The sequence below is a fragment of the Peromyscus californicus genome, unplaced genomic scaffold (genome assembly GCF_007827085.1).
Source record: "Peromyscus californicus insignis strain IS unplaced genomic scaffold, ASM782708v3 Scaffold_14__1_contigs__length_90479793_seg_2, whole genome shotgun sequence".
Taxonomy (NCBI): domain Eukaryota; kingdom Metazoa; phylum Chordata; class Mammalia; order Rodentia; family Cricetidae; genus Peromyscus; species Peromyscus californicus.
In genome coordinates, this window is record NW_026294436.1 from 50,407,143 (window position 1) to 50,479,231 (window position 72,089).

Sequence of the window (72,089 nt, forward strand, 5' to 3'; positions counted from 1 at the left end):
AAATATTACAATGGTGTGGTACCTGGCACAAAATGATAAAAAAATGTTAGGCCCTTATCAAGTCTCCTGGTTCCTTCTAATTCAGTATGGGATGTGTCTGTCATGGAGACATGGCATCTTCTGCAGCCTGGATATGGGTATAGAATTCCAGTGTGAGGACATCATGGTCCCATGTGACCTCTGTATTTATTTATTTGTTTGTTTGTTTATTTCTGAGCTTCAGAATTTATAATCTTAGTCTTTTTAGTGCTACAGTCCTTTCTGCATCCAGGTTAGAAGGCCTTCAGAGGTCTTGCTAAATAATTCTGCATGCTCAGTGCAGAGTCCCCAGCACGGTGCTAGGCACAGGCTGGATGGTCCACAAAAGAAGGGTGGATGGTCCACAAAAGAAGGGTGGATGGTCCACAAAAGAAGGGTGGATGGTCCACAAAAGGCAGGTATCTGGGGATGTGGGTTTTTATGTAAGGAACAACCTCACAGCCTCCATCTGTCTCCCACAGAGGCTGCAAGGCATCCTCGGCTGGCCAATCTCTGGCTGTCTAGGTGCCATTCACCCTGCAGCTGAAATCGGGCAAGCTGCTAGAGGCACCTGAGGTAAGACAGCCATTAATTACAAAGTTATACAAATTCTGCAGTAGCCAAAAAAAGGGGGGGCCGAGCCATGGCCCCAGGCAAAAAGGACACCGCTGAGAATCTTCTATTTAGCCTCCATAGCTGTTTCAGGAGCTGTCCCAATTTTCTAGACAAGGAAATTAAGGCCTACATGAGCTCATCCAAGGTCAGACATCTGAGAGGCCAATCTTACTAGAAAGGAAGGAAGGAAGGAAGGAAGGAAGGAAGGAAGGAAGGAAGGAAGGAAGGGAGAGAGGGAGGGAGGGAGGGAGGGAGGAAGGAAGGAAGGAAGGAAGGAAGGAAGGGAGAGAGGGAGGGAGGGAGGAAGGAAGGGAGGGAGGGAGGGAGGGAGGAAGGAAGGGAGGGAGGGAGGGAGGGAGGGAGGAAGGAAGGAAGGAAGGAAGGAAGGAAGGAAGGAAGGAAGGGAGAGAGGGAGGGAGGAAGGAAGGAAGGAAGGGAGGGAGGGAGGGAGGAAGGAAGGAAGGAAAGAAGGAAGGAAGGAAGGAAGGAGGGAGCGAGAAAGGGAGGGAGGAAAAGAGGGAGAAAGGAAAACTCAAGGAAGACTCCCCGATATGGAGACTGGGAGGGGTGGGTGAGGCAGAAGGAGGGGGGTGAGGGAGGGAAGGAGGAAGGAAGGGAGGGGGCAGGAGGAGAGAGAGAGAGAGAGAGAGAGAGAGAGAGAGAGAGAGAGAGAGAGAGAGAGAGAGAGAGTGTGCTCCCCAGCTAGCTCTCTATAGAGCACTGAGCACAGGGAAGACGCTAAGGCCCCTCCCAGGGGTGGCAGCGTGGCAGTGCCTGCTCTGGGCAGGAATCGGTGGGTGAGTCTGCCATCCCTTCTATCCTTTGTCCTTCCTTCCCCTCTGCACAGCACCGTGTTCCTGCCTGGCCTTGCTGCAGGGCCCTTGCTCCCTGCCTGCAGAGTAGCATTTGGCAGATCTGAGCTGCCAGCTCCTCCCCTGCAGCCAGGCTGCTGCGGGTTTTTTGGTTTTTTGTTTTTGTTTTTTGGAAGGTGTGCTGCCTGCCTTGGGACCTGACAGAATGAAAGATTCCAGCGAGTTGGCTCTCTCCATTTTCACACTGACCTGCCCCTGCTCTCACTCTGATGCTTGCCCTCTCTTCCCTGTGTCCTTCTCTCTGTCAGTCTCCTGACGTAGTACACCAGTGTACCACTCCTCCAACCCTAGCCCGGTCCTTTTTTCATCCCTGTCCCAGGCCTTCCCAGGCTCTCGGTGTTCTAACAGAAGGGCGTAACCCTTGGTTTACTGGATACAAAGTGGCTGGAGATGGGGAGATTACCCTTAAAAATTAAACTGCAGAGAAGACACCGGAGTAAACATTTGTTGATGTGATTATGCCTCTAAAAAGAAAAGAAAAGAAACTTTCAGCACAGATGATGAGAGTAGACACAGAGGCAGAGATGAGATAAATTGAGGGCAGTGCCCTAGAGACCCCTAGCCAACCTCTGACCTCCTCTGAACACTGCATTTGTGTATTTATGCTATTCTGTTGTCTTTTGTGGCTGCCGTTGTGTGTGTGTTTTGGTTTGTTATACTGGATCTCACTTTATAGTACAGGTTGGCCTGGAACTCATTATGTAGTCTAGGTTGACTTTGAACTCACAGGGATCTGCCTGCCCCAGACCCCCGAGTGACGCTATTATAGCATGCGCCACCACACTAGGCTTCAGTTGGCTCCTCCCTTTCTGTTCTCTGGCTTTCCCTGCAGCGGCTCAATGGCCATCTCCTTTCTAACCACCCCATCGTTCCTATCCTCCTCTAGCTCAGGGACCCTCACCTCGAGTCTAGACGCCTTCAGTGGTTCTCATTACCCACAAAAGAAAGCCCAACTCCACAGAAGGACATTTTAATCCCAGCCTGGAGCGCAAAGCAATACCCAAGAGTGTTCAGGTTTTGCCTTACACGTTCCCATCCCTGAGTGGCAAATTCCTTCTTGTGCTTCCAGGTCCATTCTCACACTCATCTGCTGTATGAACATCAGGGGTTCCAGCCGTTGCCTGACTTTATACACACACACACACACACACACACACACACACACACACACACACACACACACACCACCTCCCCCACCTCTGCTTCCCTATTGCTATTTTCCCCTTTATCATTAAAAGAAAATCATATTGTTTCTGCATATCCACCCATCCATCCCCCCAGCATTCTAATAATATAGATCATGCCTTGTTTTTCCGTGGTTTAATCATTGACTCTTACACAAGGATTTGAACATAAAGGCTCAACTGATACTTATTAAATTGATTTCAGCACATACATGCAAAACTACAGATGGAAACTAACAAATTGCAAACAGTCTTTGTAACAACCGTTACAGAATTATAGCATTTTTCTCTCCCTATCACAGGATCCAAACCCGTGCTTGTGGAATTGACTTTTCTCTTCTTCTGCCATAGAGTGACTGCTTCCTGTCTGATAGTTTTCTGAGGGCCAGACTGCTTACACAGCTGGAATCAAGCTGTCTGATAAGGCAGCTGTCACTTCACGTTTTGCAGAAAGTTTTCACAAAAAACCATCCCAAATGCTAAATCTTTCATTAGTGGAAGAGCTGATTCATGAGATTTAAATTCGGAATTCTATGTAGCAGAATAATTCTGGCAAAGAGAAAGGGGGAAAAAAGAATTGCCATAGTTGGGTCTTTCCATTGAAATCAAGTCTGGGCACAGAGCATCGTGGATGCTGGGTGACCAGTTGTTGGGAATGTTGGATATGAACTTCCTGGGTTCACACCCTTCTTGGTGCTGAAAGCCTCTGCACAAATGCACAGATCTTTCAAGCTCATTGAGCTGTCTCCACACTAGGACTAGATGAAAGTCCAAAGCAACTCACACTGGCCTTCTAAAAACTAAGACCTCTGTACCCACTGCTAACATCTCTCTTCTGCCACCAACTCAGCAAACGGTTTTCGAGACAGCGTCAGTCACAGAGCTATTTGGGGTAGGGTGTTGGAGCCCATCCCCGGTTGTCTTCCTGGTGCATGTCTCTCTTCTCTCTCACACGGGCAATCCCATTGCAACCATCGGTTTCTCCCAGGTCGCTTTTAATAACTAAATTCCTTTCATGAAAGAAGTGAGCGCCTTCAGCTTTTGCCTTAGTAGTCCCTCCTTCTCTTCTCTTCCTCTGCTTTACATGCTAAGATTCCTCAGGGCTCATCCTTGTCCTCTGGCTGTCATGATTCTACCTTTCTTCCATCCCTGGGAAATTCATTTCACTGCTTCCACTACCACCAACTCCTAGACACAGATTTCCCTATCAGCCCAGAGCCTCCCCTCCACTCTGTGCCTAGTGGCATGATGCCTTCTAAATAACCATTAGCTGTCTCAAAGCAACTCATTAACTAGGACCAAAGGCAAGCTGCCTTTACCATATCCCAATCCATAAAGGAACAAAACAATAACATGAGACTTCATTCTTTCAGTGTCCCCCAGCTTTCTGAATGATGCCACCCAGGTATGGGATCAACTGTGTGGGTTAGCATAAACTGTAAAACCATCTTCAGGTGACACCATCTTCTCCCGGCTCTTTCCCATTGCTACACTAACATCTAATCTTACCCATCTGCCACCTAAATTTCCCATGGACCCCTTGGCTCTCTATAGATCTTCCTTCCCATCACAGATCTTTCATGTGCTGCTATTCTGATTTCTAGAAAGTTCTTCCTTTTACCTAGCTACTTAGATCAATGATCACTTATTGAAGAAAGACAATACTGACCTACTGGGGTCAAAATCCTCCATCACAGCTGAACTGCCATAGGTCTGGTAACCTTTCCGATTCTCCATTGGTGGTGTGGTGATTTCATGAACATATGCCACCTCTGATACTGAGAGCTTCTGTAGACACTCACGGACTCTGCTAGCATTAGAGTCATCTACAGAAAGTAGCAACCACACCTGATTTGTGTCGCGATATCATCAGCACCTGCCACAGCTCCTCTCACCCAGCCATTTGTCTCATAAATATTTGTTTAATGAGTGAATAAACAAATGAAGAGTCTGGAGTTATGGTGACTGTCACTGGGGAGGTTCTTCAGCAAACTTGATCTTGATCACCTGGGACAGATTTCATCAAAATCTCTTATGATTAAGAAGTAAGACAAACGTGCTAGAAACCTCATCCAATGACTGAGGGAACCGGATGCAGAGATCCACGACCAGGCCCCAGGTGGAGCTCCAGGAGTCCAATTGGCGAGAAAGAGGAGGGATTGTATGAGCAAGAATTGTTGAGACCAAGGTTGGAAAAAGCACAGGGACAAATATCCAAATGAATGGAAACACATGAACTATGAACCAACAGCTGAGGCGTCCCCAACTGGATCAGGCCCTCTGAATAAGTGAGACAGCTTGATCTGCTTGGGAGGCATCCATGCAGTGGGACCGGGACCTGTCCTCAGTGCATGTGCTGGCTGTTTGGAACCTGGGGCTTATACAGGGACACTTGGCTCAGCCTGGGAGGAGGGGACTGGACCTGCCTGGACTGAATCTACCAAGTTGAACTCAATCCTCAGGGGAGTCTTTGCCATGGAGGAGATGGGAATGGAGGGTGGGCTGGGGGGAAGGTGGGGGGGCGGGAGGGGGGGAGAACAAGGGAATCCGTGGCTGATATGTAAAATTAAATTAAATTATAAAATAAAATTTAAAAAAAACAATAACCCAGTCACTTGTTCCAACTAATATGATACAAAAGCTTAAAAAAAAAAGAAGTAAGACAAAGTATGAAGTGAATCAATTCCACTTTTTTATTTCTTGTGTTAAAAGTTAATAATATTCCTAAAAGTTTCTTCAGAAATGTTAAGCTTTGAGATATCTGGCCATGGAGAGTTTGATAACAAAGACACACACACACACACACACACACACACACACACACACACACACACACACACATCCTTGCTCCAACAAATGGCTGGAGACCCTGCATTCCTGGGTCAATTTCCTTTAGACATCAATTCCTAGTTTCTGGTCAAATCACCATAAACCAATAAATCCCCAGAGAATCAATTCCACAGAGTGACTTTTGGAGTAAATTGGTGGGGTTCTATTGCGGTTTGAAAGAAAATAGCCCCCAGAAAGAGTGGCACTATTGAGAGGTGTGGCCTTGTTGGAATAGGTGTGGTCTTGTGAAGAAGTGTGTCACTGTGGAGATGGACTTTGAGGTCTCATATATGCTCAAGATAATACCCAGTATCTCAGACCACTTCCTGTTGCCCTCAAGATGTAGGACTCTCAGCTACTTCTCCAGCACCATGTCTGCCTGCACACCAGCATGTCCCACCATGATGATAATGGGCTGAACTGCTGAACTGTAAGCAAACCACCCCAATGAAATGTTTTCCTTTATAAGAGTTGCTATGGACATGGTGTCTCTTCACAGCAATAGAATCCCTAACTGTTGTGGAATATCAGTTTAAGATGTGTTACATTTGTTAATGCAGTGGAATATTTGTTTAATGATGGAAAGTATGTTGCATTCTATTATGTTGCATTTGTTTAATTCAGTAAAGCTGTGTTACTTTGCCTGTCTAAAACACCTGATTGGTCTAATAAATAGCTGAATGGCCAGTAGTAGGCAGGAGAGGGATAGGTGGGGCTGGCAGGCAGAGAGAATAAATAGAAGGAGAAATCTAGGCTTGAGAGAGAAAGAGGAGTGAGAAAAGGAGAATGAGAGAAGAATGCCAGGGGACAGCCACCCAGCCAATCATGGAGTAAGAAGGAAAGAAGGATATATAGAATAAAGAAAGGCAAAAGCCCAGAGGCAAAACATAGTTAAAGAGAAACGGGATAATGTAAGTTAGAAAAGCTGGCTAGAAACAAGCCAAGCTAAGGCCAGGCATTCATAAGTAACAATAAGTCTCCACATATTTATTTGGGAGCTGGGCAGTGGGCCCCCAAAGAGTAAAAAAACCAACTACACTTTAGTAAGACAACTTCTGTGCAGAAGTGACATCTAGAATGCTCACTTAAAAAACACTGTTTCCAAACCTGGACACCTGAGTTATACACCAGGCGGTTCTCATGTAAGTTGAAATCTGAAACGGTGGCTCTAGAGAATAGACAACCTGATTCACAGCCTTTGAGTGTCTCCTGGCAACTCCCTGAGCCATGACAAAAGCCTGCCAACGGCTGTAGTGAAATCATCTCTCCTGGAAAACAATGATACCTTGCTTTCTCAATCCTGTAGAAATGGATTTGCTTTAGCAAAAGATCATTTGGATCCCAAGGCAGTTAGAGAAAATACTTCTGTCACTGAAGTTGAATTGAAGGTGCTGCTGTTTCTAAGACCCTCTGGCCACTTGGGAAGTGGGGCCAGCAAGATGCAGAACCTCACAGGGCTTTGGAAGTACACGTAAGGGAGAGGCTTCAGCCGTGAAGAGCGGCAGAACTTGCATGTGAACCACAGGGACTAGGATGACCAGAAATCAGCAGAGATTTCCTTCGCTTGAAAACCTCTATCCTGCATAAATCCCTATGTCTCCTATATTTATTTCACTGTAGGAGATGATAATTTAGGCATAATTGTCTCTGAGAAGTCCTCATCACTGGATGTAGAGGACCATGTAAACTATGGGAGGTAAAATATTATAGTGGCAGTATGTTCTTTGGGTGGTGTGGTTACAATACTCAGTCAATAGCTGTAAATAGCCATGAAAAGTTGGCCAAATTATTAGTATTTTTCATAAAAGAAAGCTAAAATTTGAAATGTTCAGAGTTGATGAAGGGGCTTAGCAGGTGGAAGCATATGCTGCACAAACCAGATAATCCAAATTCCATCCTCAGAACCCACAGTAGAAGAGTCAATTCCTAAAAGTTATCCTCTGACCTACAGACAGCTGTGACACATAGGTGCCCACCACATACATGCACACACAACACACAAACACACACATAATGACAGCAATAAAACAAATATAAATAAAATTTGGCATGTTTAGAGATTTTCCCCCAAGGTCATGCAGCCTTGCAGTCATGCAGAAGTGGAACTGGGATCTAAACCTACATCTGTCCCTTCCCCCAAACCATGGTAGGTGCTAAGCCAGACATGGGCAAGGAAATTGCGATTGCCTCCCATCCTTGTCCAAAGCACCCAAAATCCAACTTCCCTTCTTATTTCCACTTTCAGTCTCTCCCAATTTTGATTCTCTGCTCACGATCCAGGTTAAATTCTATTTCTTGGCTTTCCTGGAGTGTGAGGAGCTAGTGCCCTGGTGAGAGATTCTGATCTCTAATCTCTTCATCAAATGGGAAGTGTTCTCTTTTTAGCTTGCATGCTTAAATCAGAAATTTTTCATACTCTGTCTACTCCCTTCAGACTATATTCTGAAGGGAATATTAATTTTCCCAATCAAAGATGCCCATGCATACGATCTACCTTTTTAAGAAACACTGTATAGTCCATATAGTCTAGTTAAAAAAAAAAAGAAAGAAAAGAAAAAAAGTGTATATTGGGCACTGACCACACGCAAGGCACTATTCAGAATGGTTCTGCTCCAAAGTGTGCACAATCAGACGAGGACATGAGTAAGGCATGCACATAAACAACGCAAATGGACCGGAGAGCAGGGAGGCGACAGGCTTGTGCAAAGGGTGCAGTTTGTACACAAGGGCCCTGGGATACGGAATCCTCTCGATTACACTCCTGATAGGCTAGAGAGTATCAGCTGCATGAGCAAAGGTAAACAAGTTTAACCCTAGAGCCTGCTAATTCAGCTGCTCTAACTACCTAGGTTAGACTGCTCTGGGGTCCCCTGCCTCTGCCTCCTAAATACTGGGATAATAGATGGGCCACTAGGACACCGAGCATTTAAACAGGTATTGGAAATCTAAACTATAATTCTCACACTTACGTAGCAAACATTGAGTCATTTCCCCAGCCCGTGATATAGATAGATAGATAGATAGGTAGTTAATTAGATAGATAGATAGATAGATAGATAGATAGATAGATAGATAGATAGATATGGATATAGATATCATATATGTGTGTATATACTTATGTATGTGTGTGATATAGTGTATATATGTATATATTTTTATGTGTGTGATATGGTGTATATATGTGTGGATAGATAGATAGATAGATAGATAGATAGATAGATAGATAGATATGATAAAAGTCATGCTAATCAAACTATTAGTAATTAGAAGACCCATTCCTTAACTCTTAATAGTTAAAATTGTGGGGGGAGGGAGTAGATTTAAGCATAACTTCTCATGGTTAAATTTTGTCACCTTATTATATAATGGGACATCAGAATTTATCCCTCTTTTCTAACTGTAACATTTTACCTGCTCATCAACATCTCACCTTTCCCCACCTCACCCAACCTCCAGCATTTTTGAGTCTGACCTTTTTAGATTCCGCATATTAAATGAAGTCATATGGCATCTGTGTCTTTGTGCCAGGCTTATTTTATGTAATATAATGCATTCTACTGGTAATTTCAAAAGAGTTGAAAGGAGCCGGGCGGTGGTGGCGCACGCCTTTAATCCCAGCACTCGGGAGGCAGAGCCAGGCGGATCTCTGTGAGTTCGAGGCCAGCCTGGTCTCCAAAGCGAGTTCCAGGAAAGGCGCAAAGCTACACAGAGAAACCCTGTCTCGAAAAATCAAAAAAAAAAAAAAAAAAAGAGTTGAAAGGAAGGATTTTAAATGTTCTCACACACAAAGAAAAAAATTTACAAATTTTTGAGATGGCTCATGTGCTAACTACATATAAAATTCAAAAGTCAAACTATTACCTTGTAGTCCATCAATAGATACAATTATTTGCCAATTAAAAATAAACTAGAGTCTGCCAGCAAACTATAAGTATCCAATACAGTATTATCAAATATGATCCTCACCTCAGTCGTTGGATTGCCAACAGTTGTCTTTCATAATGAGAGCCTTGTACTTTTTAAATGACATCATCTATTTTCCCCTCCCTCCAGTTCCTGGCAACTCCCACAATCATTGGATTCTGTAAACTGGACTTTTCTAGATCCCACATGTGAAGGAGGTGTTTGTCCTCCTCAGGTCCACCATCACTATACATCTTTCCCTCCTTTAAATAACTAAAGCATCTGTGGCTATGCAGGAAATACTGACATTACAACTCTCAGTGTTCAGCTAGCCCCTGACACAGATGATGTGTCAACAGTCGTAACTAATTGTCCACTTTATGCCTGGTCAGTAATTAACCTGCCTGCATGCCAAGTTAACTGAAAGCATGCTCCTGGGTTAGCCTGCTGGGGCATTTCAAATCTGCTGACTGGCAAATAGCAGAATGAGGCTGACCTCCCTAAGTGGTCAATGACATGGAAACTAGAGGTCCCCACTGGGGGCTTGTACCTTGAATAAACAAGCTTGGAAAGGTTGTTGGAAACCACTGGAAATTGTGCATACCCACTAAGTGTTGGCTGATAGTGGTAAATTATTATTTATTTTGTTAGATCAAAATGATAGTGTGAACTGGGTGTGGCAGCACATGGCTGTGATCCTAGCACCCACATGATGCCTCACAACAAACTATAACCTCAGGACCAGGGGAACCTATGCCTCTTCGGACTTCCATGGACACCAAGTGCATGCCTGATCCACAAACACACAAGCAGGCAAAAAGACACTTACACAAAATAAAATAGTAAGTAGTTTCTTAAAAGATACATGCTTAGTGTAATTAAATGAAATGTCTTCAGTGCTGAGGATGTAGTTTAGCTGGCAAAGTGTTTGCCAGGCATGTATAAAGCCCTGGGTTTACTCTCCAGTATCATTTAAAAACAGACATGGTGACAGGTGCCTGTAAACCCAAAAGTAGAGACAGGAGGATCACAAGTTCAAGTCTTCCTCAACTACATAGCAAGTTTGTAACCAGCCTTGGACTACGTGAGACCTTGCTGCAATAACAACAAAAAAATTATGTCTTTACTTCAACATCTTCAGCAAAGTAGGGCTTGGTAGCAATAACTAAGGCCTGGGATCCCAGCACTGGGGGTGGGAGAGTGCTGAGGCAGGAGGATCACCACACATTCTAGTCTAGCCAAGACTACATAGTGAGACTGTGTTTAAAACAAAACAACAAAAAAAAACTTTCAAGAAAAAGAAGTTCAATATATATATAGCAATATACATAATATATAGCAATATATTAACAATTATTTTATATAGATGATGGGAAATGAGTGTTAATTTCACTATTCTCTTTCTACTTTTCAAAACATTAACAGTAATGGTATTTTAAGAGTTGTAGTAGCAAGGAGTCAAAAAATAATCCTATATTTATGTGGTTAACCTTTTACAGACCCTTCTAATATTATCTGATTTTGTTGTGATGTTAAGAAGTGAAATGTTGACTTTTCTAGGATTCTGAATCTCCACTTCTGTAGGGAACCATGGAGCTGACCTGGCCCAGCTGCCTTGAGAGGCAGGCATCATAGGTTTTTCAGGTTAGAGTCCGTGGCTCCTGGGGCACAGCATGCCTTCCAGTTCTTGGGAGAGCAGTACACTCCCTCAGGCAGTGAAGTGTTCATACTGCTTTGTGTCTCTCTGTATGTTCCCTTAGTAGTTGAGGAAGCATGAATGCTTGACAGGACAATTGGTCTTAGACATTAATCTTGGATCCCCTGTATGGCTTGCAAGCTTCACTGTCTCCTGGCAACTACAGCTGTATTGATCCTGGCTATTGATATTATTATTTGTTTCTGATAAAGGTATAAAAAGTCTGATTGCTCTCAATAAAATTATTGTACCTTCAGTTGTGCTGTGGCCCTTCCAACTGGCCTGATTTAATTCCTCTAGGCCATATGAGGTGACCTTGACCTGGAAAGTACGTACAGGCGCTTACACATTTCATAGTGTAAAAGGTGAAAGTTCAGACCTTGGGTTAAGTGAATCTCAGCCTCTGCCTATAAAGTCATCTCTACAACTAAGGACTCTACTTCCTGAGAATGAGACTGGAGAGTCCAAAGGTGTTTTGTCCATTGTCCCTTCTGAATCACTGTGATTCTGAGTGTGTTTCCCAGAACGCAATGGGAAGATCCTGAGTGTTTTCTTGTTGCCAAAGAGGTCTTTCATACATGACTGAGAAGCTCTGGCAAATCCTTTCATAGAGATTTTGAGACTTTCTCATGGAAGGAGACACTTTTCATCAACTAGACAGAGAAGAGGGGACAGCACTCCTGTAATCCCAACACTCAGGAGGCAGAGGCATGGGGACAGTACCAGGAGCACCAGGTCAGCCTGGCAGATCACACAGCAAGTCCCAGGCCAGCTAGTGCTGCACAGCAAGAGATTGCCTCATGAAACAAGAATACGGGGGCTGGAAATATGGCTCAGTTGGAGAACATGGAGCCCAGGGCTTAATTCCCAGCACCACTAAATGTTAAATAATCAACTAAAAAATTGCTAGGGATGGCAGTGCATGCCTATAAGCCCATGCGGTTGAGGCAGAAGGTTCATGGTCATCCTTGACTACGTAGAGATCAAGACCAACTGGGTTGGTGAAAGCCTATCAAAAAAAAAAAAAAAAAGAAAAAAAGAAAAGGAAGAGACATAGAGGCAGTCTTCACTCCACACTGCAAGCATAAAGATCGCACGCTCAGGCCTCCACCCATTTCTTATACATGCTCTCCATACAAGTGCATGATGCCACAGCATCTTTGGAGTTTCCTAGGGTTCAAGCTAGAAAGGATCCCAGCCCTGAGACGGGGAAGTGGACACAGTCTCCCACCTCTACCAGCTATCACCAACTGACAACTAAATTAGTTTTCTCCAAAGGAGTCTCACTGGGTATAAAGTACTTAAGGGTGACCAATACAAAATGAACTCAATGGTATTTTTGTAGATTTTTTTTTTTTTGTCTTGCATTGCTTTGAGCATTTTTTTTTTTGTCTTTCTGGTCTTTTGCCTGTAATATTATGGTTTCCAATTTTGTGATTTTATGGATTTTGATTTTCTGGGGGAGGGGTATTATGTTTCTTGTGCTTTTTTCTTTGTGTTTTTTTTATTCTGCTTTGTTTGCATTTTTTATTTGTCTATTTGTTTTCTAAAGAGGGAGAGAAAGAAGGCATATAGTTGGGTGGGGAGGGAGGTGGGGAGACTCTGGGAGGAGTTGGAGGAGGGCAAATCATGACCAAAACACAGTATGTGAAGAGAAACATTTTCCGTTTTTAAAAAAGGGTTCACACTATAGGTCAAGGGTCAAAATGGTGCTCAACATGCGGTATTCAACCCTTAGAGACAGTTAAAAAAAATTCTTTAAATAGAAGCTGAGGGTAGGAGCTTGCTCCTCTCACTCAAGGAGTCACCACCCAACTGTAAAGGAGAGAGTGAGATACCACGGGCTCTTCTCAGCCCTCTGAGGCAAAGCATTTTATACAGTTACTGAGATGTTTGCTAAGATCCACGGGAGCAAAATATCCAGAGCAAGAGCTCAGTAACTTCATTCAGGTGACTGTAAAATTCAACCCTTGGCTTCCTGAACAAGGAGACACATATGCTAACAGCTAGAGAGCTTAGTAGCTAATGTAAAAAGAGACCATGGAAAGCGGATAAAATCCCTGTCCATTATTTTGTAATCTGGACTGCACTATTTTATTGCCTGCACCCCCTTCAGGAGGATACAAAACAAAAAAAACAAATCAACAAAGAAACCCCACACATCTCGGTAGTAGACTCTACAGCTACTCCAGTTTCTACCCCATGGTTCTGGTGGAAGTTCCATCTCAGCCCCTGGCACCCTGGCATCCATATACCCAAAGAGTCTGGAATGTTCTGGTGGAAGATCCACCTCAACTCTCCTCCCCCATCTCTTTCCCCAAATCCTCCCCTTCAAAGCCCACCAAACATAGCTCCTCCCCCGGAGATACTCAAGACCACTTCCACAGGGTATTTAAACTCTACAGACATGTGGTTTTCCGGTCTCTCTTCCCCATCTCCTCTCTGGGGGGCTGGAGAATCACCTGGGAATGCTTTACCCATTAAACCAGGGCTTTTTCTAATTCAGCCTGATTTGGTTTGATTTGGATTGCTGCATCAGCAGAGAGGCTTATCTGGGTGCAAAAACCTTTCACCCACCTCCCTCTGCCCTGACATCCCCACAGTTCCAGGTTTACACAGAGCTTGTCCCCCTGAGCAATCTGACGAACTCAGAACCTTCTAACTGTTCCCCACCCTGTGGCCCTTTCTGCCAACTGGAGTCTGGCCAAGTGCTGCCAAGGGAGTGGGATTCTGATGCCTCTGCCCCAGGGCTTGGCTGCCCCAGCAACCCCTTAGTTTTTATTTTCCCTCACAGTGGGATGATCCGCTATGGATTGACCAGTGGCTCCTTTATAGTGAAAAATTAAAACAGGCCCAACTTCTAGAACAGGAACAGCTGCGACTAGGACCTATGGAACCTTCAATCCTTGGAATTTTCATTTGTAATTCAAAAAAAAAAAAAAGGAGCAAAGAATACATTTAAGTGTCACATAATTTCAGGGGCATAAATGCTACTATGAAAACAATGGGGGCCCTCCAGTCAGGGCTCACAGCTCCTACTATGATTACTTGAGCACATTAAATTATACTTGACTTAGAAGATTGCCTTTTCTCTATTCCTTTACATCCTGATAGCACACGTTTACATTCTCTATTACTACTTTGTTTGCTGTTTGTTTGGTTTGGGTTTTCTGAGACATGGTTTTTCTGTGTAACATCCCTGGCTGTCCTGGAACTTACTCTGTAGACCAGGCTGGCTTTGAACTCAGAGATCCGCCTGCCTCTGCCTCCTGAGTGCTGATATTAAAGGCGTGTGCCACCTCCACCTGCTCACTCTCTGTTACTACTTTAAACAACTAACAGCTAATGACCTGATATCAGTGGAAAGTTTTACCCCCAATGATGAAAAATAGCCCCATGTTGGGTAGCAGTTTCTGGTTTCTCCACAACCTTCACAGGCCTACAGAGAGACAATTCCAGGAGGCAAGAAGGCAGTTCAGTTCAACAGAGCTCAGTAGCCAGTGTTGGTTCAAACCTCGAAAGTCTGGCTCCAAGTGGTTTATTTAAGCACAGCACAACTTGGTGAAAACTTAGTCTGATGATTATTATCTCAGTCCTTCATGTGCAAACGCATGTGCATAAGTCTCCTTGGGGAACAAAGTAAGCTAAACACAGATTAGAGTAACTATGCCAAAACTCTTTATAAACTCCATATAGATAGGTTCTATAGATTAACAGAGAAACACAACCCTATGATAAGGGTCTGGGGGAGGGTCCATTGTGGTCTCCAACCACACAGAGAGGGCAAAGGTCACCAGGCTAGAAAATATGTCAGCACTCAGCCTTCTGGGCAGATAACAGGTATTGCATTCCTTCCCTTGAAGGAACTGTCGAGAGCAGGCAATAAGCACCTTGGCCTAAGAACTGCCATTTTGACTTCAGACTCCATTTCACCTGTAGGGTGAGACAAAGTTCAGGTTCCCAAGCCCTAGGGGAGCTGGAACCTTCCACTAATTGACCCACCTCCTCCTTAAACCATAGAAATAGTCGTTATGCAGCTTTAGTTCTCTAGAAACATCATGGCTGGTCCTAACAACAGAAGGAACAAATGAACCTGATTGGTTGGGCTGAAAGGCTTGAATTGTATGTTGGTTGGCAATAATGGAACATCCAAGGAAGGCCCTAATCTTTGATTTCTGATTGGTAAAAATTGTAACTGTAACTTGGCAACAAATGTTCGTGATTTCTGTGCTTAAATACTTGCTTCAACTGACATTCGGGGTCACAGTTCAGCTCCCAAGTCTGTTCTGCAGCCCTGATTGATCAGCCTCTCTCCCTTCTCCCCTTCTTTTGAGCTGCCCTGTATTAAATCTTGCTTTGCGATAACCTCTTGTGTCTGCTTGGGTTGATTGGGAGTCTCGGACCACAACAGAACAACAAAGACTCTGTGCCCCCTACAACATAATAGAATCCCAATGCTATTGGTTCTAAAAACTTAAACTCAGGGGAAAAAGGAAAAAGAAGACCTCAGAATGTGAAGCAGTTCTGTCCAAGTGATGGGATTATAATATTACTTTCTTTGTATCTCCACGTTTTCAAGTCTTCTACAATGCACATGTCATCTTCAAAATCGGAAAAATAATTTCAGATGGAGGAGCTGGTACTTGGGAAAAGAATAAAATCATCTTTTCATCTCATACAAGATAAAGGAAGACATTTGCATATGAAGACAGCGATGCCTGGAGGATGGGAAGAAAGAGTCTGGGACGGAGCCTGTGCCAGACAAGCAATGCTGGTCAAATCAAGAACTCAGTCATTAGGGGGCTGTAATGGCTAGTCTTGGTTGTCAACTTGACTACATCTGGAATCAACTAAAACCCAGGCAGCTGGGTACACCGCGGACAGTGACTTTCTAGATTGGATCATTTGAGGTGGGAAGACCCGCCCTAAATCTAGGCCACACTTTCTGGTGTTAGCCCACATAAAAGGACGTGGAAGAAGGAAGCTTTTGCTCTTGCCTGCTTGCTCTCACTCTTGTTAGCAAGTTCATCTACGCTTTTGCTGAGGCGTTCCTTCACTGGTGCTGGAACCCATTTCTTTGGTATGCCAATGTAGACTGAAGATCCGCTAAGACATCTAGCCTGGTGGACTGAACAGCTACCACATTCTTGGCCTTTCTGTTGGAAAACAGCCGTTGTTGGACTACCTGGAACACAGCCTGTAAGCCACTCTAATAAGTTCCCATTTTAGAACATATACATTCAGGCTGAAGAGATGGCTCAGTGATTAAGAGCACTGGCTGCTCTTCCAGAGGACCTGGGTTCAATTCCTAGTACCCATATGCTGGCTCACAACCACCTATACCTCTACTTCCAAGGGATCCAAGACCTTCTTCTGGCCTGTAGCTTTATGGACAGAAGGCACTTATAGGTTACAGAGGCATACATGTAGGCAAAATACCCAAACACACAAAATAAAATAAAAATAATTTAAAAAATAAAATTTTATATATATATATATATATATGAGATTTCATTCTATCAGTTCCTTTAGAGAACCATGACAAAATACAGAAGCTTTTCTGCAAGAAGACAATCCTCTCTTTGGTAAACAGACACCTTTTAATTTTTGTTCATTTTAGAATTTTAGTACCTTTTAAATAAGAAGTGTCTGGAAGAATGATGCTGAAATTAATCCATAGCTCAACTTTTTCCAAATTTATTGAAAATCATTAGGCATCCACAGCCTCTGCAGTGTCTGATTAACTTTAATAAGCAAAGTGTGGCAGGCCTCTTGGTTTTCTGGTAATTACTCCCAGCCACCATCACAACAGCTGCCCATCATCGGCGATGCACTTGCCCTGCAAATTAAGTAATTGACAATAACTCATAGCCCACATCTAGCCAATGGGCTTAGCTCTCTCATCCGAAGAAATGAAGACGTGACTTGGATGTCGAAGCGCAGCCTTGTTCACACAACAGGAACAGAGAAAGTACTTCCTCCAAGAATCCCCAGCCACACCCCAGGAACTCAACAGTCTCTGGCACCAGCAGGGGGCGCCTGCCTTTCTCAGCGGGCTTCCTAACTTCCTATTACAACAGTCTATGGATAAGGAAACCAAAGCCCAGAGAAGTGAAGTGACTTCCCCCAAAGTCTCACAGCTGGTTGGTGGCACAGTCAAGGAGAGAATTCAAGCCCATCGATAGCAGACATCTCTCCCTCACCATCATTTTCCATACTCATGAGAGGGGTATCAGAACAGCAGAATGAGTAGCACAACACATTTTCCAGTACAATTACTGAAGATGCCCCACCCCCCAGGACTGAGAAAAACATGGCCCCAGAAGGGGGAAAATATATATATATGACACACTAGCCTTAGGAGCCTTGGTCCTGGTGTTCAGAGCAAAACCTCTTGGATAGACTTGTCTAAATACTTTCTAAAACCCATTTGTGTCTTGAGGTTGTGTCGCCTAAGAAGTGACAGGCGCCATATACTTATCACCAGTTTTACAAAACAGCACAGTGCCAGAGCTTCTGATTGTCAGTGCCATGGCTGACAGCCTTGGCAATAGGCATCTAATAAAAACAAAAGGGTCCTGAGCACTCAGGTGTGACAGAGCACATCAAGCTTCACACACTAAGCTCACGTTTGCTTTGGCAAAATGATGAACAAAATACATAAAGAGGTAGACTTGAGGCCTCGGGAGACAGAATGCCTGCCAGCTGAGCAGAGTGTTAAAGGAAGGCAGGGACAGCAGAGTTATATAAAGGCCTGTCCTTCCTCAGCCGAACCTGTTTCCTTGACCCGTAAAATAGGAATAAGCGCTTCTTTGCTTACATGATTGTTCTTCCAAATTAAAAAGATTCTGCTTATGTAAAGCAGGCAGCATAGGATTTAACAGATATTCAATCTTCCATAAGGTAAATATTAACATAATTCTAGAAAGCAATACTAAATTATGGCAGTAAAAAGGCATGGATTTTTTAAATTTTCTATAATATAATTTAATTCTTTCCAGAGAAAAATTTTGGATGCAAAAAATAATGATGATGATGATGATGATGATGATGATGATAACCAGAGTGACACTGCTGGATTAGAGAGATTTGTGTCATTGTTGACCTGTAACCTGCAAACTCAAGTGAAACACAGTAGTCATAAGTCAAGTTAGTAAACTGAGAGCATCTCCTTCCTTCACCCCATCTCTTTTCTGGGAAGGGGTCACACAGGAGCAGTAACTGAAGGTAATACACACCTTAGCTGAACCGTAGGGACCCTACAGACCTCGGAGAGGGCAGGTCTCACGCCTCCACTGACAAAATTCTTTTCTTAATAATACTGAAGAGCCCCTGGAGAAAGATGTTGACTTGCTCTTCAGGAGTCTGTCTAAGTTAAGGTTATTGTTGCTGTGATGAAACTCCATGACCAAAAGCAAAAAGGGTTTATTTGGCTTATACTTTCACATCACTGTTCATCACTGAAGGAAGTCAGGACAGGAACTCAAGCAGGGCAGGAGCCTGATGCAGATGTCATGGAAGAGTGCTGCTTACTGGCTTGCTCCTCATGGCTTGCTCAGCCTGCTTTCTTATAGAACCCAGGACCACCAGCCTGGAGACAGCACCACCCACCATGGACTGGGCCCTCCCCATCAATCACTAATTAAGAAAATGCCTTACAGGCTTGTCTACAGCCTGATCTTATGGACCCATTTTCTCAAATGAGGCTCCCTCCTTTCCAATGAACCTGGCTTGTGTCAAGTTGACATAAAACTAGCCAGCACGGAGTGCACTGGCATAATCAGGTTCCAAACAGGAAAAGCAATGACACTCCTGACGTCCTTCCTAGAGGACACTATGACTATGCTGAGCGTCAACCTCTCCCAGCCAGCTCCCGGTGGCTGAGATGCTTCCTCAGCACAGTTGGCCTGCAGATGCAGCAGCAAAAAACCCATTTTGAAAACAGCCTGGGTTTCACAGCAGGAAACAACTCATACATTTGCTGAGGAGATGGTAAGCCGGAGCATAAATCCTACAAGGTGCACATATTCACATACCCTGAAATATTTTATTATGGGTTAACAGTTCCCTTGGTATTCACTTCCAGCATGGAGCGTGGAGGGCACAGGAGCCAAGTGGCAGAGTCTCCAACTGAGTATCCATCATGCATCTGAGGTGCTGAGGGGCACGTGGCATAAATTAGCTCACTTAATTTCACAGCAACCTCGACATAATGGGAACTTGTGGGGTTGGGGTTGTTTTGGTTTCATTTTTTTTGTTTGTTTGGTTGGTTGGTTGGTTGGTTGGTTGGTTTTTGGATTTTTGGAAGCAGGGTCTTGCTAGATGGCCCTGAAAGTCCTGGAACTCACTATGTAGACCAGGCTGGCCTTGAACTCACAGAGGCAGACAGATCTCTGCCTCTGCCTCTGCCTCTCAAGTGCTGGGATTAAGGACACTCAAAAATTAATCTGAAGTGTGTGACAAAACTGTGCTTGCCATATCACCCCATGGCAGACCAAAGTACTGATAACACCAAAGTTCAGCTTGTGAACCATGAGTTTTATTGGGGTTACTTACAGGAGCAGAAATGACTTCAAAAACAGCTGCATCACAAAGGGCCACCTCAGCAGGGGTGACAGCTCACAAAAGGTAGAAACCTGAAGCATACAGTTTGTAGACAGCTCAACGGGTTGGAGAGTGTCCTTTCCAGGTGCCTCAGTTGGGCTAAACCTCTTCCAGGCGGCTCAGCTGGTTTCTGCTTCTTCCAGCTGTCTTTGGTCTAGTCTTCTTTGCAACGTTTCTCCTCCGAGAGTCTTGGTAGCTCAACTTGGATTCTCTGAGAGGGACTCTCCGCTTTTATTGCTTACTCTGACAGGGAGGGGCCTAGTGCATCTGGTCAGTTTCAGAGACTTCCAGAAGCCATTTTGAGTTGTTTACCTTCCTGATGAAAGAGCTTCCCTGTTGGACAGAATGTATCAATCTCAGAGGAACTGGTTATACATCACTATGGTTCACACATAGTGTGAGCAGGATTGGAAACCAGCCACATCAAACCCATGCTTCCTCGTGGTTTCCTTAAGTCCAAACCACACATCTAGCCACTAGGCCATTATTTCTTTAGTCACCCCCACCAGCATTCACGGGATGTTAGATGTATGCTTAGGGAACATAGGTAAGAAAGACAGACCTTCCCTGTAGAGATCCACAGTCTAGGCCTAGATGCAGGCACATAAGTGAATGATTACAGTCTGAGCTTTATACAATGCAGTAGTTGAAGAAAAAAGGCAGGAAAATAATGTTAGTGAAATTTGAGGGTCTTTTATTTACTACCCACTGTACCTGTACACACTGTCATTTTGAAGCATGGGACATCATAGAATATCAGTATTTTAGAGACAAGGGAAGATTGGGTTGCCTGGTCTCTTGGTTTTCTCTTTTTCCATCTGTATTAATTACTTATCCTGTTGCTGTGACAAAATACCTTCCAAGGACAATGTAAGGGAAGAAGGGTTTAGCATACTTGTGGTTTAAGAGAGGACACAGTCCATTATGGGAGGGAAGGCATGGAGCAGGAGCATTAAGTGTCTCATTAAATAGTCTCGATGGTAAAAAAACAGATTCATGTGGTACCCTACTTGTTTTCTCCTTTTCACTCAGTATGGTGGTTTGAATAGGAATGGCCCCACAGACTTATGTGTTTGAATGCTTGGCCCATAGGAAAGGGCACTATTAGGAGGTGTGGCCTTGTTGAAGTAGGTGTGACCTTGTTGGAGGAAGTATGTCACTGTAGAGATGGGTTTGGAAGTCTTACATACTCAAGCTATGCCCAGTATGATAAGCAGTCTCCTTCTGCTGCCTGTGGATCAAGATGTAGAAATCTCAGCTCCTTCTCCAGCCCCATGTCTGCCTGCACCATGATGATAATGGGCTAAACCTCTGAAACTGTAACCCAGCCCCAATTGAATGTTTTTCTTTATAAGAGTTGCCATGGTCAAGGTGTCTCTTCACAGCAGTATAAATCCTAACTAAGAGAGAAGTTGGTACCAGGGACTGTGATAAGCCTGACCATGCTTTTGTTTGGAGGAATGTGAACTTTGGGAGTTTGGATTAGAAAAGCAATTGAATGCTTTAAGTGGGGCTTAATGGGCCATTTTAGTAGGAGCATGGAAGATGGTGGTGCTGAGAGTAATTTGAACTGTGGAGCCTGGATCAAGAGGTTTAAGGGAAGAAGAATGTTAGTATATGGCCTAGAAACTACTTTGTGATATTTTGGTGAAGAATGTAGCTCCTTTTTGCTCTTGTCCAATAAGTCTGCCTGAGGCTAAAACTAAGAGTTTTGGATTAATTTCATTGACAGATGAAATTTCAAAACATTCTAGTATTGATTCTGTCGTATGGTTATCAGTGTTCACTGTTATGAAGATTTATAAAGAAAAGGAGCAAGCAGAGAAAGGAAAAATACAAAATGTACAATTTGAGGAGAAAGGGAGCACTAGGAAGTGGAATGGAACTAAATCCTGTGTTCAAGGAGATAAACAGATTGAAGAAAAGCCTGATGTTAAATGGAATAAAGGGAATGGAGACATCAGGGCAAGATCCCACCCAGCTAACCTTCCATTCTTCCTAAAAAGGAATTGAAGAACAGATCCAGGCATTGTGGAACATGCCTTTAATCCTAGCACTCAGTAGACAGAGGCAGGCAGATTTCTGAGTTGAAGGCCAGCCTGGTCTACTGTAGCAAGTTCCAGTATAGCCAAGCTTAAGCAGTGAAAGAAATCGTCAAAACCAGAAAGCTAGTGAAGATGTAACTGGATGAGGGGGCCATGTTCCAGCCCCAGAAAGCAGCAGAACTTGGCAGCTTTGGCCATGTGGCTCTAGCTTTAGAGTTAAGGATATAAGAAAGGAGTTATGGAATCTCCCTCCAAGACTAAGAAAAGCCACTGAAGTCAGGGGTGTCACTGCATGGAGGCTCAGAGTGGCCATTGTGTGAAGCTATAAAGGTGAAGCCTGGATTGCCTTGGAGACCCCAAAATTTTGGAGATGCTAGAGCCATGGGATATCTGCCAAGGAAAGCTGCTAATAGTGAAACCAGTCCTGGAGATAGAAGTGTGTTGCAGTCAACAAAGATAAAAGGAGTTGGAGATCTGAAGAGTGCTTTGACATCAGACATGGAGATGCAGAGTTTAGAGTTTGCCCAGATGCAGAGTTTAGAGTTGGCTTTCAGTCTTGCTTTGGTCCAGTATTTCCTCACTATACTCCCTTTACTCCATTTTGGACAATAATATATATCCTGTGCCATTATATGTTGGAAGTGTGTAATCTGCTTTTTTATTTTAATTTCACAGGGGATTACAGTTAAGAGATTGCATGAGTCTCAGAAGAGACTTTGAACTTTAGACTTTTAAACATTGTTGAGACTATGATAGACTATGGGGATTTTTGAAGTTTGACTGAATTCATCTCTGCATTATGTTATAGCTACAAGCTTATAGGGTCCAGAGAGTAGAATGTGGTGGTCTGAATAGGAATGGCCCTAAGACATTCAGTCTGGGACCTTAGCCCACTGGATGTGCTAGCAACATTCATGGTGGTTCCTACCTTCTTAGTTAAATCTCTCTTCAAACTCCTTCACAGACACCTCCAGAGGTGTGACTCTAAACAATCAACTTTACAATCAAAGTTAACCATCATGCCATCCTACCCAGTTCCCCAAGAAAAAAACATTCAAGCTAGCCTTTAGAGGCATGACAGGGAAGTGTAACCCATGAGAGAAGGTAAAAACACTTGCAATTACAGAAAGAATGATAGTGAAGATAGCTGGTGGAACTAAGATCGTTCACTGTTCACAGTCAGATGAAAGACTCAGCCACCTCTCCTGAGCCCTCTTCTCTGTATTTCTCTTCCTTCCTTTTGAGATGTCTCCACAGCTTGACTTTTTCCCCTCCTGAGTGCAATTGGTTTCTTCTTACAGTCGTGGATGGTGCCTTATGGAATAAGCATTCACACGCCTTGGAGTCTCATCTTGAAGGTTATGTAGCAGCTATGACTATGTACCTTGCAAACTTCCAACTAGAAGCACTGTAAAGATTAAGAGCACCAAGGCCTGTGGTCTGGATTCCATTGCCATGTTCATTTCAAGACCAGTTCACCCTGGTGAACTTGAACAAAGATTATATAACTTTTCATTGTTGAGCTGCTCTCAACAATGTAAAGTTAACCAATGCAACACTGCTCTAACTATACTACACAAATAATCATAAGTCATAAATTCATTATTATACAACCTGTTTTATAAACTGTAATTCTTGTTTATTTTATCAGTAATGTAGATGTGTATTTTTCTAATTTCCAATTTTAAACTAATACTTTTGTTATCTTTTTTGCACTTATTTATAGCAAAAGTGTATTGTGATCATACACTATATAAATATAGCTACTTGACATGTTAGGTTTTTTCCACTCTATATAGGCTGAAAGTTTGTGAGTATTCTATATGCACTTGAGAATAACCCCATTCCACCTTCATAAGAATTTGTTCTGTGAGGACCTTGTAGGCAGGTTTGTGTGGCGTGTTCTTCAGCACTTTGAATTCTTACTGCTTTTTTCTGATTGCTTCATCAGCTTCTGATAGGTATGCAGATAATGTTGGTAAGTTTATCTACTGAGCCCTGAAGTTTTCCGAATTTTCACGATACACATTTTGACATTATATTTAGTAAAGAAGTTTAGAAATGCCCTAGATTCTTGATGAGGATTCCTTCTGTCATTATCTATATATTATTTACATTGATGGTTTTCATCTTAAAGTCTATTTTATCCAATGTTAATACAGCTATCTTAGCTGTCACTGTCAGCTTTAGCTCTTAAGGTTTTTTTTTTTCCTATTTTTATCAGTCTTTCTAAATCCTTACGTAGAAACTGCATCTCATAAAGGCTATAAAGTTTCTTTTTAGCATAGTCTGATCATTTCAACTACAATATCTACTTCACGTACACTGACATAATGTGACATATGCGCATGTAAGTCTGATATTTGATACGTGCCTCTTTTATGCTCTTTTTTCTCTCCATTCTCTATACATTTAATTGTTTTTATTTCAACTATTCATTTTTCCCTTCTACTACATGCCTTGGGGATTCCTTCAATAATTACCATTGAAATTACAATATTTATTCATCTTTATCAAAATATGATGTTAATTAATATTCTTGTCCTAGAAAATGCAATGACCTTGGAAGTTTCAAACTCCGCTCTTTACCTCACTCAATCTTTACTTGCATGCTATTGACATTCTGTGATTAATTCTGTGCACATTTTTCACTTCTGGAAGGCAAGATGATGGATGATGATAATTATATAAACAACATATCCATGTCCACTGAGCCACAACTCACCGTTGCTGTTCACCTTCAATGCTTCCTGTATCTCCAGCTCTGTATCTGGCCTAATACTCCTTCTGTCTGAACTTTACCCACTTAGTATTTCCTCTGTTGCTGACCTGCTATTGATAAATTCTCTGGTTCATGTGTCTAGAATGTCTTTATTTTCCTAGTATGTAGAACTTTACCTTGCCTTTTTTTTTTTCTTTCAGATTTTTGAGTCCTTTCTATTTGGACCACCATGACTGCTAATGAAAAGTTAGCTTTTGGTTTAATGACTGCTGTTTTCAAGCCAATACTGGGAATTTGCTTGATCTCTCTTGGTATATTGTTCATGGAGTTTCCAGTGTATTCTGTTTAAAATGTGTTCACTTCTTAAAATTATGAATATTATCTCCTATCACTTTCAAAGTTTCCAGATACTATCTTTCATTTCTCTATTGTCTCATTAGAAACTGTTCATAGATTCATGGCTTCCTCTCCTCTCTGAGAGTCCACTTGAATCATTGCCCACTGGGCTTCCTGTCCCTCTGGCCTTCTTTTCAGTGATTTTCCTTTTGTCTAACCAACTTTACTCTTGATACATTCATCACAGAATCTTTAACTTGCTAATTCTTTCTCAAATGTGCCCAATTTTCTAGAAACTCCATCTAAATTATAATTTTGTTTATAATATCTTTTAGTTCCTATTTTATACTCTTTATACTCTGTCACTTTTTAGATAGACTCTGTAGTTTTTTCTTCTCTTCCAAAGATTTCCTTCAACAGAATAAACAGTTGTTTTACACTTTATGTCTCATTATTCAGCATCTATATAACCTATGTGTCTACATGGTCTTCAGTTTCTATTCTTTCTCTCTGTTTTGTTTCCTGAAACAAAACAGATTCTTATCTGAAAAAAGTATTTACTGGTATAATTTGAGGCATAAGATGGCAACATCTTTCCTAAGCATTTTAGAGACGTGAGCAGTAGAAGACCACATTAACCTCCGTCAAAGGCTTTAGAGTTCCAAAATATCATGTGACACACACACAAAAAAAAAAAACGTCCAGTTTGGACAAGAAAATGAGTTTGATTCATTTGCATTGCATTCATGTAGCATTTTCTAGGCCATACTTCTGGGAGCTACCACAAATCTAACTCCTCTGCTCTCCCTTGGTCTGACACACATTCCTCCTAGGCAAAGCACCTGAGCTCCTCACTTGGCTTCTGGCTCACAACTTGGCATTACTCACTGTCCTATACGCTCTCTGATGATTTTGAGGAAATTTGTTCCCCAGATTTTTAAATTCCCTTTAGTAAAGCTGACTGGCCCAAATTGCCTCAACTGTTATTATCAAAACTAGAATTCCCCCATGTTGCCCAGATCTGTGGACTCTGTTTATATGAAACCAAGAAATAGGTACTTACCTTAAAACTTACTGTTCCAGGCTGGATAGATGGCTCAGAGGTTAAGAGCACTGGCTGCTCTTCCAAGAGGTCCTGAGTTCAATTCCCAGCAACCACATAGTGGCTCACAACCATCTGCAATGAGATCTGGCGCCCTCTTCTGGCCTGCAGAAATGCATGCAAACAGAACACTGTACACATAATAAATAAACCTTAAAAACAAAACAAAGTTAGTTATAGTTGAAGATTAATTAGGATAGAAAGTGAATTAGATACATTTTGGACTTAACAAAATAGGATAGATAATGAAATTATTTTCTCTGAATTTGTCAAATACAAATGGACTAGACATTGTTTAGACATTTATTACTTGTATATATTGTATATAGTCATTGTACTTTTGTATATAATTTTTCTTTTGTTAGTTATAACCTTTTTCTTTTTTTTCCTTTTTATTAAAATAGAAAAGGGGAAAAAAAATAAATACATTTTAAGATTGAAAAAAAAAAAAAATTAGGCTTTGTATCATTTGACAAGCCAGAATACATAGAAGATAATCTCTATTTTATGTAAAGTGAACAGTTATCCTTCCAAGTGTCCTTAAATATAAACTTTCAATGAATGGTGTGATTATTTTGATCGTGCTTGTTCTCCAAATCAAATTAAATTCATTGTCTACAATAAAAAAAAAAAAAAAAAAAAAAAAAAAAAAAACAAAGGGCAGGGCAGTGGTAGTGCACACCTTTAATCCCAGCACTCGGGAGGCAGAGGCAGGTGGATCTCTGTGAGTTCAAGGCCAGCCTGGTCTACAGAGCGAGATCCAGGAAAGACTCCAAAGCTACACAGAGAAACCCTGTCTCAAAAACAAAACAAAAATTACTGTTCCCGACATTCTAATTCTATCAGCAGCATATTTACCATATAGAACATAGACAGTAGACACTGGGTATAAATTGTCTAGAAATATGGATTTTGCTCACATCCCTAATTTCTCTTCCCCTTTCTTTTTCCTCCCTTCCTCCTCCCTCTTCTTTTCTCCTTCTCTGCCCCCATTAGCCACCAGCAATCAAATGCCCCAATAGCTTTCAAGCTCATCCAAGAGAGAAAGCAACATGGCCATTCCATTCTTGCAGGCAGCTCTCCCGGAATATCCTTCTACTGCTTTGTGAGAAGGGAAGGGGAGGTAAGGGAGCCTTGTTTTTATCACAGATACTGCCCTCTGTTAAAAGTCTATTCTCTTCAGTTCTCTTCTCTACATCCAGGTAGTAAACTTCCCTTGAAAGAATAACTGGCCCCATGCAACTCATTCTGGTCCCTGAACCTAGAATATAAGAGTTTAGTTTTTCCTGGTGTTAGCACTAGACTTTGTGATAATACAAGGAAATGTACACTTTAGCTAATGCCACCCCACTGTACTCAATAGGGTGATATTTTCTCAACAATAAGAATGTGCACAAAATATAATGGTTACAGTGGTTATGGAGGACACTCATACATTCACTATATTTTTATGGTATTATCAGTATCAACATAGACCATTGGAGGGGGTTGGAGTTTTAAAGATGTATTTGTATAGTTTATGTATATGAGTGCTCTATTGCATGTACGCCTGCATTAGCTGTCATTATAGATGGTTGTGAGCCACCATGTGGTTGCTGGGAATTGAACTCAGGACCTCTGAAAGAGCAGGCAGTGCTCTTAACCACTGAGCCATCTCTCCAGCCCAGCCATTTTATTTTTAATCATCACCTTTTCATTTTAATCCTTCCTCCAAGTCCAAAACGAAGCAATTGTTTTTGCACACTTTGGGATGACTACTTTCCAAGCCTCTGTTCTTCTCATAGTTAACCCTTCTCCTCTACGACTAGCAAAGCACAGGGACGTTGCCTGCGTTGCCCAGATCCCTGCACCCTCATCACACCCGTGAGCCCCTTCTGACCTCTTCATCCTTTAACAAAGGGCATCTGAAACAAACCACAGCACATCTAGTTTGGGGAGAAGGAAGAAGGAGGTTTTTAAAAAGTGATACAGGGCTGAGAAAATGGCTCACCAGTAGAGTGTTGGCTGTGCAAGCATGAGGACCTGAATTTGATCCCCAGCACTCACAAAAAGCCGGTTGCAGTGAAGACTGTCTGTAACGCCAATGCTGGAGCAGTAAAAATACATAGATCCCTGGGACTCAGTGGACAGCCAGCTAGCCTAATGGGTGAAGCCGAATTCCAGCAAAAGATCCTGTTCCAATAAGCAAGGTTGACAATGTCGACCAACAACAACCAATGTTAACCTCTGGCCTCATATTCCTGCACTTGCATGTGCAAAGCCACCTGCACACACACACACACTCACACACACAAGCACACCCACATCCATACATGCACACCTGCACATAAAAGGATGTCAAGTTGCTACAGAGAATTGAAGATGTGGTGTTTGTTTTGTGTTGTTGTGCTTGTTTGTTGTTTTGCTTGGGAAGTTGTTGTATGGTGTTTTGTTCCAATGTGGTTGGGTTTTTGAGACAGGGTCTCACTATGTATCCCTGGCTGGCCTGGAACTTGCTATGCAGACCTGGCTGGCCTCGAACTCACAGAGATCTACCTGCCTCTGCCTCCCAAATGCTGGGATTAAAACTGTTTTGTATTATTTTCAAAGTTCTAAACAACAAATCACTAACCTATGAGGAGTTATCCACTGATTTGTTAACTCAATAGAAGAAGTGATTTCTCAGATTCAGGCATTAATTTGGGGGCATATGATCAGAAAAACCTAGGTATCTGTGGGGATGAGGTAAAAGGCAAAAAGAAGCAAGAGCCGAGAAAGCTAAGGCTGGAGACAGAAAAAATGCTGCTCTGTACCCTTCGGTTCCGGTCTGTCTCCTCCTTCCTCAGTAGCACTCCCCTAAGGACCCTGACCAGCCAACCCTCCTCATTCAGTCTCAAGAAGGTCCTGTGTTCTATGCTACAACAGAAAAGAAGGCCATGAATGCGGCACCTTCGGCCTCTTGGATTCCCATGCCTCCCCTTTCTCTGTCCTGTATGACACAAGGGGAAATGACTCCTCTCCAGTCTGGGCTGAGCCTTGCAGCCATGCTCTTAGGCGTCTGCCACCTCTTCCTCAGGCCTCTTGTCACACTGTCACAGTCCCAGGACTGCACATTTAAATGTGTTCAAGGCTTTCACACCTTTAACACAGGAAATCTTCCCTTAACACAGTTCCCTTTCTTTACTACCGTATTGCTGATTTATTTCGTTTTCATCTGGAGTTTGGGCTTTGTTTTATGTGGCCAGAATCATTCTACTCTAATCAATCAGACTCTAGATCTACTGCTTTTCTCCCTCCCCATTCATCGGCTCGCACCACAGCCATGCTCACTTACTGCTGTGGCCTAATGTTATGCCCTTCCAGTTGTAAGATGTTGAAACCCAATCCTGATGCAATGGCATTTGGAGGAGGGCCTTTGAGAGCTGATTAGAAGAGTGGAACTTCATGAATGAGATTGATGTTCTCATAAGAGAAGCCTGGAACAGTTCCTTGCACACTTCTATCACATGAGGACACAGGACGCTGACACATACATATATCTAAGAACCAGAAAATTGATCCTCCTTAGACCCCAGACCTCCCAGTGTCTTGGTCTGAGATTCTTCCCTGGAAGAATCTTAAGAAGTTAGTTTGCTGCTGCTCTTAATCTGCCCAGTGTATGATGTTTTGTTAGAGTAGCCCACATGGGCTAAGATGATTACATGTGAATGACTCCCTCGTGGGCCCAGCCCCAGGTAGCCAATCACTACTCTCATTGCCAGTGCCCTTTCTCATGAGTACTGTACCCGAGATGTCCCGCTGGACTGATGAGCATCTTTTACCACTCTTCAAATCTTGACCTCATAGTGTTCTCCATTAAGGCCTTCAAAACGTCTTCTTCAGTCATTCAAAGCAGAAACTGACACCTACTTTCTCCTTCAACGCTGGATCTGACCCATTTCCATCCCCCAGTCTATTCCCCAGACATCTCTCCAATCTGTTCCTACTTATCTTTTCTTCTTCCACCCACTAACTGCTCACTGAACTGCCTGGGTACACCTTACGCCATCCAGTCTATTCTCTGCAGCAGTGAGCATGATCTTTATACAAATCTGAATCCATCACACTCTTGCTAAAAATGCTTAGCTGACCTCTCAGTGGTCTTCTAATAGTGTGGTGACAGGAATCCTGTTCCAGAACCTATGCACACCCACACACACATTTCTCTTTTGCTTTCCCTACAAAATAAATTTCTCTGTTGATGGCCTGAAGCAACCATCTGCTCAGGGAATGATCTGGGTTGGGAGAGAAAAACACAAAGAAGTTGGGAGGAAATGTGCATGTTCCAAGTTTGTATTTTCAAAACGGTATTTTACAGCAGACTACTAGCTAGGAAAGACAAGCTTTTCTGAGCTCCTTTACCCCCTTTTTGGCTTAATCCAGAATCAAGTCTCTATGTCCAGACCACTGAATTTCCCAAAGTACAAAGAAGGCTCCCCGTCTATGTTCTAAGGTAGAAAACAGAACACCCAGTCCACATTGTGCGGCTTCCACAATGTGTCAGATACAGGGAGCTGCTCATGGGACCCAACAGCCTGTAGGATATATAGGAACAGCACTCAGAAGAGCCATGCTTCTCAAGCTTCAGGTAGACATTCAGGCCAAGGTGAGTTGGAGTACACACAAAAATGTAGCTAGAGCTGCAGTGGAGTTGGAACATCCTTGGGGCGGCTGCTAGGCTCTGACCAATTTGATAAAGAGGTAAAGAGAACCTTCCAAAAGGTGTGCAAGCAGTGGGCCACAGCCTCAAGCGACAGCACTGGTACAAAAGCAGTGAGCACTGGTGTACCAGTAGTGGACCACAGCCTCCAACAACAGCACTGGTGTTGGAACGTTCCTGGTCAAGAAGACAAGGAAATCAAAGGAGAGCAAGGACATTCCAAGTCACTGCATGACTCCAGGGTCTTTTTTGTCTCTGTTGTTACAAATGGCCAGCAGAACAAAAACCCTGGTGATTCCCTTGGAAGCCATCTGCAAAGGTTCTAGTAATGGGAACAAAATCTGAGCATGTCCACTCAGAAGACACTGCTTGGACTTTGAGTTCACTCTCAGCTTTGAAAAGACCAAATGTTTGCATAATAACCTTTTCAGAACAAAGAGAAGCCTGTGATGAGATGATTATATGATACACACACACACATATATGTATGTATGTATGTGTATATATGTATATGTATATATATATATATATGCAATTCTAATTATAAAAGGGAATTATTGGATTGGTTTACACTATTGGAGATTGGAGGCTGGATAGTCCAACAATGGCTATCTGTTTGCTGGAAAGTCAAAGAATTCAATAGCTACTCAGTCTAAGAAGTCAGAAAGCTCAAAACAGAGCCTGCAAACTCTCCAGGAGTTGTTGGTATGAGTCCGCATTGGAAGACTGAAGAAGTAGGGATCTCATATATGAATGATGGCGGAAGCAGCAGACATTCACCTATGAAGAATAGAGCTTGCACACTCCAGTGGTCATTCCTTTCATCCATTTTTTTTTCCTTCTTGGCTCCCATCCTTTTTCATGATGCTGCCTGCCTACATCCCCTCCAAGATGAGGCCATTTTCCAGAAGGACAAGGTTATACCTTGAAGCAAAAGTAATCACCTCCTAAAATCTCTTTGTCCTCTTCTTTCAGCCCACCTTGCTGGACCAAGGCTAAGACACTGATCAAAACCACACCTAGACCATATGTTTAACTACACATATATACCTTTTACAATATCCTATAGACTTAGACTCTCTGGCCCCCTTTATCTGTTCTTCCCAGTGTGGACACAATGCTATGTCTCCTTTCTCTGCTTTTGACCATTTACTTGTCTCTTTAATTCGTGCATTGAAAATGGGTAGCCAAGCCCAGCATGTTGGGTCTCTCTGAACCCAGGCTTTTACCCTGAAAACTCCAGTTATACAATCAGTTTAAGTTAAAAGGCACAGGGTAGCCCAGGGTCTTACCATCCAAGGAGAGCATGTGGACATTGTGGGAGATGCTTGCCACCTATCCAATAAGGAAAAGCCAGGGAACTAACAAGCAATAAAGACTATTTTCAGACCACAGCCACCAAGGATTAATTGTTTTTCCATTTACTACTAGTAGTGAGGTGGGCCTTTGTGTCTGTTTGTGTGTATGCATGTATGTATATGCATATGTTTTTACATGCATGTGTGTGGATGGAGAGCATATGCACAGAGAAGAGTGGGACACAAAATTGAGGCACCAATGTAAGTTTTCTAAATCAATATCAGAAGCACTACAAAAATGTAAGCACTACAGAAAAATTGAAAGGAAAGCGCCCTCTCTCAACATGGCTGCTACCCAAGTTCCTCTCCTTAAACCTGTATGCAAAGGGATAATTAGAATATTTTTTCCTTTGAGTCTTTAATTTGCCTCTGCAAAACTTTTAATAAAATGTAAATGCCTTGGGAAGAGAAATACTTAAGCTTCAGTCACTGCATTTGAAAGAGGATTAGGATAGATCATTGGGAAGGGCCTGGAAAATCAGGTTATGGGTGAGGAAAAGATGAGATGCAGAAACCCTGCAGAGAGAAAGTGTGTGCCAAAGGCAAGTTTCGTCCCTCTGAACGTCATCCCCATTGTTTTAGTGTAGAGTCCCAGGGGGCAACTGTCACTCAAGAAACATGTTGCAGATCACTGGGGCAAATGAATGTGCCCAGGCTAGAACAGATAGGAAGCGAAGGAGCCAGCCTGGCTGGAGAGGTTTTTTGATGAAGAATAAACAAAAAAATGGCTGGGCTGGAGAGATGGCTCAGCCATATACAGGCTAAGCTCACAACCAAAACAGTGAAGACAAACAGTGGCTTCTTAGGGACTCTGTGGCCTCAAACTGTTTACAGACTGGTCACTGCTAGATGTCATTAGTGAGGAACAGCACATCAAGCCACAGACAGGGTGGTGAGATGGGACATGCAGTATCTGTGAGGGTCCAGACCCTGGTGGGCACCATCCAGTGTGGAGGGAACCTTAGGGAAGAGATGTGGAGAGAGCAGTGAAGGATGGAGGGAGGAGGAGAGGAGGAGCAGAGAAATGAGGAAGGCACATTAAGCATCTGGAAAATTACTGCAGTCTCAGGGCTTTAGATGCCTCAAAGCCCAATGAGTCATCAGCTGGTTGCCTAGGTAACAGCTATTTCCCTTCTGCTGCTGATCAATTTCATCTGCACAAATGTCCCATGAAACTGTGAGCTGTGAAGATAATAGACCCGAGTCACAGAAATCCCTGCCAGACAAGCTCTGCATTTTAAATGTTCTGAGCCAGACTTTATGCACATCTAGCCTTTTCCAATCCCTGAGGTCTCTGTGCTAACAACCACAGAGAGGCAGCCGGAGAGGGGCAGAAACAGGCCCTCTGTTATCTGGGTTACAGCCCAGGAACTGTAGTTCCCAGACCTCACCATCCCCAGCTTGACACAGTGGATGTACAGCCGGCTGGCCTTGTTACATTTCTCTGAACAGAGACGGATGCCTGAATGTGAAGCATCATCCCCAGAGGTCCATCTGTGTCCTTCAGCTGTGCTCCTGGATTCAGAGCAGAAGACAGCGGTCAATGCTCCACACTTCATTCTCTCGCTGGCTTCATTTCCACTCCTATCATTTGTCACTGCATTCAATATATGAATGCATCATGTGTGTGTGTGTGTGTGTGTGTGTGTGTGTGTGTGTGTGTGTGTGTGTGTGTGTTTTCCCCGTTAAAGCAAATGAGAACAGTTCTTTTTCCTACTCACCATGCTCCCTTATCCTCTGGACTGTCTCATCATCCTGCACATATTAAACAATCAGAAAAGTTTGTTGAGTAACAGAGGGCAATTTTTTTTATCATCTCTAAGACCACTCTGTGAAATTAAGTCAGTCATTCAACCTCTCTCTGGCTGCGTGGTGGTGGCCCACTCCTTTAATGGCAGATCTCTGTGAGTGTGAGTCCAGCCTGGCCTACAAAGAGAGTTCCAGGACAGCCAGGACTGTTACACAGAGAAACCTTGTCTCAAAACAACAACCACAAAGAAAACCTCCCTCTGAATGGGCTAAATCCATTTCTAAGGTCACTTCTACACCACAGATATGATAGTATCTGTAATATGACAAATTCAAAACTCGTCATAACTTTTGGGTTTTTTGCCCATTCTGTATTGTACCCCCCAAAAATAGATCTGAATTTTATATACACACGATCAGCTGATAGGACATAAATAAAAGAAGTGCCATGCCATCCATGTTTCTATCGTTCAGGAAGGGTTTACAATACGACAAACACATTCCATACGTGTTCTCATCACACCAAGTGTTTTATAATTCCCATTTTACAGATGACAAAAGTTAGACTAAGAGATGTTCATAGCATGGAGCCTCAGCCTCCAGTCCCGGTCCAAGCTCCTCTCCACTACCTGATATCACCTCTCTGCTTGTATACTATGTGCCTCTGTATCCCTGTTGGCGACATTTCTGAGAGTGCATAATTCCTCCTTCAAACAGCCCCAGATGCCCCGTCAGCCTGAAGTGTCTTTCATGTGCACTGTGTTTCCTTGTTTTCCAAGGACCTTTATGTAGAGTCTAAGCTTTGATGTAATCATGGGCGCCTCCATACAGTCCTGTCTGGTGACTGGCCAGATACTGTCTGCCACATTCTAGATGTAGAAAACAGAGAACAGAAAGGCAAATGACTTGCTTGAAATCAATGAGCTGAACACACCTGGGACTGACTCACAGCTTGGTGCTCAAATGCCCCCCCACACACACACACTAGCCCAAATCCCTGATGGTCACAGTGTGGCCGCCTCAAGCCCTGAACCACACTCCGCCTGGACTGTGGGTTCCTGCTCTCAGCTGTCCCTAGGAAGCCTCAGGGTAGCAAAGCACTGCAGAAACCCTCTTCTAGAAGCCGTGATAACAGTAAAGCAATCTGAGACTGAAGAGAAAATCTGAATACCCGAAGAAGAAGCCAAAGCTCGTAGCTTAATTTAGAAAACGGTACCAGATATTGCAGCTAATTTTAGCTTTCTCTTCCTTGTCCTGATTCCCCAAGCCCCAGCCCAGTCCCACTCATCCTCACTCCCTCCCAAAAAATAAAATGACGTTGCATTATACATGACAGAATACAAAGGCTTCAAATCCTACCACTACCAATATGATTCTGGGAAGGCAGATCTTAAGAGGTCCCTACCCATTGGCTTGCAGGCTAGCTAGGAATGCCTGATGAGAAAACAGAGAATTATACATTCTAATGCACATTTTTATAAGATGCCGTGGCTATCCAGAAACTCAAGCACACAAAATGAACCTGTTAGCCATGACCCAAAATGGGAAATTCTGACATTTTGCTGTTAGGTGGTTTCTTGAACCATCTTACTCAAAAAAAAAAAAAATAATAATAATAATATTTTAATTCAAAATTAAACCTGATCTCAGTCCACCATTTGCTTGAGCCATTCTCTGTGGTCAGCATAGTTTCATTCCTCTGTAGCCTATACGACTTTGCCTCCAGGTTTGAGTCCATGTGTTTTGTACGTGTGTCTGCACATTGACATGAGCCAGCACTGAGTTGAGGTAAAGACATGCCGCACTTGCTTTCCAAATACAAATTCATTTGCACCTGCAGCAGGCTCCTACTGCAGGCATAACAGCAACAGTAGAACTGTTCTTCTTTCAGAAGTGAAGAATTTGACACTCAAACAGGCTAGAGGATTTGCCTAGGATCTCATGAGAGCTAATGAAAGTAATCCTACAGCCAGGCAGTGGTGGCACACGCCTTTAATTCCAGCACTCGGGAGACCGAGGCAGGTGGATCTCTGTGAGTTCAAGGCCAGCCTGGGCTACAGAGTGAGTTTCAGGACAGCCAAGACTACACAGAGAAACCCTGTCTTGAAAAACAAAAAACAAAAAAAGTAATCCTACAAACAGACCTGAGACAGTGACTAGGTGTGAGCACTAAAATCACAGATGCATTCATTCAACACCATTTCCACAAAGAACTACTTTTTCAGTGATGGGACGTTAACACTGAGCAAAGAGAGAAACATGTTGAACCCATAATGCTATTTCTTGAGACCAGTAATAATGATGTTCATCTAAATTTTACTTCAACCACAATTCATTCCCTGTATTTATACATGGTTTAAGCCCCTCAAAATTCACTATGTTAGAATCAAAATTATTTACAAACCCAGTCAGTGGTCTTTTGTGTTTTTCTAACCCACTCTGACCTCAACTGGGATGGCAAGATGATGGTTGGACCTTATGTTTCAAGATATAAGTCATTGCATTGACTCTAATAGTGATATATGAAGCAATGTTGGGATATGAAAACAATTCAGTCCTTTTAATGACTGTACTATTGCTCAACTGAGCTTAATAAAATAAATCATTTAAATTCAAAATTAAGTCTGATCCAAATCTAACCTTGCATAGTGTTAGCCTTCAGGCATTTACACCGGCCTGCTCTTGGGGGGCTATCAGGACAGTCAGCAGCAGCAGCCAAGATGTGACACTGTAGCCACTGCAGCCACCAAATAGAGCACGCTCCCTACGCACATGCGCTATATCCCCTTATAATGTCAGCGTTCAGGAAAAGTCCCACAAAAGACCGTCACCCACTTATGCAATTGGCAAGAATGTTTATTATTCCAGTATGCTGGGGCCTTCCGTCCCACACAAAGGCAAGATGGCAAAGACCCCAAGAGGAAGATATGGGCTTCTCTGAAGCATAGCCAAGGGGAGGTTATCTACAATTGGCTTAAGCAAGTGGCAATCATATTAGTAATTTCTAATTGGCCAGGGCTGGTCAGGGGTACAGTTTTTTTATTTTGGGGCACACCTGGACAAGTCCCAGGCTTTGTCCTTGAGCTGCTGTGGAGAATGGCTGGCCTAGCACGCACTGACCATGGGGACTGGCTCAGTAGCCCAGGCTTAGTGTGTTCTATCTCCCTTGTCCCTGTGGTCAAGGGCACCAGTGATTAATTGTCCTTTGTTCATGGCTCCTCCTCAGAAACTGCCTGCCCAGTCTCAGGAAACTAAAATTGAGGCCTGGTCTCTGAGAGAAGATGGAGCAGCCTGTTATGGCGTCTGCTCAGTCCTCTCAATAAAAGGCAAGCCCTTCTCGCCCCTGTCTCTCTCTTTCCTTCCGCTCCTGCTCAGAGGCCACCTGTGTGTTTCCCCCACTAAACCTCCCACGTGAGCTCTGTTGCATGGTGTGACTTTGTGGTATCCCTTGGCTCCAACCCGCCAAGGTCACCTTCTGCCACTAAACTATTACATATTGGATCATGTATCTAAAGAAAGTTAGGCTAGAAAACAGATGCATTGGCCTGTTGATTGTCTCTTTGTTTACATCTGACCCATAGCTCGAGTAACAACACCCTCTATTACACTCTCAGGCTAATGAATTGTATGTGTCATTGTTTAGTCTGAAAATGTGGGAGCATGGCTACCAGTGGTCTTATAAGAAACAGAGTATTCTCATTATTATAGTTTTTCAATATTAAAATTTTTGGTAAATTTGTTTGCCTCCCTTAAAGTTGTATACTTTGCCTTAGTCTATATTTAAACTTATAAAGTTGAGAATAAATCACATTTTTAAGCATAAATTATATTTCCCATTTATTGGTGTGTATGTGTTCCCAGTTATTTATGATATTGACTTATATGAGTATTTTGTTAACTTTTACCCAATATAAATGGCCTAAACCCTTGGTTATAAAAATGTAAAGTTTTTAAATATTAATCTCAAGAAGACCGGGAAAACACCAAAGACAGGGCATCAAGTTAGAACAAAAAGAAAACAGTAATTACTACACATGGGCTCGTGGCTGGAGAATATTATATGTGGGCTCGTGGCTGGAGAATATTATATGTGGGCTCGTGGCTGGAGAATATTATATGTGGGCTCGTGGCTGGAGAATATTATATGTGGGCTCGTGGCTGGAGAATATTACCAGAGCAAAGGCTTACATGACAAAGAGATGAGGTTGGAGAAGTGAGCTGAAGCCAGTTCTTGACTGGTTTCACCAAGGAGCATGTGCAGAAAAGTCTGCTGGAGGACAGTGACGCGATAAACTCAGATTCTGAACCTGAAGATGATGACTATCCACAATAGGAAAGACATACTGGAGGGCAGGAAGAATGGTTACAGCAACCCACGTGAGAAGTAATGAAGGGCTAGCCCGAACAGACTGCGGGAACTGGGGCATTAGGACGGATGTGCCAAGGGCTGAAGAGGCCATGGAGAGTGTGAACTGGGGAAAAGAGGAAGCACAAGAGACAGAAAGAGCAACCTTGAAAAGGGGCGTCTGAGGGGGCTGTGGTGTGAGCTAAGAGGAAAGGCAGCCTTGGAGAGTGTGTCCAAGCTTCCACACAGTGAATTCCGAACACCGATGATGTCAGTCCTAGAAGAGTACCCCATCTAGACAGCTCCGTGGAACTGGCAACCAGAAGACGGACAAATGGTAACTGGTCCTCATCGCTGGCGTTCTCAGTGGGTTTAAATGAGTCACTCACCATCAGGTTTCAGCAAAGAGGAGAAGCAGTGGCCTGTAAGTGGGCAAAAGAAGCAGCTTTCATGGAGGAAAGGAGGCTTGAAAGGAACCTGGGGATAGGGATGCATCAGAAGTCCAAAGGAAGTGAGGCCCAGGATAGTGACATCCACCTGCAGACCCAGCACTCGAAAGCTAAGGCAGGGGAATTGAACACTGCCTAGGGAGAAACAGTGGGATGTTAGTTCATGAATTTTTTTTTTAAAGCAAAGAGAATTTTGGGAAGAAAATGCTCTCTACACAGACAAGGATCAACAGAAGTGAAATTGCCGGAGCTTTGGAGACTCCATTTTCATGTGACCCAGAGAGTGGAGAGAAGTCAGAATATAAGTTCAAAACTGAAGGAAAAACCACAAACAGAACCAGCTTATTTTTAGCCTCATTATTTTCTAGCAGATAAGTTCTGGGTGCTTTACTTGAAATTGTCAAACAATAGATTCATGTAATGTGCATTTTTGAAAATACAGTAAACAAGTCACGTGAGATTTAGGTATCATGACAAAGCCATAGTCCTGGGATTTTCTCTTGGCCTTAAACTGGGAATATATGCTTTACTTCAGAGCATTAGCTCTTAAAGTGCCTTAAGGGGAGACCTTCAAAACATCCTCGAGCTCGGTAAAACGTATCTAGTCTCCCCTACACTTCTGACTTAATTCAAAGTATTGTTTCTACAACAATATGAGAGTAAATAACAAAACAACCCTCCTCCCATCCATTTGAGATGTTTCATTAGAACCGGGTGTTGATAGTGGAGATCTATCCAGTCATTTCTCTTCTTCCGGCTCTTCCAGCCTTCCCCCAGAACATGGCGGGTCGGGTGGATTCAGCAACTTGGGAAAATGGAATGAGAGTGGGAATTGACCAGCTTCCACAGCCTCAAGCTCTTCAGCCTCCTGAAGAAAAAGGCTCCAGTTTGCTGATGCTACTCTACAGGACAGCCTGAGTAACAGGAAAGGCTGTCTGGTTCTGGTGACCATTCCCCTGCTTTTCTGATACTTCAGATAGCAAAACACCTTCCAAGATTTGCCCTGGGCTGATGAGAAGAGGGTTAAATGGATACAGCGTTTTCAGTTCCAGCATCCAAGCTTTCATACGGAATTTACCAGGGAAAAGGAATACGTAAATTGGTGGTAAGGAGAGTGAAGATTTAAAAATTTCAGATATCTATAATTCTAGTCATAAAAGTATGCAGGATGCTAACAACACCGGAAGGAGAGCTGCCTAAATATTTACAATTTGCCAGGGGCTCTTCAGAGCCACAAGACTTAACCCAAAGGTAGCACATAGTATGTATACCTTGACAAGTGTAGTCTGGGATACTTTGACTCTGTAGTAGCCTTCTAAAAGTCTTCCTACCTGTAGATCTAAGACCAGTTGCTCCAATAGTGGCTATTTCTTTTATACAGATTCGTGAGCATGCCTGTAGATATAACATGGTGTCCCAAACTGATGAGAGAGAGAGAGAGAGAGAGAGAGAGAGGGACTCAACTCTTCGGATCACGTCAATACATGTGAAAACTACTGAGATGGTCCAGTTCCTGATCTTACAGATGAGGAGACTGAAGCCCAAAGGGGAAGAAACCCAAGGCTCAAGTCACACAGCTGATCAACAAAAGCCCTCTCTGAACTTCCACTGCCTTCCCAGATGCTGTCACAGCTGCCCAGGTTTTCTTCTCAGTTCACGTTGACTGCTTTAGAAGACACATCCCTTGGGGACCATGAAGCTGTCCATCCTGATGCTAGGTCTGGATGCTGCTCTGTGTCACCATGACACTGAGAAGAGAGTAGATGCTTTGTTCCATCTGTAACTTCTCTGCCAAATCCCCCCTTGGAGATTTAGAATTTAGGATTCAAATTTTAAGTAGCTCAGAAGAGCTGGGTCAGCATTCATTAATAAACAATGAAGTTCAATTGCATTTGATTCTCTTCTGGTCCCTCCTGAATGCAAAGTGCTTATAACTACTTCATTGCTGGAAACAGGAAGAGCAGAGGGATTGTGAGCAAGTCCACTTTTCCACGGGCACTCCTCGACCACAGGTCCTTCAAGAGCAATGATGAGCACTTCCTGAGTTCCACGCCTTGTGTCTTGCACAGAGTGCAAAAGCTATTTGTCACCAACACTGGTCCTTCACGCATCTGTTTTGTCCTCGCTGACCATATCTGAATAAACTTGGATGCAACCAAATCTCTCAGGTAGCTTTATTTGGACACCCTAACTCTGATCATCTCAACATCCCCAGACAGACAAGAGCTAAGAGACTGGGGGGGCGGGGGGGTTAAGGTGTGATGGTGACAAATATGTGAATTCAGTGATTATGAAACAGTGGGGCCAGTCTTGGCCAGAACTCGGTGTTTACTCTACCCTTCCATTCTTCCTGTTTCCCTTCCTCCAGAGGCATCTACTCTATGCCATTTACCCAGTAGCCACACCTGCTCCCTCACTTCGGTTCTCTCAAAGATGTATGCTATGTGATCAAGTTTCTGTGCTTCTCTAAACTCTCACGTCCACGTGTGTCATGACTGTGACCTCATATAACTGTTGGAAAACTGAATAAGATGATGAGTTAAAAAGTACCCAGCATGGTGCCAGATATTAAAGAGTTCTCCATGGTTATTGAACAATGATTACTATTTCCTCTATGGCTGTCACCCTTTTCCTTAAGAATACTTTCTGTCCCTGGGGTGTTGGCCGTCAGTGGTAGACAAAAGACTGCTCCATTGCAGTGAGAAGCTTCCTAATGGTGGCCTTCAGACCAAAAGAACAATAAACAAGCAAAGGTCTTTCATGGTCTCCTCAACCCGCCCCTGCTTCTCCATGAATAACACCCACTCAGGGTTTACAGAAGCTTGACCCCATGTCTGAATTTCCTTCCCAATGTGGATCACATCTGTAGCTCTGCAGCAGAGACCCACGTGGCTCTGCTGCCCATGTCTGCTGCCCAGGAACAAGCAATCATCAGGCACTTCAGTGCTGAGACAAAAAAAAAAAATGCCAAGGAGCAGTGAGGCAGACTCTTGGGTGCAGCTTCTGTCACCCAGAGCCTGGCTGACAGTTAATTCCAGTTCTGCTGGCTCTCCTTGAGAGTCCTGGATGACCCAAGGTCAAACAGCCCAGGGCCTCATCTGAAATTCATAAGGAAACCAGCCGAGCGGACTCTGCCCAGCGAATGTCAGCAGAAAATTGCTTCCAGCTCCAGGGAAGCAACATGACTCGGCATCTCTGTATGCCAGCGCCCTTTTCCATCCCCTCTTCCCCAGCCCCACAGCTGCCTCATTAGCCTGGGTTTGCAAAATCACTCCCCCAAAGGAATAATGAACAACTAATATTTACTAAGCACTTTTGTGCCATGCAATACACATTTAGATTTTTTTTTTCATGTGATGCTTCCTTAAAACCTCAGGAAAGAGAAAGTTTTCCCATTTCACAGGTTAAAGGATGCCCAAAGAAATGAACTTGGACCTGAATTTTTGTCCTCCTGTCTTCCAGAAGCCTCCCTCACCCACTGTCCTCCACTGTGTCTGGCACCATGGACTACTAGCCCATCTCTGCCTTGAGTCTCCACCAAGCCACCCAGGAACCACTTGAAAGAATTCCTTCCTGCAACATGAATCCTAGAAAATCCTTGAAAGACCCCCTGTTAGGTCCAAATGAAGTCAAGGCTGCCTAACCTGGTACCATGAGTGGACTATTCCCAACTTTACTGAACCACCCTTGCAGTCCCATCCTCTGCCTCCCCCGACATGTTCTGTGACAGGAAGCTGTGCAACATCCATCCAAGGTTCCCTGATCCTGCACATCCCACCCCACATTCACCATCCCTCTCTGGGGAATGTGGTTTCCCCAGCCCGTTCCTGGAAAAAGTCTGTTGAAGACCCAACTGGAATGTCAGTTCCTCTGAACCCCTCCTTCATCGGTGAATCTTGATTGACAATGTGACTAAGTTGAAAAGCACCTTGGAGGTTCCGAATCACGCCGCTAGGAATGTTAGGGAGGGTTTTTCCAGGCACCATGAACCAGTAAGCTAGAGACCAAATGGAATAAAACGGAAGAGGAAGGAATCCTGAAAGCAGGAGCGTGCTTTCTCAGGCCTCTGTGAATTGAGCTCTTTTGCTGCGCCACGCCCTCCCTCCAGGATGTTCTGTGTCTCCATCCTTCCTGCTGGGTCCAACAATACTGTCACCGCCTTGCTTCTTACTGTATAAAATTGTGTGCCATTACTGCTGGCGAGCCACCACCCTGTGAGGGTGCTGGATGCACTCTCAGAGCAGGGGCTGTAGCTTTCCCCAAATTTTTCGGTTCCTGTATCTGCCATCGGGTCTGGACTGGGAGAGGTTGTTGGAAATGCTTTCCACGCATGGGTGGAGGAAGCATTTGCTCATCTATCCACAGAACTGGTTAAGCTTCTCCTGTGTGCCCGGCTCTGTGCTGGAGCACTATGGAGGCCAATATGAGTAAGTAGGAGACTTCTCAGCGGAGTCCTTGCCCTGGTCTGACACTTATGTAATCAAGGGCTTTTGTTGCTTCTTTCTTGACTTCCTTCCTAGAAAACAAACTGAACTGCAGAGCCTGCAAAATGCCACCTAATTTCATCCTGTTTAACCCAGACACAAGTGTCATCCATTTAACTGCCACATTGTTTACAGAAGAAAAAAAAAAACACCTGGATTGTCAGGTCAAAACCATGACTTGTGCAAACATCCAGAGTTAGATAGCCTCCTGCAGCTCCTTTGGGGTCTTAAAGGCATCGGGATGCCAGTTTGTTAAGTCCTGTGGAGTGAATCAGCGTTCCTGATTAATCACAGGTTAATTAACCAAACTGTGCTAAAAAGAAAGCATGGAGGCCCAAAGTTGCCATTTTTCTGGAGACAAGAATGCTGTGTCATTGCCTTGAATCCCTGTTGAAATCCTTGTTTTCCGCCCGCTCTGAAATGTCTCATCAATTGGTAATATTCTCCTTGGTCCTCTACACTGCTGGGCTTTCTTTCAAGCCTTGTAGTCAAGGACGCTCAGACCTCCACAAATTCAATCAGCGCGGTGTTCTCCTGAACACAGCAGCAGCGTCAGAACTGGAGATGGCAAGAGCTGGGGAAGCCTAGAGGTCTGAAACCTTCATTATACAGAGAAGGAAAAGGGGTCAGGGAGGGGCAACCGCCCTGTATCATTATGGCAGCCTAATAAACTCTACTAATGACAACAGCAACGCCCTAACTATCCTGTGCTGACACATTTCTAATCTAAGAAATAAAGCTTGCCTGAGGATCAGAGGACAGAGCCAGCCACTAGATCAAACATAGAGGCCAGGCAGTGGTGGCACACACTTTAATCCTAGCACTAGAGAGGCAGAGATCCATCTGGATCTCTGTGAGTTCAAGGCCACCCTGGGCTACATGAGATGGATTCAGTCTAGGAGAGAAACAGAGCCAGGCAGTGGTGGCACACACCTTTAATCCCAGTGTTTGGGAAGCACACACGCCATTAATCCCAGCACTGGGAAGGCTGAGATAGGAAGTGAAATGGCTGGGCAGAGAAAGGCAGATAAGGCGTGAGGAGGCAGGAACTCGGGCCCTGTCCAGCTGAGGACTCAGAGGCATTCAGTCTGAGGATTCATGGAGACAGGATTGGCTGAGGCGTTGGCGAGGTGAGAAGTGGCTGTGGCTTGTTTCCTCTGATCTTTCAGCATTTACCCCAATATCTGGCTCCGGGTTTTTATCATAAGATCATTTAGGGTTTGTGCAACACTATGCGTTACTTATTCTTTTATTATTACATATATGTCTACTGATTTGCAGGCAGGCTAAGGCCAGAGGCTGAGATGCTGATAACTGTCGACACCAGAGAGCCATATAGCAGAACTCATGGCTAAAAAGCAGCCCAAGGAGAAAGGAAAAGATTCCCAAAAGAAAAGAAATGAAGAGAGGGAATGCTGAATTCTTGCTCTCTGGGAAGTTGTTGATTTCTTAGGAACAGTCAGAAGCCCAGGATCAAGATGCTAGATCCAAGGCAAGGACGCTGAAGCCTCATGGTGCCATAGAGACAGAGTGGTGTTCAGGATTCACCAGGAAGATATTCTAGGGAATATTCAAGACTTTCAGCCAGGATTTAAATGAAATCACCAAATAATGGGTGAGACAAAACTCCAACTGGACATCTCTCATCACCAAATGAAGCTTCCAGTATCAGAAATAGGTTACATCTAATCAAGTACTTAGCCAAAGGGGTCCCATGGGAACCCCTAAATAACCCAGGCTATTGCCAAAGCTAATGGCAGCTCTCCACAAACTGATGATAAGGCCCCACTGCTGAAGACAACACCTACACAACTCACTGAACACTGAGAAGTCGAGCTGGTGCCTACATAGTGCCTTTACCCTCTGGACTAGTGTTCATGGTACAGGAAGGTACTCTGCACGCTACCAAAGGAGATGGTAAATACCAACCTTGCCATACACCTTTCCAATCTACAAGAGTGATCTGCTTGCAAGATACAATAGTGACACAGAGCTTGTGGGAGTAACCAACCAATACTTCATTTGATTTAAGGCCCACTCCACAAAATAGAACCCATACCCAAGGCTGCTTGGGTGGCCACGAACCTGAGACTAGATAGCCAAGGGACCCAGGGAAAACCAAACACCACTGCTCTGCTAAAGGAATGTAGTAATGACTGCTAATAACATTTTTATATACTCATAGGTCAGTGTCTTGCTCAGCCATTCATCAGAGAAGTTTCTTCTTGCGGCAGATGAGAACAAATACAGATACCCACAGAGAGACATTATGTAGAGAATGAGAGACCTTGGAAGACTTAGCCCTAAAAGGGATGTCTCCATCAACTCCCTCACCTCAGGGCTCAAGGACTCTACAGAAGATGAGGTGGAGGAAGTATAAGAGTCGAAGGGGATAGAAGACATCAAGGAGTCAAGACTTCTAGACACACTAGAGCTGATGTACTAGTGCAAATAGCTGGTTTGTAACTTTAACATCATCTGTAACTTCAGCGCCCCTTTGCCATGTAACCTAACTTAGTCACACTGTGGACATCAAAAGATGGTGGACATCTTTGGAGAGCCATTGTTTGGAAAAATAAAAATAAAAACCCTGAAGGGCTGTCTCCAAGAAGTAAAAATGAGTAAGAACCCACAGAGACTGAGGCAGCATGCACAGGACCTGTACAGGTCAGCACCAGATGGGACCCTAGAGCTAAAAGGAGAAGTGGACACATGCTCTATCCCTAACCTAGAAGCTATCGCCAGTTGATAGCCACTTGTTAATGAAAACCTAGCTTTCTCCAAGAGAGTCACACTGGGAAAACAAACCACTCTTAAGGGTAGGCCCCAGGCCCAGCAGTAGATGGCCAACACAAAACTAACTCAACGTCATACCTTTGGAGGTTCTTTGTCTCATAATAAGTCAGGGCATTTCATTTCACCTTACAGAGCCTTTGAGTATATATTATGGCTTCCTGTTGGGGGGTTTTATGGGATTGCTGTGTGTGCGAGCATGTGTGTCTCTGTGCCTGTAAGTGTTTCTTGTGCTTTTTCTTTGGCTCATTTTCTTGATAGGTTGTTTGGTCATATTCCAATTTGGGTTTCTTTAAATTTATCTTATTGTGTTTTTTATTTCATCATTATTCCTTAGATGCCTGTTTGTTTTCTAAAGAGAGACAGGAAGGGAGTAGATTCAGATGAGAAGTGATATGGGGAGGACCTGGGAGGAGGAAAGGGGGAGGAAACTGTAATCAGAATATACTGTATATTTTTAAAAAATCTATTTTCAATAAAAGGGAAAAAAAGATTTTCACCCAGAATCCCTTTTATTATTTCCTCATTACAACAAGTTACCACCAATTTGATGGCTAAAACCACATGCATTTAGTATCACACTGTCCTGTGGGTTGGCCATCTGACAGGAGTCTGTTCCACTGAACTCAAACCACTGTGACTACAGGGCTTTGTGTCTTCTGGGGGCACCTTGGGAACAAGTGTCCATGTACCTTTTCCAGGTTATAGAAGGAGCTGCCATTCCCTGGCTGTGGTACTCTTCTTCCATCTCCAAAGTCAGCAGTAGCAGGATGCAATCCCGTCACAGTCCATCACCTTGACCTCTGCTGCCTCCTTCCGCCACTTGAAAGGGCCCTGTGATTCAACTGGAATGGCCCAGAAAACCCACCCTGAGTCTCCCATTTTAGGATCAGCTGATTGTAACCTTAACATCATCTGTAACCTCAGCTCCCCTTTGCCATGTTACCTCACTTATTCACATTCTGGACATCAAAATATGGTGGACATCTTTGGAGAGTCATTGCTTGGGGAGAAAAAAATAAAGCCCTCAAGGGCTGTCTCCAAGAAGTAAAAATGAGTAAGAACTACACAGCTTCCCACAACACTTAAAAATAGCTCTGAATCATCTCACTCTCAAACAAGAGTGAGGTGATATGTCACCAGTTAATGCCTGCCAGAAACAAACACAAACTCCCACAGACAACTTTCATCTCACCCAGAGTTTGTATAGAAAATGCCCAGCATTCAAAGATGGCTAGGCACGTACAAGAGCAGATGACAGACGACACCTGTTTGGGTTTGCCACATTCCCCACTAGAACATAGGCCCCCTGAGAAGATGATGAAACATATCCTGGAGGTTCTAGATTCCGGAGTCATCCTTACTGCGCTTTGTGATATTGTTCTGCGAATTAATATTGAGTAAATGACTCTGATGCTCTTCCCACTGCATCCCACTGCATCCTACTACAGAAAGCAACCACAATGTGCCGACTCTGAGCAGGGGCTTCAGAGTCAACAGCAAAGTCTCCCAAGTTCTACATTACCTGCAATAAGGCCACGCCTCATCAAGGACTTCATCACAGGAAGCCAGTCTAAAGTAATAATATTAATGACAACAAATGGATGAGAAAGAATTGCCACCCACAGCTTGCAACAGACAGCAGTTGGAAGGTGGCAGGCCTGGAGACAGAGGAGGGAGCCGCAGGACTGAACTGTCACTTGGCTCCCATGGTCACCGCTACTGAATTTTAACTCTCTATCTCTTATACATTGTGTATTTTTTTTTAAATGGTTCTCTTAGACTTGCCTTTTTCCTTTCCGGGAAAACTGCTGGGGAACTAGAGAAGTGGGGTGCATGGGGACGAAGGGAACTTCACTGCCCTCTGACCTGCCCATCATTGCTCACTGAAATAAACTGGCAGTAAGCAATATTACCAGAAGAAAAGACATTCGTGTTTACTACAAGGCCAAGATGTCAACAGAACGTGGGCTCCCAGTAACCCAGTGAGAGCTAAACACTGTCCCCTTCTTTGCAGGGGAGATGGGAAGGGGGGAAAGCTCAATAAATGAGTTTTGTTTGTTTCTCCCTTCCCAGCATTTCTTGGTTTGTTGACTACTATTTTTTTTTTCAAGACAGGGTTTCTCTGTGTAGCTTTGGAGCCGGTCCTGGAACTTGCTCTGTAGACCAGGCTAACCTAGAACCCACAGAGATTCTGCCTCCCAAGTTGCTGGCATTAAAGGCATGCGCCACCACCATGCCCGGCTGACTACTATTGCTTTTGTGTGTGTATGTATCTGTGTATATGAGTTCGTGAGTTTGTGGGGGTGTGTGCACATGTGTGTACATGCATATGGAGGACAGAGATGGACATGGAGCTCTTTCTTTCCCAATCCCTCTTCACTTTTTTTTTCTTTCTTTTTTTTAGACAGAGTCTCTCACTGAACCAGAAGCTGGATGATTTAGCTGGGCTGGCTTGCCAGGAAGTCCCAGGGATTCTCCTGTCTCTGCCTCCCTGGCACTGGGGTTACAGGCACACTGCCAAGTCCAGCGTTTACATGGGTACTGGGATCTGAACTCGGCTCCTCATCCTTGCCATGCAAGGGCTTTAGCAACTGAGCCATAGCCTCGGCCACGATAAATGAGTTTCAAAGGGCGTGAGTGGACCAAAAGGAGAGACGGCGCCCTGGGACAGTTTGTTTGGGCTTTGGGTATGGTCTCGTCCAGCTTCCTTTGCAAACTGGTCCTCCTCTTTGGAGAGACTATGGGGTGGGGGGGGTGGCACTGAAAGCACCCACTGTATTGCTTTAAAGAGAGCAGATGAGAGAAACCTCTTCTCTCCTGGAGCACGGCGGCATCGGGGAGACTGGCTCTGTTTTAGTTCAAAGCACTCTACTCTGGGGTATTGTTTTCTTGAGCCCTCTAAAGAGGTCAGAGCCAGTCCCTTGGTCCGCCCATGAGAAGGCGTGCACTCCTGAGAGCCTACCCAGGGTCACATTAGGATGAGAAAAAAAACAACCTTCTGTCGTTTCCTCTGCCAATGGAGGCACTTTTTCCCCCTTCTATTTTGTTCAAAGCCTTAGTGTATGATAATATCAACCCTGGACCAGAAACATTTTAAGAATTGTTCCAAATGAGAAAAACAGCTTTCGTGAGTTTGAGTACCCATTGCATGCCAAGCATACTACGTGCATTCTATCACTGTTTCCTTAAAGTTCTGTGGATCAGACTTGGAATTTCACAAAGATCCTCAAGTTCAGTCAGGACAATTATCTGGGTTGAGATCACACAGCCGGGAAGCAGCCGCGCTTCCAGATCACTGTGGTGGGGCAGCCTGTAGGCGCGAGTGTCTGCTTCTCACATATGGTCCAAGTTGTAAATGTAACCTGTTCTGCGGCTCAGAAAGAGAGTAGGGGGTGCACACTCATTTAAGGTGAATTCATGAGAAATCTCATGCTGTGAGGACAACTTTTGGGGTCTCTGTCACACTGGCCTCCCATGATTCCCAGCACTGTGGTATTTCTGGAGCTATCAGCCCTAGAGCAGGACTCCAAGGTAATATGCCACATAATTCAACAGGAAATTTCCTGAGAAACGGTAGAAATGAAGAGCTTTGTTAGAAGGCGAGCCCACGCTTTCCTTTTTCTAGAACCTGAAGGGTTTCTGTGAAAGAAATCTTGTCCCCTACATGTCCTTCGGGTCATTCCAGCATCATCCACCCCACCCCCACGGCTGCTTCCACCACAGACGCCGAGTACCCGGTAGTAACGCCTTGTGATTGCCGTGCTTTTCATGGGAGGGTGAGATTCATTTTTAGCTCTTCCTCTTTAAAGGAGAGAGCCTTGAAATCAGCACGAACACCCACGGCAGTGGATCAGGTGAAGTTACCAGGGCAACCGCAGCCGCCTCTGACGTCACGGAGGGAGGACACCTCCGCAAGGAAGCTGCTGCCTTCACCACCACAACCCCCACCCACCCCCACTCCACCCCCGCCCAGCTCCTCTGGCTTTCAGATTTACTGATTCCCTGAGTTGAAGAGCTCCGCGAGAGCCGCCCTCCCCCACCCACCCAGCCTCCTCATCCGAGGCAACAAGGGAGGGCGCTGTCTTTATTAGAAGTGCCTTTGAGTCCTGGCCACCCTCTGGCCCAAATCATCAAAAAGCAACCCCTTCAGAGGGAAGTGAGGAAGGAGTCCTGGAAGGTCTCATTTATCTGTGGCTTTGCTTGGGGTTGCCAGAAAAGAGGAAATGAAGGGACCCTAGGGGACAGTCTGTGGTCACACCGAGAGCACAAACAGACAAAACTCACCAAAGATAACCAAACGCCTCTTTTTCTCCTCACCCATTCCCACCTTACGCTTCAACTGCCGTAATCTCTAAGTCCAGTCATGCTCAGTAACCTACAGTTATCACATGCTACAAAACAGACACCTCAGTCACCAATGAACCACGTTGGCAACAGGTGGACCCATGGGATTCTAACTCCTAGTGACATTATAGACATGCTAATGCCAGTGCACACTGATGTCCACACAACCACGAAACAACCTAAGTGTGTTTCTCACAAGAAACCCCTCCCCATTGTTCAGTGGTGACAGGAGCCATAAGCCTAAGCGACCCTTGACACACATGCCGCCGTATTCGGGCTTCTCTCCACTTTTCTTAGATCTAGACCTTGCTTAACTCTCCATAGCACCAGAACCTCTTCCCACAGATACCAGAACCTCTTCTCAGATATCAGGTGAATGAGCTGCAGTCAAGCAATTAGGCAGTTAGACAAGGGTAGATAGATAACCTTCAGATCAACATTTCCTGCTGGCCGAACAGCCCATAATTAAGTCCCTTCCTGCTTGCAACCCCCATTACTAAGTCCCTTCCTGCTTGCAACCCCCATAATTAAGTCCCTTCCTGCTCGCAACCCCCTTTGCCTACCTATATATGCCTTGAGAGAAAAATAACATTTTGGAGCTTGATCAGACATCCTGTCTTGCTCTCATTCTTTGTGTCTCTTGTCCCTCTCATTCGCCGGCCCTCCCTTTAGGTCCCTGTTGAAGACCCCACTGGCTGGGGCACAGTGGCACGTGACTGTTTGAGGATTTCTTCACACTAAACAAAAGGGTAACTTACAGCTCTGAGGGGAAAGGTGTTCCCAATGGAAGTGTTGCAGCTCTGAGGGAAAAGGTACCCTGGCAGTCAGGAGCCAAGGAATACCACAAAGTCACACGGCCCAACAATCCTCACTCAAGAGATTTATCAGGAAAGACACAGATGGTGGCTGCCTCTGCTCAGAGGAGAAGCACCAGCGGACTGAGCAGGAGGCAGGCTCATACAGGGTTTCTTGGGGGCAGAGTTTTCTAAGGTGGAGATTTCCAGGGTGGGAACTAGTAGAACTTCGAGTCCTAAGCTTGGGGTCTTCAAACCCTGAAGTGACCACTGACGCCATTCTCTCCTCAGGTCGTGTGTCACAGGTGGCTTGCTGCTTGTTCCTTTACTGTTACCCTTCCATCATAGGAACCTGTTTTGAAGGAGGAGCCTCCTCAGCTAAAGACTACATTTCCCAGCAACCCATGCGCATTAACTTTCTGCCACTTTCTGAAAACCTTGGAGGAAACTACTTTTTTAAAAGGTTTGTGCAGCTCACAGTTTGGGAAGGTCCAGTCCAAGACTAAGCAGTCCCTGTGGTTTGGATCACTCATAAGGACGACACACGGCAAAATCAGTAGCACGTGTAGTGACATTATTACATCTCTAGAAAGTGGGAAGAGTCCACAACCCCCCAGTGTCCTAAGGACCTCCCTCTAGAAGTCCACGGCACCTACAAATAGCACCATTCCAGATACTAAGCCTTTAATATATGCACCTTTGGGGGAAAGGACTCGTATTCAAACCACAGTACCTGGCATCTAGGCCCATGTGGCTAGTTTCAGCTGCAAAAGGACTCAGAAATGACTGGCTCCTTTACAGGTCCGCATGAGGCCATCACTACCCTTTCTTTCCTCTTCTCCTTCCAAAGATTAAGATAGTAGAAGAGAAAAACAGAATTTAGGTTCCTGTATTATTGCGCTGAACATAGCTCTTGACTGGTTTGTGATCCCAAACTGAACATCATTTGTCTTGGATAGCTGGGATTTCACTGTGTCTCTGTTACAGCAGGGAGTATTAACCCATACAGTCTTATCTCCAGCAAAAGTAGGCCAATGAGACTATGCATTACAGTGAGGACTTCAGTTCTTAAGGACCAGCACACCCAGGTCCAAAATAAAAGCTATCATCCAAATCTGAACACAAAATTTGCTCAAATTAGAGCAAAATAATAAGACACAGTAAAAACTTGTCAGGCCCGGTGTGGTGGCACATGCCCTTAATCCCAACACTTGGGATCTCTGAGTTCAAGGGCAGTCTCATCTACAGAGCAAATTCCAGGACAACCAGGGCTACACAGAGAACCCCTGTCTTGGAGAGAAGAAGAAGAAAAAAATCTTGTCAATGAGGCTGTATTTGTCTCCAGGACACAGGAAAAAAAATCATTGCAAGAGCTGAGTACATACAGGCAGAGGCAGGGAAGCCTGGAGAAGATGAATTCATAAGGCTGAGTTCTGCACGGTCTTAAAATCCATGTGCACGTCTCCTACAGGGTAGCCCAGGAGCACACTAACAGGGAAGCCAGTTGTTATGACTTAACTCTGAAGTCTTCCCCTAATCGACTTGTAGTCTAAAGTACTTTTAAAATTTGCTAAATGTATTATTCTTTGACAGCTTCACACATGTATAACACATCTTGGTTATGTGTTAACCCACCCCACCCCCATTCCCTTCTTTCATCCCTCTCCCACCCCCGCCAAATTCCTTCTCCCCAAGGAGCCCACTCCTCTCCAGTTTTCCCATCCTTCCTAGTGTGTGTTTGTTTCGGTTTTTTGAGACCCACTGAGTTTAATTAGAGTTGCCTGTGTGAGCCTGGATGGGGGGTTCATTACTGAAGCCTGGGCAATTTAGGAGTGTCTATAGCACTGAAGAAAATGACTCCCTTTCTTCTAGCAACCATTAACTGTCAACAGCTTCTCAGGAAGGGGTGGGGCCTTGTAAGCCCCTCCCCCACCAGGATGGGCGGGCTGAGCAGCCCGGTCCTGTGCAGGTTTTGTGTAGGTAACAAGCTGCAACCCATGTGACTTCGATCCCAGCCGCCTGACAAGGGTGCTGAGTGAATGCAAAAAGGAAGGACACATTTCAAGGAAAGCTGGGATCAGGTGGAGGTCTGCTGCCTTCCATGGAGGGGACCCACTGCCACCAGAAACCTGAACCTGGAACCTCAGCATGTTTATTAGGTACAGTACACGGTGAGGGGCTAGCTAGTCTGCAGGTGAGCAGTCTCAGGCCATAAATATCTGGGAGGGGGAAGCTGCAGTTGCTAGTTCTGCACATAATGGTCCCTCTTCCATAAACACTTGTACTCAGACCCTTGTGGAAAGCTCTGTCATCCCTTTGAGTCTCACCCAAGTGAGGCTGTGGGGATGAGGCAGTGGAGTCCTCAATGCGGTCAGTCATTCAACAACACACAGTCACTCAGGAGTTTCACTCACATGAGGCTTCCTCCACTCCCAATAGTAACAGCAGCTACTGTGAGTATAATAACCTCAGTATTGTGTCTTAAAAAAAAATGCATTTGATAGCATTTCTCCCAATCCTCCAATTCTTACATTCTTGCTACACCGTCTTCTACGATGCTCCCAAGCCTTGGAGCGGGTATACATACATTCTGTTTGGCCGTCACCTAATCTCAGCTCTTTCACCAGTTAGGAGTCTCTGCATTCGTTGCTACCCACTGCAAAGAAAAGTTTTTCTGACCAAGGCTGAAAGCAGCACTAACCCATGGGTACAAAATTAAATCTTTAGAAGGCAGTTCAATACCGTGTCCAGAAATGATTTCTGTCACAAAGGCCAATGCAAGACATATTATTTATCATCCAGAGAGGTCCTGATGCAAAGCAGAATATAGAATAGAGACAATGAAAGCCAGGGAGACAGGGGACTTGGGCCCAGAGCCAGTGGCCAATGGGGAAGAAACTGAAGGCTTCTTTGAGGGAAGGTTAAGATAAGTGAGATTTCTATAAAAAGTGCCTTGGAGATGTAACAGAGAATGAGACTACCCCTGCTGCAGGATTCTCCCTGAGAAGACAAGGAAGTCTCTGAGGGAATCAAACAAGAGCTTACGGGGAGGTTCATATAAGGAAATATCAGTGTTTCTTGCAAAACTGATCACTCTGAGCAAGTATCATCATTCGTAACATCAGGAAATTTCCTGACCTAGAAACTAGTGCAGCCCTTTTTTGGAAGGGAACCTGAGTCTATCTAAATTTAGATCTTCAACCCCTTGGATCTAGCAACTCCTACTTCTAGGAACTTAATCAACGGAAATATTCCTACTCTCGAAAATTTGCAGAAAAAAATCTGTACAAAGATATTCTTTGTTGGTAAGACATGAGTTTTGAAACATTTTGCCTGAGGAAATTTTTTAGCCATTCTCTTTGGGAAAATGTGTTCAATTTTGGGTAGAATCCAAGGATGCCTCCAAATACTCTGCAAAATGCTCAGGACATCACCAAACATCAACAATGTCACTCTTGAAAAATCCCCCCTAACAGTGTAAACTATCACCATTGCTCGTGGTCGGTCACTAGAACTCATTAGTAAATTCCTATTGCTGAAGATATCACGGGATTTGAGTGCAGGACTTAGAGAAATTAAGTTGGAAACAAGCCTGAAGCTACCTTCATGCTGGCTATCAAATATTAGTATTGGAAGGTGGGATGAGGGCTGTTGGGCTAGAAAAGCCATTGAGAGTCTTACTGATCTGTAAACCCTGGAAGCTACAATATCAACCTTCAAGGCAAGATGTGTCCACTGGCTAATAGTGTCATGAATGTTATGGTGTAACCAACCACCTTCTAATTAGATTTGAATCATATTCCACAAGAAAGAACTCATGTTTGGTACTGTAAACCTGGTCAAGAGTCTGTGGCTGAGGAAATCATAGGCCCAAGGAGAAAACCTACATAAACACGTTGCCAAACTGCCTGCTAATACTTATGTTTATGTCCCTAGAGTAGTGCTGCTCTCATCAGAGAAGCTTCCTGTTTCGGTGGTCAGTGGTTAATGCAGACCCATAACTGGCCAATGTGCTGAAAATCAATGACCATTGCATGCTCAGCTTTAAATGGAATGTCTGTCTGTATCGTGACTCAGGGAACATTGCTGAAGATGGGTCCAAAAAGAATGGAAGAGCCAGAATATAGGAGGTATGCTTCAGAAAGATGTCTTCTGAGTATGACATGACCATTGTACTGTAAACTCACTGCAGCTACAGTCACCTCTACATGATGGGCCTGTCAGCAACTTATCATGGATGGGGGAGGCACTTATGAAGCCCTACCCCTCCCTGAGAGACTATTGGTAGTTAATGATTGCTAAAGAATGGGGTCTAATTTTCTTCAGGGATGTAGCCACTAATAAGTTGTCAATAATCAAGTGAATAGCCCTACCACCACCAATGCTCATGCAATCAAACTAATAAAGCTCAGTAGGTCACACACAAGATTAGTTTTTTTAAAACTTGAAAGTAGGAAGGTGTGGTGGTTCAGATGAAAATGGCCTCCACAGGCTTATATATTTGGAATGTTTGGTTCCTAGTTGGTGGAACTCTTCAGGAAGGATTAGTAGGTGTGGTCTTGTTGGAAGAGGTGTGTCACTAGGGGTGGGCTTTGAGGTTTCAAAAGCCAATGGCAGGCCCTGTCTTGCTCTATTGCCCTCTTTATCTATCTCTCTGTGTATATGTCTGTCTGTTTATCTGTCTTTGTCTCTGTCATCTCTATCTCTGTCTGTCTGTCTGTCTGTCTGTCTCTGTCTTCTGTCTGTGGATCAGGATATAAGCTCTCAGCTATTTCTCCAGCTGCCTGTCTGTCACCATTCTCCCTGCCATGATGGTCATGGACTAACCCTATGAAACTATAAGCAAGTCTCCAATTAAATGCTTTCTTCTATAAAAAAAAAGAAAAAAATGTGTTTAGTCTGTAAGGTTAACTGTTAGTATTCAAGATGCCATCTAACTTCATAAAGGAGCCAAGACCAGGTATCTTGCTTCTCAGCTGATCCATGCCCCCAAACAAGGGTCCCTTGAAGACAGGAACTACATTTCAGTCATTATTCATTTTTCAAAACTATTACAACTCCCAATATATATGGTGTTCTCACATGCTGTTTGCTAAGTGAGTGTATACTTTAACTGGGTGTGGGGTAAATTTAGTCTCCTGCTTTCATCTAGAACAGTGGTTCTCAACCTTCCTAATGTTCCCACCCTTTAATACAATTCCTCATGTTGTGGTGACCCCCAACCATAAAATTATTTTTGTTGTAGAATATTAGTTGAAGATGTGTTACATTTGTTTATGATGTGGAACATTTGCTTGATGATGCAAAAATGTGTTGCATTCTTTTATGTTGCATTTGTTTAACTCTGTGAAGCTATGTTACTTTGCCTGTCTAAAACACCTGATTGGTCTAAAAAAGAGCTGAATGGTCAATAGTTAGTCAGGAGAATTGATAGGTGAAGCTGGCAGCAGAGAGAATAAACAGAAGGAGAAATCTGGGGAAAGGAATGGAGGAGCAAAAGAAGGAGAAGGAGAGGAAGACTTCAGGGGCCAGCCATCCAGCTACACAGCAAGCCACAGAGTAAGAAGTAAGGAAAACTATATAGATTAGAGAAAGATAAAAGCCCAGAGGCAAAAGGTAGATGAAATAATTAAAGAAAAGCTGGCTAGAAACAAGCCAACCTAAGGCTGAGCATTCATAAGAAAGAATAAGCCTCCATGTATATATTTGGGAGCTGGATGGCCAGCCCCCAAAGAGCCAAAGATTTAAAAAAAAAACAAAAAACATGTTTTTGTTGCTACTTCATAACTGTAATTTCTCTACTGTTAAGAATTGTTATGTAAGTATCTGATATGCAGGATATCTGATATGTGATCCCTGTGAAAGGGTCATTTGATTGCCCAAGGGGTCATGGCCCACAGATTGAGAACCACTGCCCTAGAAGGAGAGGCAATAAAGACTTGCTTTACCTTGAGGTGATCTGCAGCTATCCGCTGTCCTTTCCCACCCTAGGCAGCTGCTAGCTTAGGAGACAGAAGAAGGTATTGGGAAAAGAAGACAAGAGAATAGTCACCAATTTAAATTTATTTATTTATTTATTTTTTTATTTTTTTATTTTTTTATTTTTTTATTTTTTTATTTTATTTTATTTTTTTTTTTTTTTTTGGTTTTTCGAGACAGGGTTTCTCTGTGTAGCTTTGCGCCTGTCCTGGAACTCACTTGGTAGCCCAGGCTGGCCTCGAACTCACAGAGATCCGCCTGGCTCTGCCTCCCGAGTGCTGGGATTAAAGGCGTGTGCCACCACCGCCCGGCAATTTAAATTTAAATTGGAAATTTTAGCTTACTACCCATACCTTGTAGCTCCTAACATTATGTGTAGCCTTTTCTGAGCAAAATATGTCTGTCTTCTGAACTTTTCAAAAGGTGTGACATACACACCCAAAAAGAGAAGAGTAAGAACTATGAGCTAAGGCTTTTGCTTTTATTTTGTTTTGTGTTGAGGGTTGAGGAGGCTTGTAGGGGCCTTTGCCTCCCAGGTGCTGAGGATTATATCATATCTGACCCAAAGAATTTTTAACCCAAGATTATGAAGTATTTTGGGGTTTGAATGAGAAGGTTCCCCCATAGGCTCAATATTTTTGAACACTTGGTTCCCAGTTGGTGGCGCTGTTTGGGGAGGTTTGGAAGACATGGCCTTGCTAGAGGAAGTACATCACTGGAAGCAGGTTTACCCAGTTTCCTCTTTCTACTTCAAGCTTGCATTTGAAGATGTGACCTCTCAGCTTCTTGTTCCTGTCACCCTGCCTGCTGCTTGTTGGCATGCTTCACCACCACCACGGACTTTCGCCTCTGCAACCATAAACCCAAATACAGTCTTTCTTCTCTAAGCTGCCTTGGTCATGGTGTTTTTATCACAGCAACAGAAAAGTAACTAAGACAGTGTTCAGATAACTTCTGCCAAGGATTACTACACCTAGGTAATTCTGAAACCATTATGAAAAGTCCAGTGTCACAAACAATTAGAAACGAGTCTAACTGTCACACTGATATTCCAGCTTTCCCCTGCAAGTCCTTAATACATTCCAAATCATTACAATTTAAAGATGCGTTCATTGCAAACCGCCCACCCAGATTATAAACTTACATTGATGTGTACCCTCATTAAATATGGGAAGGCATTTTCCAGTTTAAAATAAAAGGCAAGAGGGAAATAAATCTCAGAAATGAGCGAGCCGGATGTTTAGAACTTCACCTATAAAAATAAATGAAGCATGAACTATTTCATTGTGCCACACACCTAGACTGTAAAATTGCTAAACAAACACTTTCAGGGAGGCAATTGGGCCGCTCACTTGCTGCGTCAGCTTTTCAGTAAACCTAGCAGGTGAGGGGGAATGCTGCTGATCCCTCACCTAACTCCTGAGCACATTGGCTCCAGCTCAAGCCAGCCCACCACTGTCATTTCACTAACTCAAGTTGTTTACTCCTGCAAAGCTTTGCTACTTGGCCAGTTTGGTTGCCTTTAAGGAGTCTTTGAGTTCCTACTGACATCATACCAAATAAAGGTCAAATTGAACACAAAAAATGTCTAAATTTTTCATTTTTCATTACATATATTCCAATATATGTGTGTATCTATTGGTATTAAATCTATTGCTATCCGGGTGGTGGTGGTGGTGGCGGCGGTGGCGGCAGCGGTGGCGGCGGCGGTGGCGGCGGCGGCGGCGGCGGTGGTGGCACATGCCTTTAATCCCAGCACTCGGGAAGCAGAGGAAGGAAGATCTCTGTGAGTTCGAGGCCAGCCTGGGCTACAGAGTGAGTTCCAGGAAAGGTGCAAAACCACACAAATCCTGTCTTGAAAAACCAAAAAATAGGCGGGAGAGATGGCTCAGAGGTTAAGAGCACTGGCTGCTCTTCCAAAGGTCCTGTGTTCAATTCCCAGCAGCCACATGATGGTTTACAACCATCTGCAATGAAATCTGGTGCCCTCTTCCGGCCTGCAGGGATGCAGGCAGAATACTGTATGCATAATAAATAAAATTTAAAAAAAAAAAAGAAAAAGAAAAACCAAAACTAAAGTGTTTCCAGAGAGATAAATTTCTCATACCTCCACCTCCTATCCTCCCACCAATCTACTAACTCCCTTCCTTGCTATTGACCTACTAATTAATAGCCAAACCCTCTGAACAGGGGGATGATGGGATCACCAACAGCCTTTATTAGCACTTACCCGCCTGCTTCATCATGCCAAGTGCTATAAAAAGCAAATTAATCAGATGCACTACTTGCCTTCTCCACGCCTATCAATCAAGAAGAGAGGAAAAAAAAAAACTACTCATATGCAGAAAAGACATCTGGGTGTGGGGAAAAGAATTAGCTCAGAGGGCAGAGAAGCTAGTTGAGAAAATGCACTTAATGTTACCCTAGCTACGTGATACCAACAGAGCTGATGCAGAATAAGCCACCAAACTCACTGCCGGGGTTGATTTCTGTCCCTTGCAACAAACACCACCACGAAAAGCAACTTCGGCAGGAAAGGGCTTCTTTGGCTTCCACGCAGCCTATGCAACATGCTTCAATACAAGCTGTGCAGGGGTAATCAGTCATCCTACAACATCCATCCATCCTGAGAGAATTCAAGCAGGAGCAGAGGCAGAAAACATGTGGGAAAGCTAATTACTGGCCCTCTCTCCATGGCCAACCTGCTCGGCTAGCTTTCTTACAAAACCCAGCCATCTGCCCAGAAATGGCACGGCCTACGATTGGCTGGGCCTTCTCCCATCCATCAACAATCAAGAAGATGCCCCACAGACATGCCCACAGGCTGGTCTGATGGAGGCAATTCCTCAGTTAAGGTTCCCTCTTCACAGGTGACTCTACTTTGGGTTAAGCTGACAAAAACTGACCAGTATACATTACAAATATGACTTTTTCACTTTACAATATAGCAAAGCTAGGTTTTTTTTCTTCTTTCTTTTTTTAAGATCAAGCATTATTGCATCAGGCTTATAAAATACAGGAAGCTGGGTTTGGTGGTGCACACCTGTTACCTCATAACTTAGGAAGCTGAAACAAATGGACCAGGAATTAAAGGCTAGCTTGGGCTATGTAATGAATACAAAGTAAGGCCGGTATAGAGTCAAAGCCTGTCTCAAAAGAAAGGTACATGGGGAGGGGGCAGCACTGTGTTCCATCTTCAGAATCAACACAACTAAAATGTGTGTGTGTGTGTGTGTGTGTGTGTGTGTGTGTGTGTAAAACCAAGGGCAATAGATCAAATACTGGACTACTGGACTGAGTCAAAAGATTGGGGGTTGGGTCATGAGTTCTGAGTCCTATTTCCTATTTCTTCTGACACCCTGAAAATAGGGAGTTGACTGTCCTTCTACTGGTCCTATTTCAATCTGTCATCCTTTCGGAACCTTGAACAGTGAGGAACCGAGGGGCCGATGTAGCATGCTACAGTACAAACTGAGTAAGGGTGATCAGTCATCCTAAAACAGTCCTTCAATAAACCACTCTGCCACCCCTAAGCATGGCTATGTCTTCCAGCTTGCTGAATCAAGACCAACATTCCTCCAAAACAGCCTAATGCCATTATTCCCCTCCATGCAGGCAACACTCACCATGCCAAACGCCTATGGTTCACAGTGAACTAGGCAGTAACCAGGGAAAACAATGTTTCCAAGTCTCTTTCCTCACTTGTTAGACGGGGATGTTAAGAGGGTCTGGTTCCAGCTCAAGTGAAGATTAGATAAGGTGATCTCTGTGAAGTGATCAGCATTCAGCTGAACTCTCAGAAGATGTCTAGTTAAGGTGGTGGTGGTGGTGGTGGTGGTGGTGGTGGTGGTGGTAATGGTGGTGATGGTGGTGGTGGTAATGGTGGTGGTGGTGGTGGTGGTGGTGGTGGTGGTGGTAATGGTGGTGGTGATGGTGGTGGTGATGGTGGTGGTGGTGGTGGTGGTAATGGTGGTGATGGTGGTGGTGGTGGTAGTAGTAATGGTGGTGATGGTGGTGGTAGGGCTGATGAAAATGTTGATGATGATGATGATGATGATAATGATGATGATGACAATGAGGATGACAGAGGTAATCTCCCCAGGGACCCCTCTGATGATTTCATTTAGTCTCTGGCTCATAATTGCTTTCTTTTCTATTCAATTCCAACCCAAATCACCTGACAACAAATGCATTTGATGTAGTCATCTATTTTCAGACACCCTTTCACTTCCCAAATTTACCTTCCTCAGCCCTCAAGGAACGAAATCTTCTGGATTGTAAGTAAAGTGAGTGGGGTCCACTCTACTAATCTCAAAGCTTAAACAGACCCATTCTTCCTTCCAGAAGTCATCCAAACCCGAGTTGCTTTGACGAAGCAACAACTTGATTTTGTCTCAACTAATGAAAACAAAGCTCATACTTTCCAATAACACCTAACTACATATTTTTAAGGGTAAAACATAATTCTTCACAATGGAATTAAATATTTAAATGGGTGAAAAACAGTCTCCATGGTGTAAAGAAAATTTGAATACAGAGTGAAAACAAGGAAATTTAAATTTAGATAGACTTTACATATAAGACGAGCTCTTTCACTTCTTAGTTTAAACATTGCTCAGAAGAATGAGACACTCTCTGAATGTAAATCCAATGGCAGGGTCCAAATCTGAGCCTTTAGCAGAAAGTTATTCTGGGAGTCTAGTTTTGCCATCTACAAAACAATAATAACACTACTCACTCCTCCAGGTGTTTTGAAAGTCAATTGGTATTTGTCTGAAAAGGACCCAGCATAGAACCCGGCCAAGGTTTCCCCAGATTCCCGTCCACTTGAAGTAATGTATTTTAAAGAATGCCTGTTACTGAAAGGTGGGCTCCAAAGTTGTATATGTTTTCTCAAAACATTTTGCCATTCCTGGCAATCAAAATGAGAAGTCACATCGAGGTTTAGCTACTGTATCAGGCTGCTAAAGCTGTTATAACAAAATAGCACAGAAGAATGACTGAAAAGCAGAAATGAATTATCTGTTCTGAAGATAGAGATGCCTGCAGTAGAGGTGCAGGAAGATGGGCTTCATTCCCTGTGCTCATCTCTTGTCCTCAGCCACTTCTTGTTGTGTGCCTGCTTGGCCTTTCCACGGGGTCTGGAGAGAGAGAGAGAGAGAGAGAGAGAGAGAGAGAGAGAGAGAGAGAGAGAGAGAGAGAGAAGAGGCCCTAGTGCCTTTGCTTGTAAAGCTACCAATTCTCTCATCAGACCAGACCCCTAATAAACACAGTCCAACTCTATGTATTAGCACCAAGTACCATTACATTCAGGTTTGGGGTCTCAACACATGAATCGGAGGCCACAAGAACAATGTTGGATGCTGCCCTTATTATCACAGATGCCTACACTCCCTCCTGAGCCTCCATATCCATTTCCTTTCTGCAGTGTGTCAGGCCAGACCCAGGGACTCATGCAAGCTAGGCCAGAACTCTACCACTGTACTGCATCCCAGCTCCTTATGCATTTTAAAGAATCTTCACTGTATTAGTCCAGATTCTCTGGAGGAATAGGAGCTAGAGAGGATTTCTTAGAACAATTTGTAGGCTGTAGCCCAGCTAATCCAACAATGGCTAATTATAAACAGAAAGTCTAAGAATCCAGTAGTTGTTCAGTCCACAAGACTGGATATCTCAGCTGGTCTTCAGTATACACCAGAATCCTGAAGAAGTAGGCTCTAATGCCAGTAAAGGAAAGGACTTGCCAACAAGTGTGGTGATATCTTATTTGTGCACCCCAATAAAGCTTATCTGGAGATCAGAGGACAGAGCCAGCCACTGTATTAAACATAGAGGTCAGGCAGTGGCAGCACATACCTTTAATCCTAGCATTCGGAAGGCAGAGTCCATCCAGATCTCTGTGAGTTCAAGGCCACACTGGGAAGAGAGTCAGGCATGGTGGCACACACCTTTAATCCCAACACTAACCATAGAGGTCTAGAGGTCTGTACAGACAGACAGGAAGTGATAGAGCTGGGCAGGGAGAAGTGATGGAGCTGAGTGGAAAAGGGAAATAAGATGGCAGAACACAGAAAGGTATATACAGGCATGAGTATACAGGAAGCAGCTCTCTCTTGGCTGAGGATTTCCTAGTGGTAAGAATGTGGCTGGCTTCTTTCTGCTTCTCTGATCTCTCAGCTGTAACCCCAACATCTGGCTCTGGGTTTTTTATTAATAAAACTGTTTAGCAATTCATCGGGCAAAGAGAGCAAGCTTTATTCTTCCATGTCCTTTATATAAGCTTCAGGCAGAAGGCATGATCCAGATTAAAGTGGATCTTCCCACCTCAAAAGACCTGAATTAAAGGTTTATCTTCTCAACTCAAAGATCCAGATTTGAAGTGGGTCTTCCCACTTCAAATGATTTAATTAAGAAAAAAATCCATTGGGCTGGAGAGATGACTCTGTGGTTAAGAGCACTGGCTACTCTTTCAGGGGACCCAGGTTTAATTCCCAACACCCACATGGCAGCTCACAACTGTCAGTAACTCCAGTTCCAAAGGATCCAACACCCTCACACAGACATACATGCAGGAAAAACACCAATGCACATAAAATAAGAAGAAATAATTCATTCAATTTAAAAAAGAAAAAAATCCCTCACAGGCATGCCCAGTAATTGGAGATTTAGTTAACTCCATATGTAGTCAAGTTGACAACCAAGAACAGTCATCACACTCACTAACTAGCTCGAGTGCTCAACAGTGGTCCTCTCAGCACTGCATGGGATCAGCCTTAGCCTGGTGCTCTTGGTTTCTGTTTCTTCTTTTGTTTGTTTGTTTGTTTGTTTGTTTAGTAGAACTCACACTTTGCTGCTACTAAAAGACACAATGCAAAACCAGTTGCTGCTCCATTGATAGATACTTCTAAGCAAGGGAACACATTGATTGCTTGGCATCTATGAGAAGACTGAGGGGAACTAGAACAGTGCTGGTCCTCTTGTGGAGAACTGCTGTTGACTGATTAAAAAATCAACAAACAGAAGAGTGGAGAACATTTCTGTTTGAAGATAAATGGGGGTATCTTGCCCATTCTGAAGTACGTGGTATACACATGCTTTTTTGTCTAGCCTATCTAGCGGTTCCTTCCATGCTTCATTACAGCCTTCCTTAACTCACTTCCTTCATTTCTCATTTAATTAGGGAAAATAAGAATCATACCTTCAGGGTGTGGTGGTGCGACTTGTAAGCCCAGCCCTCGAGAGGCACAGGTAGGTGGATCTCTGTGAGTTCAAGTCCAGCCTAGTCTACATAGTGAGTTCCATGATAGTCAGAGCTACATAGTGAGACTCTATTTAAAAAAAAAAAATACTCATACTTGTTTCTCACAACCATCTCAAAAAAAGAAAGAGGGTGGCAATCTCTCTTCTAAGAGAGAAGAGTCCCTCCCCTCTACACATGGGCTTGGTGCAGGTTGATTGATCAGTACAGAAATACAGGTGTGGTGGACTACAAAGGAAACACAAGTTCGTTCTTCAGTAAGATTTAGTGGGTGGTTCTGTATGACTACAAATGAATGCAATATTTACATATGCTAGTGTTTTTAATTTATGATATTTGTATGAAAGCAGCAGGAATCTTTCTGATCACAGAGGATTAATATCTAGGAATAATTGTTTTATATCTATCTTTTATCACTGGTGGAAGAGGGGGAAGACGAGCAACCAGGCCTCCCCAAAGGTCCAATCTATTCTTTTGGATGAAGACATTTCCAAGGTCTGTCTCAGACTACAAATCCCCCTAAGGCACTTAAACAAATGATCTGTAGAGCCAAGCACTAATCATTGCCATAAAAGTCCATGCTTAAGGGTCTCTCAGTTCCTGGGCATCTTTTCAGTCAACAGAAGAGAGAAAGGATATGCACCAAAGACATCACAGAGCCCACGCATCCTTCTGCTGACCATCACCCTCAACCCTAGGCCAGCCCCAGGCTTGGCTCAGCGTGGCCCACTTTGTTCCATGCAGCCCTAGAGCTAACTCCTGGTTCACCTCTTATCCTAGCTTCTGAGGGAAAGAACTCCAATTATGACGCTGTGTGACATGTTACCTTTCAAAAAGTTAAAACAGGAAGGAAGTGGGAAAGGAAAGGACCATGGGAGGCAGCAGTCGTGGAAACCCACAGCATCACACAGCCACTCTATTTACTGTACCTCTTCCTCTGTTCTTCCCTCCCAGCATCCACTGTCCCAGGCCTAGCTCGGACAGAGAGACTTTCTAGTATTTCAATATTCTCTATTGATGCCTTCCATTCTATTAGAGCTTTATTTATTCTTTTGTCTGTCTAAAATGCTGATGTTTCTGAGATGAAAAGGTGGGGACATGCTAGAAATCAAAGTTTCAATGAGACAGGTAAACCTTACCAGTCACAATATTGCCATGGTAATTTGTGGCTGATGAGCAACTTTCACAGATCCAGCCTCATCTCACTGATACATGACTCAGAGAAACAGGAAATATTGGGGCATTATCCTTTGTGCTTCGAAGAGGATTCCTAATGATCAACAACAAACACTCTATGCTTCCATCTAGTCAGGATAAAAAGTTGAACACAGGCCCAAACTCAGATTCCCCCCTCTCTTAAAATTAAGCTGGCCATAGTCAAAAATCTCCTTGGTCTCCCCATTATACATGTGATCAGGTCTAATGCTCATGGACCCTGCTATGGGTTCATGGGACCCAGCCTAGGCCAGAAACACTAACCTGTCTCCTGATGCCAAGCCTAAATATGGACTGGGGTCCCAGAGTGAATAAGAAGAAGGGGAGCTGCTTCTTGACTGCAGGTGCAATGTGATCAGCCGCAGGATCCTGCTGCCACAACTTGGCAGCCATGATGGCCTGTACCCTCAAACATGAATAACCCCAATAAACACGTCCTTCCTAAGTTTCTTTTGTCTCAAAAACAAGACAAGTAACATGAAACATCCATATGCCTTCCTCCAAACCAGTATTCTTTCACTCAGTTAATGAGCTCAATTATGCAGATTCTTGGTTCAGTGATATCCTAGTTAGCTGTTCTGTTGTGAGGATAAACACCTTAACCCAAGCCATGTGGAGAGGAGAGGTTTTGCTTGGCTTACACTTCTGCATGGTAGTCCAAGATTGAGGGAAGTCACAGCAGACACTCAAGCAGGAGCAAAGGCAGGAGCCACAGAAAACGCTGCTTACCGGTTAGCTTCCAACTCACGTGCAGCTGCATTTCTTGGAGAACCTAGGCCCATCTTTCTATGGATGGCACCACCCACGGTGGGCTTGGCCTCCTGCATCAATTACAATCAAGAAAACGCCCCCGTAGATACACACACAGGCCAAGCTGATCTGATCAAGGCAATTCTTCACCTGAGGGTCTTCTCTTGCCAGGTGTATCAACTTGAGAAGAAGAAAAAAAAAAGTCTAACCGGGGCAATTGGTGAAGCATGCTGAGACACAGAGAGAATGCCTAAGAAAGCTGTACACCCAGTAAGTGCCGAAGCAGGGCAAACAGAGGCCCCTGGAGAGATCCATGCTCCTACTTCTAGGCTCTACCAAAAATTGGTAGGAGCAGGTAAGGGATAACCAACCTTAACTGAACGTGTATTAGTTTAATGCTTACTAGGTGTTCAGAGGGGTGGGATAGGGGTCAATGCAATGCCTTAAGGAAGAGCTTCCGAGTTCCACCTCCTTTCACAGACAAGGATGGCCCCTGTAAACATGCCTCTAACTGATATCCTAACAGCAGGGAGGACCTCAGACCTACAACGTCTAAGCTCATTTATTCTGTCTGTCTCTGTGTCCTTCCTCCCACTCTGCCTCTCTGACCCTCATTGATGCTACGTCCTGGATCCCAATAGTCAGTCATGCTATACTTGTCCTGTGCTTCTTTGCTTGGTCTCCAGCTCAGTCCTGCACCACTCTGAGACCTTCTTGAAGGACCCACCCATTTCCCACAGGTCTTTCACACTCCCTGACTTGAGTGAGAGATCAGACAACCTAAATTCCACCTCCTACCACCTGGATGTGGTTTAAGACACTAGCTTCAACACGATACTGTGCTAATTACTATTCTGTGTGACGGAGCACCTGACAAGGAGCGACTTAACGGAAGAGGGGTTGATGTGGCTTTGCAGTTTGAGATGGGGTACAGTCCGGCACGGATGGGAAGACACAGCGGCAGGAGTGTGAGGCAGGTGGTCACACTATGTCCCCAGTCAGAAAGCAGACAAGAAGTGAGGCTAGGCTATAACACCTCAAGGCCCGACCTCAGTGGCCCACTTCCTCCAGCAAGGCTCTGCCTCCTAACGGTTCCACGACTATCCAAAACAGCCCCTTCAGCTGGCAACCAACTGACGGAATCCGAGCTGGCTACTCAGAATAGGCATATTGGTAGACTCTGGGTTTGACTGAGAGAACCTGCCTAAATATCAAAGTGGAAGAGAGATCAGAGATGATTCAAAAATCAACCTCAGGCCTCCACTTACACACAAACACTCAAGTGTCCCCACAATACAAGTGTGCATATGTATAGATGCACAACACACACATACAAACAAGAACAGGAAAACACACACACACACACACACACACACACACACACACACACACACACACACAACATGTACCTATTAGCCTGTACTTATTTGGCTGGCATTCATCTCTTTGATTTGTTTATTCCTTCAAAAAGCACATGCATTTCCTCCCAGCAATGTACAGAATGCTCCCTTTACATACAGCATCTCTTTAAACTCTGTCAAGAATGCCATCAGGCTCTGGTTACCACATGCAGCTGTGAGTGTGGCCCAACACAAAATCACAAACTTCCTTAAACCATTATGACTTTTTTTCTTTGCAATGTTTTTGTAACTCAGTTGCATGGATTTCCATGGTGAACTTCATAGATGACAGCATCATGTCACGATGTCAAGGTTAGACACACTTGAAAGACATACTGAGCTCCGAGCTCTTCTAATCACTTGTAGAGAGCTAGTTGACTGTTGTATTATTCCCAGAGTTCCTTGCAGCTGGGCCTACCTTTTGCTTTTCTGCCTCATTTTCCAGCTGGCACCCAGCAAACAGTAGATTCACAGCCCTGGATGCCATGCCAGCCAGACACTCGCTGCAGCCTGCCTGTTAGTGTCCACCATGGCCGCTTTGAGGGTCCGTCTCATTCATATCCACACAATAGAAACTGGCCTGCATGCCTCCTGCCTTATCAGTGGCCACCAGACGCCACCAGAGCTTTGTAAACTGCAGGTGGCTCTAAATGGCACTCTGGCCACACACATCCTTTATTGCACAGAACCAAGAGCAGTCATCCAGGACTAAAGGGTACCCCGCACAAGCAATGAGGAGCTTGCCAGCCCAGCCTCTTCCTGGAGAGGCGAGCTTGGAGTGAAGGCACCTGGGAAAATAATGCACATTGTCTCAGGAGTCCTTGGCAGCTGTCCACTCTGCTCTAACATACCCTGGTCACAATAAAAGAAAAAAAAAGTGTCTCTTTGGGGCCTTGCTAAGTTATCAGACTCCAGGAGGATGCCATCTGCTAGAACGGCCCCCCCAAGCTTCTGATCCCTAGGCAGCCACCTAACAGAGGGACTTTAGCCTGGGACACATGCCAGACGGACACAGAGAAGCTAAAAGTCGTGTCTAACTTGACTGCAGGGGTATAGAAACCAAAGCCAGTTACTAAGCATCCTCAAGGGAAAAAAATGATTTTCTGAAAACAGTGGTACCTGCTGTTTCCTATTGGGGACCCATTTAAAAAATAATAAAAACAAAGTCTCATTAAACGAGCATACTTAGAACAATATTCCCTTTGACAGGTTGTAATTTCTATAACTCTCAGGCGACAGCTTTTAGCTCTGCATAGCAACTACCAGGCAAGACGCAATCTGCAATCTGCTGGTTGCAGAGGGAATGAGTCAGCCTGTAGCAGGGAGGGAAGCTAACGCGGCGTCAGTGCGCCCCCACAGGCACTCAGCAGAATAGCAATTGTTTCTGCAGGATGAGCTTTTTTACCGCCCCCCCCCCCCCCAAAAAAAAACAGGTCGCTCTCTCTCCTTCAAAAAGAAGAGGAGGACCCCAGAGGTTTCCGAACCCTGAGAGAAGCAGCCAGTCTCAGAAGCAATCGGAAGAGCAAGACAGACTGCACACCCAACTCCTCCCCAGTCTGGGTTTTCAAAGTGCAAAGCACGATTTACACCTTCTAGCTCTGCAGAGCAGTTGGTCCCTGGTGCCTTCAATACCCCAGCTGTAACTCTGACTTCGGAGACGTGCCTTCACAGACGTGTGAGCGCCCCTCCCCGCTGTTAATAGAGTGGCCTACTGAGGCCTGGGTCGAGGGTTCAGGAATTTAAACTGTGAGTCAGGCCAGTGTGTGAAGACTTACAGTGAAAAGACTGGATACTGGCTCATCAGCCCCCTCACAGAAATGCCTGCCTGCCCCTGGCCCACCCCCTTGGGTCATTCTCCCAGGGACTCTGTGGGGAAGATGATCTGTGAGTCAGACATGAGGAAGCCAGGGAGCAGTCACCCAGACTCACATCTGACAAAGGAATGAACCCTTAACTCAAGGCCAGCCTCCTTGCTTCCCCCTTGTGGCTGGGAAACGTTTGTTTGTGTCTAGCTGATACATGACCTCTCTTCCCATGTCCTCCTGTACTAGGCCCAATGCTTCTGAGTCTCTCCCCCTTGGAACGCACCAAGGAGTGGGAGGAACCCTTCTTGCTACCAAGCTTTGGACCTTTCTTCCTCTGCCCTAGCCCTACTTCCTGCCCACCTGTGAGGCACTCCTCCAAGTAACAGGTAATTCTGACCTTCATCCACCCTTCATTCTCTCAGATATTTCTTCTGCTTCCCCTATACACCCACAAATGTGTGTCTATTCCAACCACTAAAGAGCCTCCGTATGACCATGACAAGGCTCTGGTGTCTTCTCCACATAGGAAGCAACTGCCACCTCTCACAGCCCCAGCACCACAGTCCTGGCTAAAGTCGTTCCTGTTGGGATTCTGCCGCCGGTCCAGCTGCATGACCACACATGCGCAGTTCAGTAGCTAAGCAAGGGGTCTTGCGTCTTAAGTCATCAGTGTGCACTGGTGATTACGTGCATGCGGCATGGTCATGCAATCTGCGCATGTGTGGTCACGCAGCTGGATCGGCGGCAGAATCCCCACAGTTCCTATTTCAGCCTTGCTGGTCTCAAATAGCTCCTTGAAGCCCCTTTTTCCTCCCTGTATGGATCTTCCTTTACCACAGCCAAAGCACTCCTCCTGAAACCCCTCTGGCCACACCACTTCTCGGTCTAAAACCCCTAAGTGAGGCCACATCTGTGCTTAAGAGCACTATTGATGGCAGACGGCTTGGTTTCAGTGCTAACTGCCATCATTAGTGGGTGGCTCTGAGCCAGTGAGGGCAATAATAGAGTTGCGGTAGGGACTGGTTGAGATTGTCAGTGGACTCAGAATAACAGCTGGCGTGGAGGAAGCTTTCTGTATACATGTGACTCTCCACTGTCCACCATGAAAATCCAGGATCTTGGGCACTGTAGATCTAGAGGCTCAGCAGGCAAGGCTGCTTGCTGCTCTTCTAGGGGACCTGGGTTCAGTTCCTGGTACCCACATCAGGCAGCTCACAGATGCCTGTCACTCCAGCTCCAGGGGAGCTGCCATTCCCTAGCCTCTAAGAGCATCCACACATTTGTGGCTTACACACACATAAATTTTAAAAATAAAATCTAAAAGGGTATTCAACATGTTTAAAGGAACTAAGGAAGAAGCATTAAGGAAGCCCCGAGGAAGCTCTGGAACAGTGGTCCTCAACCTTCCTAATGCTGACACCCTTTAATGCAGTTCCTCATGTTTTGGTGACCCCCAACAATAAAATTATTTTTGTTGCTACTTCATAACTGTAATTTTGCTACTGTTATGCATCATAATGTAAATATTTGGGTTTTCCAACGGTCTTAGGTTACCCCTGTGAAAGGGTCGTCTGACCCCAAAGAGGTCAAGGCAGTCGGGTTGAGAACTACTGCTCTAGATCCAAACAAGGACTCCCTGAAACCCTCAAGAACTATGTTGGATGGTTTCACGTGGCACTGCCTGCTTCTGCTAAGGGGAGCTACCTGAGAAGGGCACAGGTTCGTTTCACGTTACTCAACTTTAAACCCTCTAGTGACTCTCTTCTGCTGTTACATGAAATTCAAATTCTGCGTCTTGCTCTTCCAAAGCTTCTGGAGGAGCCAGTCTGCAATTTGCCCGTCACTCACTCCCCACATGACCTTGAGAAAGGTCTCCAATCACTTCACCCTGTTTCTTCTTCTGCAAAAGGAGACAAACGGCACAGAACGGTTGTGGACTCTTCACATCGGTCTCCGGGCTCACCAGCCACATTCCCAGAGTTTTCCTATCTTCCCACCGTTTCCAGGTTTGGATTGACTGGCCCATCTACCACAAGATGTGAGCTAGGACATCCCAAACAGCTTCTATTAACCCAGAGATATGGGAGTCAAGCTGGATAAAAATTGACTGTCAGTGTCTTAGTTGTTTTCTATTGCTGTGAAGAGACACCATGACCACAACTCTTACAAAGAAAAACATTTTTTTTTAAAGATTTACTTATGAGTGCTCTGTCTGTCTGTATGCCTGCATACCAGAGTCAGCATCCAATCTCACTATAGATGGTTGTGAACCACCATGTGGTTTCCCCGGGAATTGAACTCAGTTAATTGGGCTCGCTTACAGTTTTTGAGGCTTAGTCCATTATCACCACAGGGGGGAGCATGGTGGTGGTTCATGACAGACCTGGTGCTGGAGAAGTAGTTGAGAGCTACATCCTGATCTGCAGGCAGAGAGAGAGGAGAGAGAGAGAGAGAGAGAGAGAAAGAGGGAGGGAGAGAGAGAGAGAGAGAGAGAGAGAGAGAGAGAGAGAGAGAGAGAGAGAGAGAGAGAGAGAGAGAGAGAGACTGGCTTGGCATGAGCTTTTGAAATCTCAAAGCCCACCCACAGTGATCCACTTCCCCTACCAAGGTCATACCTCCTAATCTTTTCAATGCTTTCCGAAGAGTTCCACTCTCTGGTGACGAAGCATTCAGATATACGAGAGTATGGGGGCCATTCTTATTCAAACCACCACAGTCATCAAATGGAATATAGAAGAATCGGAGCAGATAAATTCTCT

At 44.2% G+C, this 72,089-nt stretch overlaps 1 long non-coding RNA gene across 1 annotated transcript; it reads right to left on the minus strand.

Annotated features, from left to right (window-relative positions):
* Positions 1-19,634: 19,634 nt before the first annotated feature.
* Positions 19,635-51,232, minus strand: LOC128109443 (uncharacterized). The gene is made up of 3 exons (XR_008217820.1): positions 50,888-51,232; positions 25,888-26,031; positions 19,635-20,054 (listed from the first exon to the last, which is right to left on the minus strand). It is a non-coding gene; the product is annotated as an uncharacterized LOC128109443 (long non-coding RNA).
* Positions 51,233-72,089: the final 20,857 nt, after the last annotated feature.